This window comes from Musca domestica, unplaced genomic scaffold (genome assembly GCF_030504385.1).
Source record: "Musca domestica strain aabys unplaced genomic scaffold, Musca_domestica.polishedcontigs.V.1.1 50, whole genome shotgun sequence".
NCBI lineage: Eukaryota > Metazoa > Arthropoda > Insecta > Diptera > Muscidae > Musca > Musca domestica.
The window spans coordinates 3,086,400-3,158,488 of record NW_026712347.1 but is presented as its reverse complement, the minus strand read 5'-3'; the positions used below and the strand labels follow the sequence as shown (position 1 = coordinate 3,158,488).

The 72,089-nt window shown below is 35.1% G+C and overlaps 1 protein-coding gene across 2 annotated transcripts; it reads right to left on the bottom strand.

Annotated features, from left to right (window-relative positions):
• Positions 1-13,402: 13,402 nt before the first annotated feature.
• LOC101895760 (tubulin beta-3 chain) lies at positions 13,403-65,331 on the bottom strand. Of its 2 annotated transcripts, none has more exons than XM_059128416.1 (4): positions 64,872-65,331; positions 19,349-19,457; positions 14,690-14,934; positions 13,403-14,626 (listed from the first exon to the last, which is right to left on the bottom strand). In XM_059128416.1, exons 1-4 carry the CDS (start codon positions 64,926-64,928, stop codon positions 13,673-13,675), a joined length of 1,365 nt encoding a protein of 454 aa, XP_058984399.1. In that variant the 5' UTR covers positions 64,929-65,331; the 3' UTR covers positions 13,403-13,672. The 2 variants fall into 2 exon arrangements, with proteins under 2 accessions (XP_058984399.1, XP_058984400.1); XM_059128417.1 differs by having other exon boundaries at positions 14,690-14,931.
• Between the last annotated feature and the right edge of the window lie 6,758 nt (positions 65,332-72,089).

Here is a 72,089-nt window from a genome sequence, read left to right as displayed (position 1 = left end):
TCCCTTCACCCAATTCCAAATGTAGTACCATTTAGTACTTTTTTGTACAAATATAGGACGCATTTCCATTAAATTTTGGTATTCCAACCCTTTCGGTTCACACATCCCAATTGTACCATATTTAGTACACAAAAGTGCAAATTTCCAAAACTTCATACATACCCCAATCCAATACTTTAAATTTCCAAAAGTACCCAAATGCCTCAATCATACAATGCAAAAGAAATGTTATTTTCAAATCTCAGAATTCCAGCCGTATTAGTTCACCATAACTCCAATCTGTACCAGATTTCGCATCATTTAATACACTTCAGTACAATTTTTCATTCAGGATTCTAACTCTACTGGTTCACCCAAAATTTAAATTGTACCAAATTTAGTACCATTGAGCACCCATAAGTACGAATTCCTAAACCTACCTACATTCCTCAGTCCTAGAATGTAATAGTAATCTTATTTCAAAATTTTAGAATTCCAGGTCTATAGGTTCACCCAAATCGAAATTGTACAAAATTCAGTACCACTTCCTACATTCCTCAGCCCTACAATGCAATAGTAATCTTATTTCTAAATTTCAGGACACCACCTCTATCGCTTCACCCAAATTTAAATTATTCCAAACTTAGTACCTTTTAGTACACATAAGTACCAATTCCCAAGACTACGTACATTCCTCAGTCCTAGAATGCAATAGTAATCTTATTTCTAAATTTCATGAAACCAGTTCTATGGTTCATCCAAATCCAAATTGTACCATATTCAGTACCACTTAGTACACTTTAGCACAAATTTCATAACATCCAATTTCATACAGTCCAATAGCAATTAAACTTTAACATTTCAGGACTCATCTCAAACGGTTCACCCAAAATTTAAATCGTACCATATTTAGTACCATATAGTACAAATACGTACAAATTTCAAAAAAGACCTTCCTTTCACAGTCCTAGTTGCATAGTGATCTTATTTCGAAATTTCAGAAATCCAGCTATATCGGTTCATCCAAATCGAAATTGTACGAAATTTTGTACTTTTTATGCACATAAGTACAAATCTCATCCATATCCCAATCATACACTCCACCAGTAAAATTATTTTTAAATTTTAGGATTCCAGCTCCATCCGTTCCTTCAAATTCAAATTGTACTAAATTTAGTACCGCTTAGTACTTTTCGCATACAAGCGGACACACATTTCCTTCAAATTCAAATTGTACTAAATTTAGTACCGCTTAGTACTTTTCGCATACAAGCGGACACACATTTCCAAAACTACCTCCTTACATCGACTCTACTCCTCAACCTTGATTCCTACTATAAATATCAAGTTTTTAGCTCTAGCTGTTCACATGATACGAAATGGTACCCAATTTAGTACATTTTAGTACTTTTCGTACACATATTGTTCGAATTTCCAAAAACCCTTTGACATATGTTTCACGCACTCCATTAGTGACCCTCATTTCAAATTTAAGAGTTCCATCTCTACTGTTTCGTCAAATACAAAGGGTACCATATTTAGTACCTTTTAATACTTTTTGTAGCGATCTAGTACGAATTTCAAAAACCCAGCTTTATCTGACCAATCACCCAAAATGTCATGATTCTAGCTTTAGTCGTTTCGTCTGTGCGTTGATGAATCGTTAAGTCAGTCAGTCAGTTGTCCACCATCTCCATCAGTGACCCTCATTTCAAATTTAAGAGTTCCAGCTCTACTGTTTCGTCAAATACAAAGGGTACCATTATTACCTTTTTACTGTTCGTACCGTTCCAGTACGAATTTCTAAAAATCCAACCTTATCTGACCCCCCACCCAAAACTTCAAAATTCTAACTTCAGTCGTTTCGTCTGGACGTTGAAGAATCGTTAAGTCAGCCTGTCAGTTAGTTGTTCATCATCCAATTGCCGTCGAAATAGTGGGATGTGCCGAGTGTTGCAAAAATCGGAACCTAAATTCTAATTTTATGCCCTCCGAAGGCCGGAGCAGAAAATAAGGACCAATATTTTCCATTGTAGCACCTGATCTGAAATTGAAACAAATTCTACGGCAGACAAATTTTGTACTGAACAGTGAACTGCATACGCTTCATATTTAAATTTACTACTTTGCAAAATTTCGTCCCTTTGTGGAGGAGATACCAGAAAAAACGGACTAATGTCATTTTTTTCTACACATTTAACATTCCTTTTAAATTTATCTCAAAACACTGTTCAGCCAAAGAGTCATTGGCCGAATGGCGAAGGAAACGCCGCTTGATACGGTGCTGGTAGTACGGTATGTTCATTTGTACGTTCATTTGTTGGCTACCACAAATGTGGGTCAGTGCGATGAAGTGCAGATTTTTTGGCTTGTTGTTTTTATGCTGTTTGTTTTAGTTGTTGCTGGCTTTGGATTTTCTTGGCTTTTGTATTCCGTAGTAACCACAAGACAACAACAACAACAATACAAACAAATAGACAAAGTAGTTAAAACTAAACAAAGCAAAGCAAAAATTCATACAACAGCAACAACAAAAAACAAGTGTGATACGAAAATGTGCATATGTGTACAACAACACCAACAACAATAACAATGCAATTGTAAATAAAAAAACTCAAAACAAAAGACTTAGACAACGAACTTTTTTTTTGTTCAACGTTTACCTCTAATGATGTCTGCGTCAGTAGCGTCAGGGCAAAGCAAAGCAATAACAACAACAAAATTTATACAGAAGCTAAAGAAGCAGAAAAGTTGAACGACCCCTCAACAATGGTTAGTATCATTGATACAAGAAGGACAGTTCTGCTGATATGATGTATAGATTGTTTATGACAACTTTCGTCGCCATAAATATTGGATGTTTAAATATGACGGTGGTTTGATTTTGATAATTTGTATTATTCTAAAATGAAGTAGGGAAGTGGTAGCCAGAACGGATAATTGGAAAAGTTAAGAAAATACTTCATGGTTTAAAAATATGCCTGTAAATGCCAATATTCCAGAATTCCAATACAAATTTAAAACAATCTTGTAAAAAAGAAGAGCCCATTACGCAATCCAAATGCTGAATTTTTAGTGATTTTGTTATAAAATATGGTTAAAATCGTCAAAATATCGAAAATTACCTTCATATGGTTGCCATAGGAAAGCTTGGACCTATATAGGCAATATTCTGTCTATTTATCAGTTATATTAGTATCCGTTGGAAAATGTGGCTAAAATCGTCAAAATTCCGAATATCGAATATGTAGCTCATCTTCGAACTTGACCTGACTGCAGACTTAAGACAACTCTATGCAAAATTTTAGCGTTAATTACCGTCCACCATACATACAAAGCATATGCATATGTCAATTTAACCGATTTAACCGTACGTCACGCTAGAGTCCAATTTTGCACATAGCAGTATTCAGAATAGTTAAAGGTAATGCATTGTCGACTCCATCCATGATTGGCCCAAATTGTTTCCCTCAAAAATAATGGTTTAAGTTCATCTTCGTCAATCTTACCATAACCGTCTTAGTGATCTGTGTAGTGAGCGCGATTACGCTTAAAGAGAGTATCCGTAGTTACCACCAAAGGATTACATTTTATTTTTAAATTGAGGATTTTTATCAAAGGTCGGTCTTTTTACCCTGATGAAAACAACAACATTATTTTTTTTTTTCAGGAGGAAACTCGTACTTCCGTTGACATGTGGTCCGAAGATTCCAAAATTTCACTTTTTCTTTGATTCGCGTAGCCTGTTTTGCGAAAAAAAACTCAAGCATAGAAGGACAGCAACCTAAACTATTATTAGTTCTAGGCCAGGTGCGAAAAGGGACAATATCGGCCCGCTTCTTCCAGTATCTCCAATTTTCTTCAAATTTCGTAGATACCCATGATTCTTCCAACAAAAGATTTTAAATAACAATGACGCCCATAAAACGGCGCACCCTAAAATTTCCATTAATACAGAATCTAGTGTGGAGATGGGATACATCGGTTCTTCTGGTTCCACATCCACAAAGGCTCAAAATTTTGAATAATCATATATCATATAAAATGCGAATGCAGCTACGTTTGGAAAATGCCCCTCCCAAAAATTATACCAGTAAGGAAAGCTCAAAAGTCAGGCGGGGCCGACTATATTATACCCTTCACCACTATGCATATTTAGTACAGCTCTCGTAATATAAATGTTTATTTTGGGCATCGAGCTCTATGAGATATCTGGTACAAAATATGATTATGGTAGAGTGCATATTCCGAAAGTTGGAGATTTAAACACCAAATCGGATGAAACACATATATGGGAGCAAATTTGAAATTCTTGCTCCTATGCTAAATTCGGTTGAAGTGCGGAAATCTATTTGGACTAATATTAGCCATTTGGTGCACAAAAAAACTGAAATCGGACGAAAATATAGAGGGAAGCTATATCCAAATCTGATCCGATCTTGATAAAATTTGAATCATGTATTGCTAGGCTGAATCTAATATCAGTTACCAAATATCATTTTTATGGGGTGTATATTGCGAATGTGGGAGACTTAAACACCAAAATCGGATGAAACATATATATGGTAGCTATAGCTATATCTAAAGCGATTTTCACCAATTTTCAAGTATTAACTTCTTGAATGAATTCGCTTGAAAGTGCAACATTTCACTCAGTTTGGGCTGAAATTAGCCATTTGGTGCACAAGAAACCTAAAATCGTATGAAGATATATATGGGAACTATATCCAAATCTGAACCGATCTTGATAAAATTTGATCTATGAATTGCTAGGTGGTATCTGATATCTGGTGCTAAATATCAGTCTTGTGGAGTGCATATAACGAATGTAAGGGACTTAAACATATATACGGATGAAACATATATATGGGAGCTATAGCTATATCTGAACCGATTTTCACCAAATTTGAAGAACATAAGTATGTTGTAGGCTGAATTCTGCCGGATGCAGAAAAATTCACACCATTTGGACTGATATTAGCCATTTGGTGCACAAGAAACCTAAAATCGGATGAAGGTATATATGGGAGCTATATCTAAATTAAGACCGATTTTCACCAATTTCAATAGGGTTCGTCCTTGAGCCAAACAAATGGTCTTTAGAAAATTTCACATCAATCGAATAATAAACGCGACCTGCATTTTGTTTACAAAAATACATGGACAGACGGACGGATGAACAAGCATAAATCGACTCAAAATGTGTTTCTATGCTGATCACCAAAAGGAACTATGGGTCTATCTCGTTTCCTTCTCCATGTTACAAACAATTGCACAAAGACATAATACCCTTACCACTATACTTGGTCTTCTTCGGATTTGTGAACAATAAAAAATATCTATTTCGGGCAAAATCGCTTTTTCGCAAAGAAAACATATTTATACCCTACACCACAAGGTGGTCAGGGTATTATGTCTTTGTGTATTTGTTTGTAACAGGCAAAAGGAAACGAGATAGACCCATAGTTCCTTTTGATCTGCATAGAATCACATTCTGAGTCGATTTATGCATGTCCGTCCGTCCGTCTGTCCATGTATTTTTGTAAACAAAGTACAGTTCGCATTTATTGCCCTATCCAGATGAAATTTTTCACAAATCATTTGTTTGGTCCAAGAACGAACCCTATTGAAATTGGGGATAATCGGTCAAAATTTATATATAGCTCCCATATATATCTTCGTCCGATTTGCTTTTTATTGTGCACCAAACGTGTAATATCAGTCCGAATAGTATGGAATTTTGCATGTACGATCAGATTGGACCTGAAAATAAGTATGACAAATTTGATAGAAATCGGTTCAGATATAGCTATAGCTCCCATATATATTGTTCATCCGATTTGTTATTTTTGTCCTCCGCAGCCGTAATATGCACTCTGTAACAACAATATTTGGGGAAATATGTATTTGATATATTTTCCAAATATTGTTGTCAGAAATACATTTGCTAAATTTTATCGAGATCGGTTCAGATTTGGATATAGCTCCCATATATAACTTCGTCCGATTTACCTTTGATTGTGCACCAAACGTCTAATATTTGCCCAAATTGGATGAAATTTTGCACTTACGACCGAATAGAGTATAGTATGTCAAATTTGGTGAAGATCGGTTCAGATATAGCTCCCATAGCTATAGCTCCCATAGCTATAGCTCCCATAGCTATAGCTCCCATATATACTGTTCGTCCGATTTGTTGTATTTGTTACCCACAGCCGTAATATGCACTCCGTAACAACGATATTCAGGGAAATATATTAAATACAGCTCAGAAATATATTTGCCAAATGTTATCGAGATCGGTTCAGATTTGGATATAGCTCTCATATATATCTTTATCTGATTCCAAATTAATTTTACACCAAATGGGCAATACAAGTCCGAATTTAAAAATATGCTTCGGCATATTTAGTCCTATGAATTTTAAATTATAATTATTATCATAGGGTGTATGATTGAATTCTACCATAAAAACTTTTAATTGTTATGCGCAGCTCTACTAAATTAGCAAAGTGGTGTAGGGTATCATAAAGTCGGCTCCGCCCGACTTTAAGACTTTCCTTACTGGTTTAAAATTCAAATTTTAAATTTTTATTTTGAATTTATTTATATTATTTCGACAGTGAGATGTTGTAAAATGGACAATTAAAAAAAAAAAATTAAGCATATGATTGCACGACTTTATCATCATAATTCTACCATGGGAATGGTCTGGAGTTCGATACGTAAATTTCATAATATATACTTTTAAAAAATTTTATAGGCCCCATGTAAGTGTACCTTTAATGATTGTAAATACATTTCTAACGGAATTGTTTGAAAGTTATATTATTTATATTTTTCAAACCAATTTCGGCAAATTTTCATAATTTGAGAAGAAACCATCCTAGCATATAGAGTCTTGAAGACATTTTCAAATCAATTTGGTTAAAAATTTTTATTTGGGCTTCTTTGAAGAGTAGAGAAACATTTTACAGATTTGGTATAGATCCCATCAACTGTTTTCAACTTGCTATATCTAAATATTTATCTAACAGTGACAATGTTTAAATATAAAACTCACTTCCGTTTAAAATACTTTGTCGATAAAAAGGGAACTATCTATGTTTAGTGCATTGTTATGTGCAAACAGTTCTACTACACCACAAGTTTTACATATATTTCGATAAAATAAAAAAAAATAAAAGAATTATTAACGAGGACATTTTTCGATGGCCATATTTATGTATAAAAGTAGGAATAAACATATTGAGTCAAATTGCTTTTTATATTCTTTGGAAGCGAATAAAAGTGAAAAAAAGTGCATACACTCTTTTTGAAAATTAGCAGCATTTTACTGATTGCTTTCACCCGAAAATAGAACCGAAATTCTTCATGGCCCACAGGCTCTCGTCAATAACAAAGACGTACCTTTATATATTTAACATTATTTCAAGAATAAAATGAATCACAATAGTACATACATTACAATTTTTTATTATTCCACATATGCCACGATGAACTACTTCATCAAAAACCATTACTTTACTATTTTAATTTTCTAGATTAAGCCTTCTCCCCCAAACTTTTTTGGAAAATGCCATGCAAGGGTTAAGACTAATAAATGCGTGCCGCCCTGAAGTATGCAATAATTATTTCAGTAAAAGACTTAACGAAAACCTTGTTTGAAGCTAAGACATAATCCGACAGTTTGTAACACACAACAGTCACCAGATGTCGCAGAACAACAAATATACCTATTCTTTTAATTTTTTTATTTTATCCGTGCCATCTCTTCTCGCCCTTGCCATTGTATGTTTCGAAGTTATCGGAGGTAAATGGCTCTGGTTATTGAAATTTCTAAAATAATTTAACATTTTCGTTTTGCATTGTAAATTTTGACTTTACCTTTACAATACAGACAAACAAGTGCAGTAATTACCAAAAAATGCTGTACAAAAAGAAATCTGTCCACGAACAAAAAAAAAAAACAGCTACGACAAAGTTCACCCTCGGAACTTAACTTATTAGTTTAGTTTTACAAAGCAATCAACAATGAAAACAAGTAAAAAACATTAAGTTCGGCCGGGCCAAACTTTTAATACCCTCCACTTTAGGGTAAAAGAAACATTAGAAGAAATGTGACAAAAACCATAAAATTACTGAATATCGGGAGGTACCGTTATATGGGGGCTATACCAAAACGTGGACCTACAATTACAATGTTTCGCTACACGAATTAGGACCCATTATGAGCCACAAAACCAATTTTTAGACAAATCAGTGAGAAAATGTGGCAAAAACCATAAAAATACCGAATATCGGGATGTACCGTTATATGGGGGCTATATCAAATCATGGACCCATGCATGCAATGTTTCGCCACCGGAGCTGGAACCCATTATGACCCACAAATACCAATTTTTAGACAAATCCGTGAAAAAATGTGGCAAAAAAACTAAAATACCGAATATCGGGAGGTACCTTTATATGGGGGCTATACAACAACGTGGACCTATACATGCAATGTTTTGCCACACGCTCAGGGACCCGTTATGACCTACAAATACCAATTTCTAGACAAATCCGGCCACGCTGCCCGAATGTCGCTCTGAGGTATTTTGGCTCATTCCCGGCGTAGCGCTTGCTTGAGGTGATCGACACTTTGGTATTTTTTAGTGCCACCCTTGCTTTCCAAAATACTCCAGACACAATAGTCCAACGGATTTGTATCCGGAGATTTTGGTGGCCATTGTGCGCTGGAAATGAAGCGACGAACCTCATTTTGTAACCATTCATGGGTGGCGCGTGCTGAGTGCGATGGAGCTGTGTCCTGTTGGAATGTCTAAGGTCTGCGGCCAAAATGTTTGCGTGCCCAAGGCTTAAATATACCCCCCAGACTATTTTCGCGATAATATTCGGCATTTATGGCGGCCCACACCATTACCATGGCTGGTGGTTGAGTTCTGGGGGTCAACCGAAGGTGAACATTTTCAGCAGACCTCTTTGAATTCCATCGCAAATACCATGGTAGAAATACCAGGTAGCAACATAGGCGAAAATTACAACAAAGCAACTTTCTTGGAAACTTGATATGTCAAAGTTGTAATCAGGGCGAATTGATTTGAAGCACAAAATTTGGGGCTAATTGCTTTATCCAATCAAATTATTTAATTAAAAATTTTCAAAATTGTTGTTTTTTTCTATTAAAAATGCAAACATTCGAAACTTCCAACATCGATTGAAAATAATGCTGAAGCCGCTGCATCTTTTAGCAGGTTTAATACAACTTTATTGAAAATCATAGAGAATGGAAATGGAGTGGTCGCCCATAATGCGTAGTCTCAAGCGTGCCAACGAAGGACATTTGCGATTATCCTTACACAGTATGCAGTCTTGGTAACATTGATTTCATATTTTCAAAAGATATCCGGCCAAATTAGCTTTGATGCTTTAAAATTTGGTTTTGTGGTGGTTCTTTGGTGTGCCATTTTTTCTTTTGCTACAAAAGTTTCTGGATTTTGATCGTGGATTTCTAAACATTAAAGACTCCTACAAACATCAAATCCTTGATTATTCAAGAACTTTTTCGAATCGTGGATTTTGAAGAAAAATTCCGGATCTCAATTTGTGAAGATTAAAGCATATCCTCGGGTCTCAAATTGTGGATATTTTTGGAATAACTGCGGTTCTTAAATAACAGATTTTTAAAACCTATTTGCGGATTTCAATTCGTGTTTTTTTTTTAATAATTTCTCCAGTGTATAATCATGAAACTGTTATTATTTACATTATCAATAAATTCGGAATATTATAATGGTTCTTTCTATCTCAAATTGGTTTGCATGAGGGCAATGACGATAGCCTTTTAAATTATGAAAAATATTGAACAGGGAAAAGAATCCTTTGAATGAATTTATTTTTAAGTCAATATCAATTTTGAAGGATAGAGAAGAAATCTTAAAATGGTAAATATTAAGATATAGACAAGAACTATATTTGCACTAACTGGCTCTAGATATTGATAAATGAAATGATTGGATTATTTTTATATGTGTGACTCGTGACGACACTCATGAATGCATTTATACAAATGTTAGCTTAAGGAAAGCATTGGACTTAGTTTGTCCTCCAATATACGTTCTTTTACAAACCATGCAATATCTCAAAATTTACAATTCCAACATTTTCAATGTTAATAATTATTTACGTTCTTTGTGTATATGTAGAGCGAATTCGAATTACAACAATTTGTTTGACATATCAAGTTGCCTACAGCTGATAGGGCTACCATGTAATTCTACCATGGCAAATACCTTTTTTTTGGAAAATTCTCACCAAAATGCTTTTGTAAGCTTGTAAACAATATAATGAGCTGTCACTGGAATAATTTTAACAGCTGTCGGACGAAATTGTTTGGATTTTTTTCAGCTCACCCTGTATAGGGGCTATACGAAGAAATGGACCTGCATAGACAATTTTATGGACAACGAATATTTAGGGATGTTACAGACGGATTGACAAGGCGGAGGGTATAAAAATGTTTTTTTTTTTCTTAAATTTTTAAATTAAATTTAAAATTTGAAAACAATTGACATCCAGATAATACCAAAAGTTTTAATTTTGTTATGTGATTTTTTTTTTTAATTCTTCTGAACATATTGAACTAATGTACCACCACTCTTAAAAATTATTGTCTCAATTTGACATTGGAATCCGTGTAAAATAAAACAAGTACATTTTCTTTATAAGCCTTTCGATTGCCTTACAGAAACAGGACGAAAAAAAATGCTACAAATGGTATGTTACCCATCAAAATAAACACGTAATAACCATTTAAGACCCTATGTAGCATATATTTATACCCTCCACCTTGGAAATAAGGGTATATTAACTTTGTCATTCCGTCTGTAACATCCCTAAATATTCGTCGTAGACCCCATAATGTATATATATTCATAATCAGCATAAAATTCTAAGACGATTTAACGATGTCCGTCTGTTTGTCTGTTGAAATCACGATACAGGCCACATTATTTGATGTGGAGCGTTAAAATTTAGCAGAATAATTTGTATTATGTCTATAAATTGGAATGGTTGGTATTGAAAATGAGATATATTGGTACAAGTTTTGGTTTAGTCCCCATATAACGGTACATCCCGATATTCGGTATTTTGACGATTTTTGCCACACTTTTGTACGGATATGTCTAAAAATTGGTAATTGCAGATTATAATGGGTCCCAGTTCGTGTGCGAGTCATTGTAATTATAGGTCCACGTTTCGGTATAGCCCCCATATAACAGTACTTCCCGATATTCGGTAATTTGATGATTTTTGCCACATTTTTTCACGGATTTGTCTGAAAATTGGTATTTGTAGGTCATAATGGGTTCTAGCTCCGGTGGCGAAACTTTGCATGTATAGGTCCTCGCTTTGGTATAGCCCCCATACAATGGTACCTCTCGATATTCGGTATTTTGATGATTTTTGCCACATTTTTTCATGGATTTGTCTAAAAATTGGTATTTGTTGGCCATAATTGGTTCTAACTGCGGTCCACGCTTTGGTATAGCCTCCATATAACGGTGTCTTCCGACACTCGGTATTTTGATGGTTATTGTCACATTTTATCACGGATTTGTATAAAATTTGGATTTTGTTGACCATAATGAGTTCTAGATCCGTTGGCGAAATATTGTATGTATAGGCCCACGTTTTTGTATAGCCCTATATAGCGGTACCTCCCGATATTCGATGATTTTTGCAACATTTTCCCACGAATATATCTAAAAATTGGTATTTGTGGGTCATAGTTGGTTCTAGTGTTTCCATTACCCTAAGGTGGAGGGTATTAAAAATTTGGCCCGGCCGCACTTAATATTTTTTTACTTGTTTTTAATTGTCAACACTATTCTTTTCTTGATTCCCGTAAAATTATGAGATAATTTACACATGTCCGTCTGCGATATTCACTGACAATGCTTTGGATCATGATCATATTATGAGATTGAAAATGGCCATGTTGCGTTGAGAAAAATTTCTAATATCTGCCCCATTTGTAACGTAACGTATAATGGTCCCCCGATGTTAGCATTTGACCTTGTTCCCCCACCCCCGCCACAAATCGGCATTAGGCTTAAGATTTTTAAACCATTTTTCCCCATTTTACGCAATTTTTAAGGCCGTAGCTCAATTTTAGTTTTCGATACAGCTCCATATGGTCAAAAAAGCAACAAGCCACTGCTACCATGCTTCTTACAGTAGATTTATAAAAAACACAATTATATTTTATTAATTTTTAACAAAATTTTTATTTTGACTCAAATTAGGAAATTATTAAAAAAAAAATTACATAATTTGCTTAAGCATAAAAAAGAGAAATACAGAATTTCTGTTGCGAAATTTTTTTTTTTGTGTCCAATGCAAATTAGAAAAAGAAACAAATTATTCTTTTCGTTTTAATTATTAAAAAAGAAATGCATTTTAAAAAAATTATGACAAAGTTATGAATATATATAAATAAAAAGAAATATTTTTTTAATGTTTAAAAAATGTGTTCGATTATTATAAAAAAATAAAATTATTATGTTTGTATTAATGAAATGAAGTGATACTCTTTTTTTAAACAAAAACATTGCAATCTTTGGATAAAAGCTGGTATTGTGTAATTATATTGCCACATTTTGGATTACGAAGAAGAATTAGAAAAAAACTTAACACAAAATTGGGAAAAGTGGGGTAGAAGTGGGCAACTTTGGTTAAAGAACGACACGACATGATGATGTATGTGGTTAATGATGTTGATGATGATGATATTGAAAAAATGATGATAATGTGAAAAATTATACAATTTCCATGATGAAGAATACAAAACAAAGGTCAAAAGGTCAGTCTTAGTTAATGGTGTTGGATTTATGATTTTGTTTGTTTTTCTAATGAATTTTTTTTCGCCTATAATACTTAACAATTTTTATATAGAGATAAAGATGAAGAATGCCAAAAAATTAGGTTACAGAGGGTTCAAGAAGTAAAAACAGCAAGACATACAGACAGACAGATAAATAGACAGACAGTTTTTATATGAAGACAGAGAAATGCTTCAGAGGTGCTTACAATATAATTAAATTGTAATGAGTTTTTAGTATGTCGTCTTTGCCAATGGGGTCTACTACTATAATTTATAAAATGATTCGCTTTATGATTATTTTGTTTTAATTAAAAATATATAAAAAAATATTAGATGAGAATACTTATAGTTAAAGAAGAGAATTGTTGGTTTTTGCTTTAATTATTACTTAAATGTGAGTAAGAGCCTTCTGCAAGGAGCCAGAAGTCTTCAATGATATCAATTGGAACATTTCCGTTTATTTAAATTCTTTCATCTTCTCTCTTTCTCCTTTTTAGTTTTTCAAAAAAAGTACAGCTAAGATTTTCTTTTGGGGGGAGTGGGAGTACAATGAGCAATTCTTTGGGAGATTACGTGTTGTTAACAAATCGCGAGAGAGACAGAGATTTCTCTTATACTACATGAAACACCTTAAAGTATGCCGCTTTGTTTTTACTATGACTAAAGAAAACACCTTAAAGTATGCAACAGGGAACGTATTTCATGGGCCAATCCTGCTGCATTTTCGGCCACAATCTGTTGTCTCTCCCTTTCCACACGTAACGCCAAAAAAGCACGCTCCTCGTCATTCCTCTGATATGTTGATTAAATACAATCTCCCTCAACTTCTTCGGCTTGCACTTCGGGATCGAATTCATCATCGGCAGTGGCTTCTTGATATTGCTGATATTCGGAGACCAAATCGTTCATATTGCTCTCGGCCTCGGTGAATTCCATTTCGTCCATACCCTCACCGGTGTACCAATGCAAGAAAGCTTTGCGCCGGAACATAGCTGAGAATTGTTCGGAGATACGCTTGAAGAGATCTTGAATGGCGGTGGTGTTGCCAATGAACGTTGAGGACATTTTCAAGCCCTTGGGTGGTATATCGCATACGGCAGTCTTGACATTGTTGGGAATCCATTCGACAAAGTACGAACTGTTCTTATTTTGGACGGCCAACATTTGTTCATCCACCTCCTTCATGGACATACGGCCACGGAAGACAGCAGCCACAGTCAAATAACGGCCATGGCGGGGATCGCAAGCAGCCATCATATTTTTGGCATCGAACATTTGTTGGGTCAATTCGGGCACAGACAAGGTGCGATAATTTTCCGAACCACGAGAGGTGAGCGGGGCAAAGCCAGGCATAAAGAAATGCAGGCGAGGGAAAGGCACCATGTTAACGGCCAATTTGCGTAAATCGGCATTCAATTGACCTGGGAAACGCAGACAGGTGGTAACACCCGACATGGTCAAGGAGACCAAATGATTCAAATCACCATAGCTGGGATTTGAAACCTTCAGGGTGCGGAAACATATGTCATACAAGGCCTCGTTGTCAATGCAATAGGTCTCATCGGTGTTCTCCACCAGCTGATGTATGGACAAGGTGGCATTATAGGGTTCCACCACAGTGTCGGATACCTTGGGCGAAGGTACCACCGAATAGGTGTTCATAATGCGATCGGGATACTCCTCACGGATTTTGGAAATCAGCAAGGTACCCATGCCGGATCCGGTACCACCACCCAAGGAGTGGGTCAGTTGGAAGCCCTAGAAGAAAAAAGTCATCAAATTAATTCTAATCCATTCACATTGTGTTCCACAACAACTTACCTGCAAACAATCGCAGTTCTCACACTCCTTGCGCACCACATCCAAAACATTATCCACCAGCTCAGCACCCTCAGTGTAATGGCCCTTGGCCCAGTTGTTGCCAGCACCCGATTGTCCAAAGACAAAATTATCGGGACGGAACAATTGGCCATAGGGTCCGGAACGCACCGCCTCCATGGTACCGGGTTCCAAATCTAAGAGAATGGCACGCGGTACATATTTACCGCCCGACGACCTTGATGCTGCTGAAATGGAAGCAAAAATTGAAAAGGATCAGTGTGAAGACATAGGGTTGGGAGAGGGATCTAAAAAGCGGTATACAACAAGCACTACGTTGGTTATAGATGGGATAGAGAGATGTAGAGCAATTGGAGGTAGGTTCTAAAGTAAGCATGCAATAATTCCATTTTAATTAAGACGTTGATCCATTCTTCCTTTGAAATGCCATAGTTTTCCATTTGATTTGAGTTTTAGTTTTAAAATGTCCTGTAACGCAATGGATAACTCATCTTGACTTTCGGTCAGATCTTCGTAAAATCTTTCGAGTTTAAGTCTCTTCACAAATTTTCTCAACATATGTCCTCTTCTTAAATATATTCCACATCAGAAGACTTCACCGTTTGGTTGACTTTAGTACTGGAGTTTTTTTTTTAGTTTAAATTTTTAAATGTCCTGTAACGCAATGGACAACTCATCTTGGCTTTCTATGACAGATCTTCGTAAAATGTTCCAAGTTTGAATCTCTCTTCATAAATTTTCTCAACATGTGCCCTCTCTATATTCCACATCAGAAGACTTTCCCGTATGGCTGACTTCAAGATTAAAGTTTAATTTAAGTTAAAATGCAACGGATAATGGCTTTTTATGACAGATATTCGTAAAATGTTCGACTTAAATCTCCCTTCACAAATTTTCTCAGCATATGTCCTCTCTTTGACTATATTCCACATCAGAAGACCTGCCGTTTAGCTGACTTTATTAATAAAGTTCAAGCTTTAAAATGGCCTGTAACGCAATGAATAACTCATCCTGACGTTCAATATCAGCTCTTCTTAAAATGTTTCCAGTCCACTTCGGAAGACCTTACCGTTTGGCTGACTTCATCAAAAAGTTTCATGTGACTTTAAGTTTTAAAATGTCCTGTAACGCATTGGATAATTCATCTTTGTCTTCTATGTTAAATTTTCTTAAAGGTTTCGAGTTTAAATCTCTCTTCACAAATCTTCCCAACATATGACCTCTTTTTAACTATATTCAGAATCAGAGGACTACATTTGTATAGAGATGTGAAGCAGTTAGTTCCTGGGTACAAATGCTGAGTTAAACTTTGATCAATGCGATTCTTCCTCTAAAATGCCATCGACACCACTGTGGAAAGGCAATTGTTTCTTTTTTCCATATTATGATTTATTGCATCTCTTTCGCCATACAAAGTTTCATATTCAAATCCATTGCCTTGCATTTCGGGAGCCACAAATTGCCCATGGCATTTCCTCCCCTTCTGTTACTTTTCACCAGAAACTCATTTTAATTTATTTCATTGCTTTTCCCAATAAGGAGTTATTTTTAAAAAAATTTAACCCGAATTTCATTGCAAGCCAAAAAGTTTGTCACCAAAAAAAAAAGAAGAAAAAAAGGAAAAGCACAGAGTCAAGTGCGTATTTTGGGTGTATTTCTTCTTTATTTCGGCTATTGACTTCAATTTGTATGAACGCCTCTCCAGCACACAGCACCCCACCACCTCCACCAGCAGCTGTCATATCAATTTCAATAAATCATAGCGCTGCGACGAATGGCCATCAACACCACTTCTAGAGTTACTTCTTTAAAAATGCTTGGCACGTGCAAGCGCAAGCGCACACAATCAAGCCTCAGTCCATTGCTCGATGCGCGGCGTATACACCAAAAAGGGAAGGAAGTCACTCAGTCAGGCAGGCAGGCAGGCATTTTCAACAAAAGAACAACTACCACTCATGATACCAAATGACCATAGAAGGAATGCAATGGTCCCACCAAACAATTGTGCAAAAGCTTAAGTTGGAACAACTTGCGTAGAGAGAGAGTAACCACTTTTTTTCACTAAGTATTGACTTTGTGACGCACTTTTAATAATGCGGTCAACAATGCAATTGTTTCTATGTGCTTATGAATTCGCCTTTTTCCATATCACCAAATTGGGAGGTATTTTTATTATGACTTAATGTTGTTGCTACTGGCTGTGGAGACGGGAATGTGTGGTTCCACCTGTTATTGGAAACAAAACGCGCCCAGTTTTCCAGAGAATATTGTCGGATGATAATCCAGTGGTATTATGAAAATATGAGGGTGGTGAGCTTTAAGAGGAAGAAGAATTATCCATTCTCCGAAAAGTTATAAAAGATGGGTTATCCATTGCGCTACAGGACAAATGTAGAAAAGGTTTTGGGAATTAAAAACAGGAATCAACTGAGTATTTCATTTAGGTCCCAAGGGCAAAATACTATCCAGAGAATGAAGAATATGATAGTGTGTAAACTTTGCTTAGAAATTAATTAGAGAACTCCTTAGCCTCTGCTACCTAAATTTGGAAGAAGAGACTTTAGGAGAAAGAAGAAAAAATATCCAGAGATTGAACAAATAGAAATGAAACAGAGAACCTTTCGACCTTCGCCGGCTAAATTTGGAGGAAAAGGTTTGAAGAGAGGTAACTTGCGACAAATGTCAATCGGTTAGCTTTCATAATCATTAGAGATAGTTCAATAATCAAAACCAAGCTACGTTATCCATTGCCCTACAGGACATATAAAAAATTGATTTGAAACACAGACATTTGAAAACTAGCAATTTTGAGCGATTGCTCTGTCAGTATATAAGTGTAGACATTTTTGTCCAGTTTAAAAAGTATTGAGCATTTTGGATAATTTTTTTTATACATTCATTGAACGATTCAAGACCCAAGCTGCTGTTTTGATAGGCTTGAGGTTTGAAATTTATTTTGAAATGTCCTGTAACGCAATGGATAACTCATCTAAACTGCTTAGCCAGAGCGTCGGTGTCAAAATTTTCACCATTTCTTCCAGCGCAAAAATATTTTTTTAAGAAACTTGCGTAAGTAAAAAGGGTCCTTCCGTCGACCTTTTGGTCGTATGAAAAAATGCGAATCTATAAAATTTTTCTTAACATGTGACCCGAAGGTTGAGAGAAGGACACTTTTTAAACTTACTTAACATCGGAAGGACTTTTGATAGTTAATATAAACTTCTTTGATATATTTGGCTTTTCAAAGTGTCCTGTAGCGCAAAGGATAACACATCTTTATTAAAGTTAATATTCTGTTGCAAATAAGTGGAACGGTGTTTTCGTTAAAGATGCCTGCATAGTTTGCAACTTTATTTGAATTTTAGTTTTGAAATGTCCTGAAACGCAATGAATAGCCCATCTTGAATGATTATGTCAGCTCTTTGTAAAATAATTCGAGTTTAAATCTCTCTTCACAAATTTTCTCCACATACGGTTTTAAGGGCAGTGAATAACACATCCGATTAACTTTGGTTAAGGTCTCTTTTAGGTCATATTTAACATCAGAATCTAGGATATGCATATTTTAAAAATTAGTTTTGAAATGAATAACCCATTTTGACTGACTATGTCAGCACTTTGTAAAATGATTCGAGTTTAAATCTCCCTTTAAACAAAATTTCTCCACATATGACTTTAAGGCCAGTGAATATCTGATCCGAATAACTTTAGTTGAGATCTCTTTAAAGCCATATTCTATATTCGACATCAACAGTCTTCAACTTTTGGTTGAGCTTATTAATTTTTATTCCGCTTTCCGGTATTTTCCACTTGAAAATGTCCTGTTGTGCAAAGAATAACACATCCGAATCAATTTTTCCAGTTCCTGAAAGCATACATGCACCATTTTAAATGCGGCCTCGCAAGTGTAGCCTTTACTTGAATTCCAATTATCTTTCGCATTTGAAAATTGATCCGTTAGCAAAAAAAGTTGAAAATTTACTAATCGCTTTGGAGTTTTTAAAATTTCTTTAAATTGCCATACCCTCCTCCTTTGTTAATCGCCATCCTAACTCTTTGTTTGCTGGTGAAAATGTTTTTTTTTTTTTTTTTTTTTTTTTTTGCAGCTACTCGAAAGAAATTAAATCCAAGCATGTTTGCTACTTTTCTAATAGGCGTGTTAACTATGGACAAAAACAACAACAATAAAATAAACATAAAACAAGCAAACAAATTGCAGCTTAATATGATTCATAGCTAACTTAAATTGCAAATCGAAAGCGTGCGAGAATGTCGATTGATGGATGGACGGATGGCTGGTTGGTTGGTTGGGTGGATAAATGGAGTTATCATGGATTTCTGAAAGTAAGGCGTTGCAGTTTTGTTGTCCAGTCTTGTAATCTTCTTCTTGTGTTTAATTTTTTCACATTTCTTTTTTTCAGCATTATGTTCGGCCCACTCACAGCCGGCATCCAGTGAAGATATTAAAACGGAGCATTTTTCTCTAAATAAATCAACTATAACATTGTATCTCTAAATAGCAAATCTAAATGGCATGCAATAGCTACAAGTTTTTAGAAAGGATTTTTTTTTAAGATTGGTTAGACTATTAAGAAAATCGAATGCAATGAATTTTCGTTCATTTGGTCTTTGGTATCATACCTGATGCTTCGTTGTAATAAACGCTAATGCGTTCCAATTGCAAATCGCTATCACCCTTGTAGATACCATTCTGGTCAATGCCATGCTCCTCGGAAATGACTTCCCAAAACTGTAAAAAGATAAGAGAAAAATTTTATTATTAGTTTTGAAATCATTTCTAATGTTTGTTTACTATGATTTGATTGTTTATTTGTTTGAATATTTTATGATTCTTGAGAAGGAATTTGCAATGAATGTTTGTTTATTTTATGTTTTGCCCATAGAATGTAAACATTAATGAGACTGAAAACATATTTCATATGGGCGTGATGAAAGCAAATAATTTGCAGACATTGTTTCAAGTGGCTGGGTTAATGTTCATGTGTGGAGAAGAATCGGCAATTTGTCAGTTTAGAATAAAACTACGAGTACAATTAAATCAATGAGGGATATTAAAATTAATTATATTTTATTGTTCTATTATATTGTCAGTCAAATTTAATGATGGGTTGTTTAAGCAAAAACTGAGCCTCAAATTTAAAAAATCAGTGTAAAAGTGCTAATAAGATTGTCAAAGAAATATGTGTGTGCAAAATTCTTTTATACATACTTTTTAGTGCGGGTGAGGCGCTGGAAAAATTAACAATTAAAAAAAGTATTCCAATATTATTAATTATTCAGTTGCCATGAAATACAGCATACAATCTTGTGCGCTCCCGATTACGATAATGTGTAGGATAATAAAGGTTATGACTCCACACCCAGATATCGATGCGTTCAATAGGTATGCAAGACCACTTGAGTGAAAGGATAAAAAGTCCAGCAATGTTCACCATTCAATATTAGAATTGATAAGAATAATTGTGTGGCTGCGATTAGGTTAAGTTACAGAAGTTTCTTTTTTCAAGGAACATATTTTTAAATGAAAACTAGAAACGAATCGACAACCGAAGAGCGAGGTTGGATTCTCCCGAAAGGTCGGCTTATCGGTAATTCAGAAAAAAAATTAATGGCTATGAAATAAAATTAACTAAAAATCCAATTGAAAAACAGTTCTTAGGATGGGTTATCCATTGTGCTACAGGACATATTAAGAGAACAAAACATAAAATTAAATATTTTAGAGCCGCCCAGCGGCGTAAAATTTTTCTACTAGAAATTAATAATCTAAGCTTCAAGTATATTAAAATGGTTAAGTTAAAAACAAGTAAAAAAGCTGTAAGTTCGGCCTGGCCGAACTTTTAATACCCTCCACCATTTGGTACAAATTTGGCAATTTCCAAAATAAATAAAATAAAAAAAATCCTTTAAAAATTCTGTTCAAATCTTAAAAATACCGAATGTCTATACGACGACGTATACATGCATAGGCAACTTTTGTCATAAGTTATTACAACATTTAAATGCGAAACATGAAGAAAAATTTGTTTATAATGTAGCTAAAATCATCAAAATACCGAATATAGGGGGTACCGTTATATGGGGGCTATACCAAGACGTGGACCTGCACAGACAATTTTCTGGCATGGGCTGAAGTATCCATTACGAACTTCAAATGCGAAATTTAAAACAATCCCGGTAAATAATGTCGCTAAAATCATCAAAATACCGAATATCGGGGGGTACGGTATATGGGGCCTATACGAAGACGTGAACCTACATGGTCCATTTTCTGTTTTCTGCTGCAGTATCTATTACGAACTTCAAATACCAAATTTGGAACGGTTCCGTTAAATAATGTCGCTAAAATCATAAAAATACCGAATATCGGGGGGTACGGTATATGGGGGCTATACGAAGACGTGGACCTACATGGCCCATTTTCTGTTTTCTGCTGCAGTATCTATTACGAACTTCAAATACCAAATTTGGAACGGTTCCGTTAAATAATGTCGCTAAAATCATCAAAATACCGAATATCGGGGGGTACCGTTATATGGGGGCTATACGAAGACGTGGACCTGCACAGATAATTTTCTGTCTTAGGCTGTAGTATCCATTACGAACTTCAAATGCCAAATTTGAAACAATTCCGGTGAATAATGTCGCTAAAATCATCAAAATACCGAATATCGAGAGGTACCGTTATATGGGGGCTATATGAAAACTTGGACCTACGTGACCCATTTACGAACTTAACCTGCCTACTGGAAAAATATACATGTGTGCAAAATTTTAGCCTTCTATCTCAATTTGTTCGAAAGATAGCGTGATTACAACAGACAGACAGACAGACAGACGGACATGGCTAAATCGTCTTAGAATTTTACGCTGATCAAGAATATATATACTTTGTTGGGTCTGACGTGAGTATTTCGAGGAGTTACAAACGGAATGACAAAATTAATATACCCTCCATAGTATGGTGGAGTGTATAAAAAGAGACGAAACGATCTCCACATATCCCGGTGGACATACACTAAGCCCAGTATAAAAATGTTCCAAAGTTTCATTATCTTCCTCGCATGTCCTGCATATGCTGTTATCTGCATAACCTGTCTTGTACAGCTTGTTGGCCCAGGTGGCCCGTGAAGATGTCTGTTACCCCACTGATCCCCGTTTTTGCGCATGTCTTCAACTCTAGACATGACACATTTAGCGGTATTGGATTGTCCACAATTACTGTTGCTTACTCTCTGCGAGAGAGTTCGCTATCTCGTTACCTCTAATTCCCGCATGACCTGGGATCCATATAATACATACTGAGCCGTGTTCAGCACATATAAGTGACCAACTCTTTCATGACTGGAACTGTTATATTTTCGCTCCAGATAAAAAATAAGGGTACGGCTATTAGAAAAATGACGATGCCAAGTTTTAAATACTTTAAATTAAAGACTACGAAATCAAATTAATTATTCAAAATTTACTTCACATTTTTAGTCTTTTCAGTATTTTATTGTGTAATAACATTATGAATTTGTGAAATTTAAAGATGGGTTATCCATTGCGCCACAGGACATACTAAAATTGTAAGCTTAAGAAACTCAACTAGTCGATTAAAATCACAGTTCGATTCGATTTAAAAAAATCGTGACGTATAAAGTGCTGTATAACTTATCTTACAGCTACCTAATACGGTCACGTGAAGAATTCACCCAAAATCGATCAATTATTTTAGGAGTTGGACTTATTGACTCCTGCAAACAATCTTTTTTCAGGTCAAGGGTAAATTTTATCTTACTTGTGACAATGAATTGACCCAATAATCGAGCAATTTTTTAGGACTTGTACTGGAAATTCTTTCGATTCAAATGAAAAAATATGTGTACGGAAAAGATTCTGGCAACATGACGGAAATGTTACGTCTGTCCAGTTATATTACTTAGATGGCAAGGTAGCCCTTAAAATTTTAAAATAACTCGCACTGACCCATGTACCTTGTCCCGACTCCCCAAGACATTCCGACTACCAGGTTCATGACAAATTAGCAAGAATTGGAATGAAGTAGGAATAGGTAGACAAACCCGAAAAAGCTACTTTTCTATCTTTCGAAGAAGCCAGCCGATGATTTATGACTTAAAGAACATTTGCCTATATATTCTCACTGACAAATTTTATCAGCACTACTTCTTAAAATATTTGCCGAAGCCTTTCAGAATTTATTGCAACTCTTTTGCTCAGCCTACAAAAATATTTTTTTTTTCTTCAAAGCTCAGGTCTCCCACATTTCGATTATTTATTACTTCTTTCTTTTATTGGACCTCAGTGCCCATTTTGACACTCCTATCGCCTATACATTTGCTTCATCCTCATCGATAGTGTCATCAGTCAATAAATATTTCAAAAACTTTTTTTTCGTTCAAAAAAATGAAATTTGATGAAAATGTTTAGCCCGGGGACAGCAAAACAGACAGACAACAACCGTACTTCCATTATTCCATTTCAAATGTTTTGACTTTTTATGGAGGGTGATTCGTTCGTTGTTTGCTGTGGTCGTTCTATCCACCGATCATTCTTGGAGTGCTCACAACATGTTGCTGTTGCACTTTGTGTAATGACTCTTTTTGTGGTCGATGATTGCATTTTTACAATAAATTCATTAACAATATAATGTTAGTTGTTGTTGCAGTAGTTGGTGCTGGCTGGTGGTGGGGCATCACAATGGCTATGGTGCTGGCAGTGTTGTATTCCACAATCTGTGAAGTGGCACATGTAACATCACAGCAAAACAACATTCCTTAACGCATTTCTGAACGTAACTGCCTCTACCAGCCGTTGTTCCTTGCCGCCGCCACTGCCGTCAGTCACCATCGACCCTTGTAAATTCATTCATTTCAACTAGAGTGTCAGACAGTCACTCAGTCATCTACTGACTGATAAAAAAAAGACCAACAACTGTTTTTAGCGTCATCTTCAATGAAGCGCAACCTAATAAATCTTTCAATTTGCTGCTACTACATTTTTGTTGCTGTTGTTGGCATTTATTCATGGATTTGTATGGATGGAAAAAATCATGGATTGGTTTATGCTATCCATTCTTGGTTTCCCGGTTGTTTTTCTATACAAATAGTAAAACTAATAATGATGATGATCACCAGGCTACTTCTTTGGCATGGGGCTATTGTTACATTACGACCATGAATTCCATTTATGCCTCTGGCAGTCATTGCTTCCAGAGGATTAAGTGTTTACTGACAACGTTGATGATGACGTTGATCATCATCGTCATGATCAGAGATAAGTTGCCGGGGAAGTGCACACCGAACTGACCTGACAATTACTTTGCGTGAAAAGTCTCAATTCGTTCTTCTATTCTTTTGGCCGTTGCCTTTTCCAGGTTTGTTTCTAATTTTACAGGAATTTTACAAATTACCATGGACCCATTATTCATTGTCTCTCTATGGTAGATTTTCTTTTTGGCATGGTGTTTTTCTTTTCTTCTTCCTCCATAAGGAAACAATTTTAATGACCAAGGTTAAGAGCTATGGTTAGTCAGCCATGTAATTAACCTCAATTGTGTGAAAACAATTTCACAGTGAACAAAACCAAATTATAACAATTTCCCACCGAATTTTTGTGCATGTTGAGGCAGTGGACATGACTTTCAAGTATAAGCGATTCCCAGGAAAGGAGTTTAAAAGATTAAATTGCCGTGTTATTTGAGGAATCGGATAACGATGAGCCTAATATTACAACCTCGATGAAATCTTTAAAATTCCACACTGTGTAATTTTGGAAAATTGTATTTCCATTCCATTGTTCTCTCAATTGTTTTCTAAATTTCTTATTTTATTTTGTTTTCTAAATTTATAATTTTAACATTCTCAAAATGTTATGGTTTTTTATAGTCAATCAAATACACTTTTACGATGCGTTATCCATTGTGCTACAGGACATATTTAAATAATAACAATTAAGACAGAATTTTTCTCTAAGTTAAAATTAGACCTGATTTTCAAGAAGAAGTGTTTTACAAGGGAAGCTACAACAAACTCAGAGTGCTGTGATAATTGGAAAGCGGGAGAACTGTATTTCAACCCCAACATTTCATTGTTTCAGTATATTGCCAATTAAATAAACTTTTAAGATGGGTTATCCATTGCGCTACAGGACATATTAACATAAGCGATCAATAATATGCTGAGAATCGGTGAAACAAACTGGCTACAGTTTGAAGATGATAAATGAAAGAGATTACGACGAGACTTTGCAAAAACCGTGGGTACTATAAAGGACAGATAACAGCGGAGACCCTGATGGGGACGAACTCAACTATGACAGACTTGATTCTAGACGTGGTTCTGAAAAACTACACAAAGCCCATCCTAAGATCGTTGCAATGCTGTGTGTGAGAGTATTGAAATTTTTGGATGTGTTAGAGTATTTGTACTTGATTTTCTAGAGGAAGTGTTTCTCAAGAAAAATCTTAACAAACTTTTAAGATGGGTTATCCATTGCGCTACGGGACATATTTAAATAAGCAAACAATAATAATCCTAACAATTTGTAAAGCAGTGTAAAAGTGGTTACTTATCTCAAAGTGAGATATAGAAGAATTGAGCAAAGAGGATACTGTAACGGTAAAATATCAGCAAAGATTGGCAAGGATACACCAAACATGATCGATGCCAGTCCTGGTTTTGGCAAACTACAGAGAGCCCATCCTTAGATCGTAGAGGAGCTGGTCTTCAATACAGTTTCGTATTATCCGCAGTAAGATGTTACCCAATCGATACGATCTAAGGCGAGTTGAAAATGTATATATTGTGAATTTGCTTTACCTCGCAATGAAAACGTGGGCCTGGTTAGATATTATTTTTAGGAGGACAAAAGAGGTTCCTCCAAAAGCTACATGATTCGGACGGGCTGAATGTTTAAAGTCATTAGTCTTTAAATCAAAGAAAGCAAAGAAATCGTACCAAGTAATGTCGAGGAGGAGTCGCGCTGATTGTTGGCTTCCAAGGAATACGAATTCTCTCCTAAATTAGTCGCTAGACTTAGAGTGATGGGAAGTTTTAAGCAAAAGGGTTGTGAGGATACTAAATAGAAGTAACATCGAGGAGTAGCCGCGCTTATTTTTTTGTGAGCAAAACAAATCTAGTCTTAACTATAGCAACGCAGACCTTCATTAAGATGAGTCTGCGAGGTGTTTTCAGTAGGTAGAATCAAGAGGATAGTACGCTCTCTGCAGTATGTCAAGTATTAAGGGTATGACTTTCTGATTCCTGAGTGCCTCTAAGTGAGGAAGACAAAGATGTTTAAAGAAAAAAGTTAGGCCAACAAAGTTCGAAAGAGATCGTATGCTCGAAACTATTGGAATTGCAATGACTCTAGGAAAATTTGGCCGGTGCTATCTGGAAATAGATCAAGGTCTCTCATTTCCATGCAAAAATCAGACCTAAAACTTGTGATGGGATTAATCACATGTCACTGTAATGTCAGGATCATGACTTCTAAGTGGGGCGACGACGGAAGAAACTTAAACGGCAGAGCACTTACTTAGCTACTATCCAAAGTTTTTCGGTGTTATATATATATACTTATTGGGAGACAAATTCTGCGCGACTTGCCTTCATTCTCTGAAACTGAGCCAGCAGTTATTCCCGCCAGAAGAATAAAATGGCTACAGACGACACGGTAATCTCTTCGCGGATCACACATCATTCCTATCTATCTTTTTACATTAGTTCAATGAAGATCTCTCAATTGGCAGTTTAACTGAGGCTGAGACTATAACATTAATTTTTTTAAACGATATGGAGAAGACAAAACCTGTCAACCAAAAATGGAAACGAATGGGACATAACTCACAGCAACGCCGATTCGTAAACTGCACAATTCTCTCAAGAAGTCATAATAAATATTGGGAAGATCAATGATCTTTGTTATTAAAATAAACCATCATCTCAGTGAAAACGCAGCTGAAACTCTGATCGACTTAATGAATCGGGTTAACATACAAATTGGGAATAGAAGGAGGGGAAATCTGTAAACCAAGGGTCTGTATTATTTTTAGAAGGGTATGTTACCCGAAATGTCTTAGCCTCTAAAAGTCGAAAAATAGGATGAAATATTTATTTGTTTCATTTTTGAAGCTACATTATTTTCCTACTTATTACATGGTTTTTATAAAGGTTAGTTATATTGCTTTGTTATAAAGTTATTCCACTTATACAGGCTTCCAAGCCTTGTCTGGATGTATGACGACAATATTTTCTATTTTGAAATATTTACAATTTTTAGAAAATTTTGAGACCAGAATTCTTTACGAAATTTTCTGCAATCTCTCTCAGGAATCTCTAAAATTCCTACCAAATTTTCCATTTAAAAAATTGTCTCTAGAAAAGTAACCAATTTCCCCTTCAATCTAACCCCATTGTTGTCAAGCCATATGGTTTTGTGCTGGCATTTTTTTTTTTGAGAATTTTGGAATTTCAAATACTCAATTGCAATTGAATGTTTTCATTTTTTCTAATTTTGGGTGGAAAAATTTGCAATGAATTTTTATTTTTGTTGTTGCTTTTGTTTCTGTTGTTGTAGTTTTGGACGTAAATCACCCAAAGCTGACCGGTATGTATGGTCGACAAGATGTTTGTTCGCTGTCAAATCGAACAAGAAATGCAACAGCCAGCCAGCAACATCTCGAAGTGAATGATCACTTCAAACAACAATTTTACCTTTTTTGGTCAGGCAATAAACACACTCGACATACGCACAGCTGGAACATACTTATTGGCAAGTTTTTATTTTCGTTTATTATTTTTCTTCTATTCTATCAAATCAAGGGAAGGGGAATTTGGCAAAAAAAAAAAAACAAATTTAGTAGAAATGTTGAATAAAAATGATGCATCACCGGGAGGCACATTAAATTTTATTGACCGCATCCGAGTGAAACAATTAAAACAATGTGGCATTAAATTTTTGCAGTTGCACTTTCGATTAGATGTTTTTGTTGTTGGCGTTTTTTTTAGAAATGGGAGTGTGTCGGACAGTAAAACCTCTCTATGGGAACCAAAAATGGGAATGCCTAGGAGGTGAGTTTAACTACACGCTAATCAGATGGTGAAATATTTGATGAAGTTTCTGTCTGAAATTAGCTTCCGAACTAGAGGAAAGGTATTGATTGATTTTCCATATTCACAAATTATTTTAAAAACTCCGTTCATGAGGTTCCACTGCTTTCCATTCTAGTCTTTTTTTTAGAATAATTTTGTTATGCAAATTTTGAAATAAAAATTTCCCCAGTAGAGTATTAAAAATACCGTTAACTTAATTATACATTATTGTTTGTTTATTTTTATAAACGAGCGCTGCTTAAAATTATGAAAATTGTATGCATCGCAAAAAAAAACGAAATTTATGTATTTTGAGTCAACATGTGATGTATTTCACAAAATATACTCAAATTAAGTGCCAGGATTTAAGATGGAGGTTAGATGGAGTTTGTTTCCAAAACCCTCACAGTAATGATAATAAACGGATGGCACAATCGTCTAATCGATATTAGAGTCTTTTAAAAAAGACTCTTCATCGAACGGCCGAGGAAGGTTACAATTGGACTCTATTGTACTCATAACAACTCCAAAGTAAATACTGGGGACTCGAACCCCCAAACCTTACCTGGTAATTACCTCATATATCCAAATCTTCTATGGTTTTGTACGGTGCTTAGCATCCGAAAAAATAGCTCCAATCTAAAATGGAATGCGTCAACAAAAAAAAAATTCTCCCGATCCCTATATACAACCCCTGTGAATGTTGCCTCAATTTTAAACAGCTGAAAGTGTGTGGACTTCAGAAATAGAGATGGGTAGGCATTTCATACCATTAGCAATGATCTTTTATACAAAAATGGAAAAATATGGGTAACTTAGATCATACTCACTTCGTTACCGACAAATTATTTGGGCGCCACAACGAATAAAATATTTAGTTTAGTTTATTTAGTTTAGATTCGGAAGAAATCAAGGACTAGAAAAAAACTCCATCTTCCAAAACACTAAAGCAAGTGACTGGAAAAAATTATATCTTTAATGTCTAGAAAATCTGCGTCAGACTCAATGATATAACCTTCATAGCAACTTCTTAGAAAAGAGGTGGACAGGCTTCGAGGCTTGGAAGTGTAGACAATAAGGAAATTTATATATATTTTTAGGAAATTTAGAGCATTCACTTCGATATCTGGACAACATACACCAGTCTCATAGATATTACCTTCATAGTGACTTATTGGAAGAGAGATGGGCAGGCTCAGACCACAGAAATAAGAAAAATCTACCTAAAGAGCTTAGACGCGCTAAAGCTTCGGACTGGGCTGTGCTGCCAGAAGAAGCAAGATGTAATTGATAGTGGAGATCTTCCGGAAAGAGTAAGATTCGTTCTGGGCTTGAATGAGTAGACAACAAGGTATCGCAAGCCCACATATGTTCATATAGATCGATTGTGAGTTTTATACACAAACTATGATTGTGTGTGAGGTGTGGTGAATTGCCCATGGGCGATGCGTTGGCGAGCACTGCATTATTTATCATCTCATCGTAGTATCGTCTTAGAGAAAAATGCACATCGAAACAACATCGTGGAACGTTCGAAGGACAAAAAACAACATTTTGTATGTAAAAGGTGAAAAACATGTCTAAAATTTTACCATAATGGCGGAATGGCCCGACTAAGTTGCAGAGCGACTACTAAAGACGACTATTTTGAAAAAAGCGTATTCTTAATTGTTCGTTGATGTAATTGCTCTAATACGATTATGGATATATAGTTATTTTTTCTTTGGGAAGGCAAGTTTTTAGCCATGGTTCTGAAATATTTCGATGGTTTAAGTCTATTGTCAACAAAATTAGTTGACATTTTAATTTCTAGTAGGATATATATGAACCCTCTGCTATTCGGTGTTTGGTGAGAATTTGGTCCAGAGGCATAATTGTTGGGATATTTTTCTTCGAAAATGTGCATGGAGTGACCGTTACGTTTTCGGGCCATGTTGAACGGATTTTTGTTCACAAAAATTGAAGAGGATGATATTGGCAATACTTTGTTTCAAAAGGACGACGCTAATGCCAAAGCTACACTCAATGTTTTTGCCCCCGATTTTTGAAAATCGCATTGTCAGTCGCAAAGCTGATGTCGGTTGGCCACCTCAAACCAGCGATTTAAAACCGTTGGAAGATTATTTATGGAGTGCCGTAACGATGCGTGTTACTCCGACCATCCTAAAGACAATTGACGCTTTAAAAGACAATATTTGTGAAACTATTGGTGAAATGGAAAATGTGCTTAAAAATTGGACAAATTGACAATAGCTTTCATTATTATCCCGAAGGATTTTACTTTCAAATAAAAAATAATTTTTATAGAATTTTTCAAAATTATTTGGCGGACCCGTAATTTCGACGTTTTTTCCTCTAAATTTAAAAGAAATCGGCCATAGATTTCACATCGAATTTTTATAAAGAAGAAATGGACCAATATAGTCAATTTTCGTCCCCGACCTTATTGTTATCTAAGTATTACGTGCCAAGTTTGAACTATAAAGTTTACTTTCGGAAAAGTTCAAAACTCGCTCTGTGTTTAGACCGTGGAATATTACCTTTAAGGAATATCGTGCGTACATGAGTGTACTCTTAAAACGGACTTTGTTAACAGAGGCCCAGGATCGTTCGTTATTTCAATTAGGCAGACTTTGGTCGTATCAAATGATTTACCCATAATGCTGAAGGCGTAAAAATATTGTTCTCGGTTACCCATCTTTTCAACTTAGGAATTTCTCTAAAGAGCCCTTGTTGTTCTTTTCAATTGATTATTAATTATATTTTTATTATTACTTCTAATTTTTGAATTTTTTTCTTTGGATGCTATTTTTTCGAAATGTTGTCATTCTGAAAAAATTTTAACTTACACTGTCTTAATGTTCTTACAATTTAGTTAACCATGTTCTCCAATAAGCATATAGCAAAAACTTACCTGAAAATAGAAAAAAAAAAATAATTGTTAATAAAATAGTCCATATAAACAATATAATATTCCATAATATCAATATGATTATCAAGATTTATTTCCCCTACACTGATTACCCTCATTTTTTAACTAGATCTCTTGCCTATTAGTTACAATGACTCATATTAAAAATATTCTACTTCACTTCACAGTGCCAGGAACATAGAGAGTTCCTCTTTTCTTGAGCAATAACAACAAGAATGACAAAAGAACTACCCAGCAATGCTAAATTTAGCAGTTGGTCCTCATCATGACTTGGAATAACTTGGCAGCTATGCATGAGTTAAATTTAATATTTCCCCTTTTTTAAAGTTATTTATACACACACACACGACGAGAAAAAAAAACCAAGCAGCTACAAAAAAAAACAGAAGTAGAAAAAGAACAAATCCCAGAGACCAGATATGGTAACCCCCCATACATAGTGTGTCACAATATTATGATCCCCAGGAGCGCATTCATCCATAAATGCAATGCGTTGCATACATTCACACGACACCAATGTGTGCATAGCTAGGGCCAACGCTGCATATGCAACTGAAAATAGCTGGTGTTGCATATGCATATAGAAGTCAAACCCCCTCCACGCTTTTGACATGGGACGGGGAGGTAAAAAAGCCAAATATGTTGTCAAGTGTTAAGTGACAGAAAAAATGGCAAGAAAATCTACATAAATGGTTGTGGTGATGATTTTTATGAAAACTTATAGAATTTATGTTTTAAAGTTTTCCTTTTCTTTCACTTTTCGTTTCGGTTTTTTTGGGAAACGAAAATTTAAAAACAAAATTTTCAAGTATTTGTAAAGAAGTGAGACTTTGCCGCTAATATCAATCACTTCAGATTATTTTCAAAATATTATCGGCAAGCATTTTGGCATAACTGAATTGATCGAACGATCCGTCTTAGACCAAATGTTGGCAATTAATGTCAACATGTCTGTCGATCAATTTCAGAGTTGGTTGCAATGTATGTATCCACACTAATCTTAATATTTTAATGCACTGCAATTATGGTCATCATGACGCTGCCACGTCATGGCTTAATAGATGTGGTCATAACAATTACAAAATGACACACTTTTTCACAAAATACATTAATTCTGCAATAAGCCATATTTCAGTCGAACTGGCGCGAGTCTGTTTCGTAAATGTTAAATTTATTACATTTTTCCAGACTTAAGATCAAAAGATCACTAAATGATGGCAGATGAGCTGATGCTACTGTGCTACTGCGCTGGTAGTGACATTGTCACTCGCTCTCTGGAATGGCTGGCAGCAGCGTGGTTTTGGGTTAATAAATTGTCATGCTGGTGCTTTGTTATGTCAAGGCAGGCGGACAGACAGACATACATTGAACAGGCACCATATGACTGCATTTCGGAAAGATGTTTTGCTTTGACTTGACATGCAGTCAAAATTCCTTGGATCGTGTTTAATTATAAACTATTCTACTGGTGGGGTGCATTACTTGAAATATTCATGTTTATATATAAAAATTTGGGAATACAAGAGACCCACGAATATTAAACAAATTTTGAGAAAAGTATTTCGACCAAATAATTCTTTTTTTCCGATGGATAACACATCTTAAACTTCTATTTTCTAATAGCAGATCACAGCAGATCTTGTGTTAGTAGAAATAATGGAATATGTGAAATATGAAGAGAACCGCAAGCTTATTTTGGATTTATAGTCGTTTTGGTTATTCAAAACTTCAACCCTCGGTGAGGGAGCTACCAAAAGAAATGGTCGGATCTCTACCATCTTTATAACAGATCTTGTTTTGATGGAAATTATGAGATGTGCCAAGTCTGAATGGAATCGGATGTTAATTTCGCGTTTTAGCAGCTTCATGGATATTCAAAATGTTGACCATTTGTGGGGGAGGTACCAGGAGGAATGGTCCGATCTCTACTATCTTTATAACAGATCTTGTGTTGATGGAAATATTGAGATGTACCAATGAATGGAATCGGATGTTAATTTCGCGTTATATGAGCTTCATGGATATTCAAAATTTAGACCCTTTGTGGGGGAGGTACCAGAAGGAGTCGACCGTTATATGCAATCTTCACAGCAGATCTTGTGTTAGTAGAAATAATGGGATATGTGAAATATGGAGAGAACCGCATGCTTATTTCGGATTTTATAATCGTTTTTGTTATTCGAAACGTTTGCCTTTTGAGGGGGATGTCCCAGAAGGAATGGTCCGATATCTTTATAGCAGATCTTGAGTTGATAGAAATATTGATATGTGCCATGTTTGAGTGGATTCGTATGTTAATTTCGCGTTTTATGAGCTTCATGGATATTCAAAATTTTGACCCTTTTTAGGGGAGTTACCAGAAGGAGTGGGCCGATATATCCAATCTTCACACCAGACTTTGGCTTAATAAAATTATAGCGATGAGTGTAATTTGAAGACAATCTGACTGATCTAGCACTGATGCAAATATTAGAATTTGAAAAGTTGGGGCAACAAAGGATTATCCTTTCTGTTTTTGTGCAGAGAATATATATATTTTTTGAAAATTTTGACCTTATGTGGTGGAGTTACCAGAAGGAGTGGGCCAATATTGCCCATCTCCGAAATCGATCTCACTTTAATAATAATATTGCTTTATACCAAGTTTGGACCAAATCGGATACTCCATTCAAGAGTTATAGCTGGCACCAGCCAGACAGACGGACGGACGACATCGCTGGACCGATTCCAAATGTCCTGGAACGGACCGTTAAAAAACCGTTCTTTCGATGATAAAATTAAGATGGAGGTCTTTGCTGCCGTTTGTTTTTTTTTATATATTATTTTCGATATTTCGTCCTCCGACGAAAGAAAACATCATTAACAATAATATTTAAACATATAACAAAAATATAGAAAATCTCGTACAGCCATCGACCTTGCTTTTATATACTACACCACATAGTGGTGAGGATATTATGTCTTTGTGCAACTGTTTGTAAAATGGAGAAGGGAGCAAAATAGACCCATAGTTACTTTTGTGGATCTTCATAGAATCACTCTCTGAGTCGATTTATGCATTCCGTCCGTCTGTCCATGCATTCTTGTGAACAAAATGCAGGTCGCATTTATTATCCGATTGAGATGAAATTTTTCAAACAATATTTGTTTGGTCCAAGGACGAACCCTATTGAAATTTTGTGAGAATCGAATTATATTTAAATATAGCTCCCATATATATTCAACCGATTTCGTATTAATTGTGCAAGTGACCAATATCAGTCCAAATGGCCTGAATTTTGGCACATCCGACCGAATTCAGCCTAGAAGCCAATAAATTAAATTTGGAGAAAGTCGGTTCAGATATAGCTATAGCTCCCATATACATGTTTCATCCGATTTGGTGTTTAAGTCACTCACATTCGTAATATGCATTGGACAACAATGATATTTGATACCAGATATCTTATAGAGTTCGGAAATACCTTTGCCAAATTTTGTCGAGAACGGCTAAGAGTTGGTTATAGCTTCCATATATATCCATAATCCGATTTCAGGCTTATTGTGCAACTAATGGCTAATATTAGCATAAATGGAGTGAATTTCGGGATGTAGGTTTCCATTTTGTGAAACTCGGCTCCGGTATATATTTGTTTGATATAATCCTTCTCGAAATGTGAAATCATGTCCTGTAGAGCAATGGATAACACATCTTTAAATCCTTACTATTTACATTTAAATACATTCCCCAATTCAATATTGAAACTATAGTTTTAGAAATTTTAATATGAAAATCGGATAATCGAAATCGTTCCCCAAATTTTATGTTTTGAATATCTGATGCGAAAATTCAAATTTTCGTCGAATTTTTGAAATTTATTTTTACAAGAGTTAAAATATTTTTAAGCTTATCTCAACTCTTGAATAGAGAGTTATCGGATTTTAGTACAAATTACGAAATTAAAATCCAACCTTAGAGATGCTAATTTTAAGATAAAATGATTGGTGTTGTAGAAGTAAATTTCCATTTTGAGAAACCACGAATTCAAATCAAAATTTGGCTCTAAAATATTGAATATTGCAATCATTTATGAATTCCCTTTCGCGAGGTCCTCCAGCATTCCACTCCCTATAATATTTCACTTTGCACCATCACCCCAATCCCTTTACCACATCAAAACTATAATTATTCGACATTTGTTAGTTTATAAAAATAACAAACAAAAACTGTTAAGAGAAACAAACTAAAATAAACAAATATTTGCAAAGAAAACCACAGCAAACGAACGAAGACAAATAAACTCTATTTTCTGAGTTTATGATGATGTGTGAAACAGAGTCAAAGAAAATATTTATGCAAAAAAACGAAAGAAAAGAAAACAACAACTGACAAGAAGAATAAAAATAATAAGATGGATGAATAATATAAAGATGTTGAAAAATTTGCATGAGACGATGCCTGCTGCGAGAGGATGGTGCATGGGGATGAGGAGGCATTTGATATGCAACAGAGCCTGCTGATATCATGGCAACATTTTTAACTTTACTTTGGGTATATGTGTGGGGCTAATGCCCTGCAACCACCACAATAATATCCGCTTATCCAATGGCAGCCATCAGAAGACGAAGAGGAAAATTAAGAAAGTATTTTTTCGGGTGTGTTCGGCGCTGCTCTTATTTGGAAATTATTTGCCTCCTCGTCTGATGTAACAACACATGCAAGTTCTAAACGACTTGCGGCTCATGTGTGTGCAAGTTTCCCGCTTACATGCCACAGAATGAACTTAACATTCTTCAAGTGAAGTGGTAAGTATCCGCAAGATTGATGAGTTCCTCTCTACCACCACCACCACCACCCGACAGACATGAACAGAGTTACAGCTAGTCTTCCGCACTTCAATGTGATATGTGGCTGGCTGGTTGGTCGGTCGGTTGGTTGAGTGGCTGGGAAAGAGTATCACAAGCGACTGTATCATGTCTTTCATGCCTCCTAATATAGACGCTATAAAAACAAACGGTTTCTTTCTGTTTTTTTTTCATGGATGTAAGTTTATTTTTGCATTCATCAAGATTTTGCCGGCAACGAAGAGGCAAAAGCTAAGAACATAGAAATTACACTGTTTCCAATTTTTTAGCCGATCTAAACGTTTCCATATTTTATAATTTGATTTTCAATATTTCTATATCTAATTAAGATAGGAAACTAAAATTTTACACCGGTCTGTCTCGTGGCTGCAGTCAGGTCAAGTTCGAAGATGGTCAAGATCTGTCCACGATATCGTATAGCCCCCATATAACCGTGCCCCTGATATTTTGTATTTTGATGATTTAACCCCATTTTTTCAATGAAATTGTCTGAAATTCTACACAAGGAGTTCTTGGTGGCTACTTTACCGCCTGAAAAAAGTGTCTATATAGGTTCACAATATCGTATGACCCCATATAACTGTACCTTTAACGATTTTAGCCACATTTTCAGTGGAATAGTATGATTTTGATGATTTGATGTTTCCAGCCACAACTTTTAATAGAATTGTCTGAAATTCTACACAAGAAGCTATCTGTGAGTACTTAACCCCCTTAAAGGGAATTGTCTATATAGGTTCTCGATATCGTATATCTCCCATATAAAAGTACCTCCCGATATTCGGTATTTTGATGATTTTAGCCACATTTTTGAATGGAATTGTCTGAAATTCTACACAAGTAGTTATCTGCCAGTACTTTATCTCCCTAATGATAATTTTCTATATAGCTCCACGATATCGTATAGCCCCCATGAAGTATTGGCCTCCGATATTTGGGTATTTTGATGGTTTTAGCCAAATTTTTCAATGGAATCGGCTTAAAATCGACACAAGGAGGTCCTTCTGGGTACTTAATCCCCTGAAAGAGAATTGTCTATATAGGTAGTATAACACCCATATAACGCTACCCTGAGATATTCGGTATTTCCAGGATTTTCGCCACATTAATCACCGGAATTGCGCCAAAATTCGTATTTGAAGTCTTAATATAGCCCCAATACAAGGATACCTCCCTCGGTATTTTGTGGATTTTATCGACTTTATTGGCGGGAATTGATTCAAATTTCTTGTTTAAATTTCTTAACAGGTAATACAGCCTAAGACAGGAGATTGTCTGTGCAGGTCCACGTCTTCGTATAACCCCATATATAACGGTACCTCCCTATATTCGGTATTTTGATGATTTTAGCGAAATTATTCTCCGAAATGGTTTCATATTTCGTATTTGCATTTCGTAATGATACTTCAGCCTGTGACAGAAAATTCCAGTTCCTCGTCTTCGTATAGGCCCCAAATAAATGTAATTTTTAAGATTTTATTAAATTTGATCAGATAATATTTGTTTGGCCCAAGGACGAACCCTATTGAAATTGGTGATAATCGGATCAGATTTAGATATAGCTCCCATATATCTTCAACCGATTTCATGTTAATTGTGCACCAATTGGCTAATATAAGTCCAAGTGTCCTGTATTTTGTTACATCCCATCGAATTCTAGAAGCAAGTATCGAAGTCTAGAAGCAAGTACATGAAATTTGGAGAAAACCGGTTCAGATATAGCTATAGCTCCCATATATATGTTTCATCCGATTTGGGGTTTTAAGTCCCTCACATGCGTAATATGCCCTCCAGAAGAATGATATTTGTTACCGGGCATCAGATACTGCTCGACAATATCTCTGTCAAATTTTATCGAGATCGGTTCAGATTAGGATATAGCTCCCATATAAATCTTTATCCTATATGAGGTTTATTGAGCAAATGGACAGAACTTTGGCAATTACGACTGAATTCATCCTATAAATCAGTACTTCAGATATGGTGTAAATCGGTTCAGATATAGGTATAGTCCATATATATGTCTCATCCGATTAGGTGTTTAAGTCCCTCACATTCGTAACAATGATATTTGGTAACAAACATCTTATAGAGCTCGAAAATACCTTTGCCCAATTCTATGGAGAACGGCTAAGATTTGGAAATAGCTCCCACATGTATCCTTAATTCGATTTCAGGTTTATTGTCTAAATGATGGCTGATATCAGTACAAATGAAGTGATTTTCGGGACGTACGTTTCCATTTTGTGCAACCGGCTCCGATATATATTTTTTTAATATAATCCTTCTCCAAGTGATATCATTCACTCTATAGCAAACTATAACTGTTTTAAAGCCATATGTTGATATGTGCCATGATCTACTTGAAATAAATTCTTTTGTTATGGGAGTTCAACTAAATATGCATGGTGGTTTAGGGTATCATATAGTTGGCTCCACCCGAATTTTGAGTTTTCCTTACTGGTTTATTTATTTCGTTTTTTTTTTTTTTTTTTTTTTTGAAAATTTTCAAATTCTTTTCAAATGGTGATGGGTATTCAAAGTTCGGCCCGGTCGAACTTATTGCTTTTTCACTTGTTTTCCATTAACATTTTCAATATATAATTTATTATGGAAAGTGGAAAATTTAATTGAAATCTTCATTGGAGTCTAAACTAATAAGGAATACGTCACAATTATATTGCAAAGATGAAGATCTCTTCATGCCCTAGTTCGGTTTTAACTCCGAAAATTTTCTCATTAATTCATTTCTTTAATTAATTTTTTAATGTTTCTAATATGTCCTGTAGCGCAATGGATAACACATCTTCAATATATGAATCAATATTGAGATATTAATTTAGAAATCCACATTTAAAGGCGAAGTAAAAGCTGGTAATATTTCAGCTCATCATCCCTCTTAATAAAAAATATAGCTTTCCGTATAGAAAGTTTCGTCGTGGTTTCACTGCATTTTTTGCAGGAAGTTTTAAATACATTTTGCAACATTTTATTGATATTTTTAACTTCAGTTATCTTATCATTTTTTTTCCGAAATTTGTCTACAGAAATATTTAGAAATCTTTGGAGAATCGAAATTTCACTCAGTATTTAAAATTTTTATAATAAAAATATAATATCTCAAATCGTTAAGATTTTTATTCAGCTCCAAGTCGAAAGATTTTAATATGAATTCTAATTATTTCCATCTAAGTAAATTTTATTTTTCAATGGCAATGGTGTAATCTGCTGCCAAGTGAAATATGGAAAGCACTGGAATAGCACCCAGCAAACATTTCGAAAACGTATGGAGTGTGGAAAAAAAACTAAAAACTAAATCAAACACTAAAGTTAGCATGGTTAAATTACCAAAACCGACCGGCTAACAGACTCGATGGCTGTTTAACAAAATTCTTGTTGTTTTAAGATTCTTGAGATTGCCACTAATTTATTTTGGCTGTCATGATGGCTGGCTGATTCGCTGGCTGACTGTTCCAAGTGGATGACCGACTGCTGATGGCATAGCGGAGGCAGACGGAGACGGACCCAGGCATACATGCACTCGTATTTCAATGCTCTTCACATATGAGTGAGTGAGTTAGTACCGCCGCCGGTTAGAAGTTGCTAAGAGCCCGAGTCTATACCCATCCATCCATTAGCCTGTCTTCAAGTCATTTTTGCTTCTGTGCGGAACTTTGCAAGATAGCTATTAGCCATTTTTGCCAAGTTGAAAGTACTTTTACTTGCACTGCATGCTATGGTGGCCAATATAAAAGGCATCACCGATAGCCGACGTTGGGTGTTTGGTGTTGTTGCTATATTTGCGGTTCATTCTTGTTGTTCTCAGACACCAAAAAAAAAAACATACGAAGAAGAAGCAACAACGATCCCGAGTCTTTGGCCAGCAACAGTAAATATTTTCTTCATTTTGATGATGAGAAAGAAATGTTCCCCAACATGCGATCGCCAACAACCAAGCAACAACAGACCAAGCGTCAAATCATTAGTCAGCCCCAAACATGCACAGAAACCAAAAGAGAGGAAATAAGTTGAAGCTATTGTGGCTGAATGAAACCAGCGATCATGGACAAAGCAACAAGGCGAAGAGTAATACCACTGAAGTGTGTATGAGTCTTTAAAGTCATGATAATCTTATGACAGTAGTGCTCAATTAATTAGCAATAGATTAGAAGGAAGATCAAATTTTGAAAATAAGAAAATGGAAGGTTGAAATATATTTGATTTGAAAATTTCCTTTAATGCAGGGAATTTCCGATTTTTTGAGTCGCAACATAAGAATTAAGAAAATTAAATATAATTCCTTCAATACGATATTATATATCCTACGTAAAATGGTATAGACGAAGTTCTGTTTTGTCCTCAGTTTTTAAGTTCAGATTCAAAGATCGATGTTCCTTCTACTAAACGCTCAATGTTTATGTCATTCATCAGTTCCCAATTGTAACAGAAGCGATCAGTCTTTACAGCTATTTTTGTCCTGTAGCGCAATGGAATACTCATCTTAAATATTAAAAACTTTGTCACTCGACCTTTCAATTTCATGTTGAAAAATACAACTCATACTGGAGGTTACAATGTGGGAGGGATAAGAAATTTATATTCTCAATCTTAAAATTCCCTCTGGCTTCTTTATTTTTATACCCTTAGCTATATGGCTAGAGAGGGTATATATCATTTGATACGGCCAAAATGTGCCTCATCGAAATAACGGTTTTAGACCCTAGGTCTCTTTGGGCCAAATCCGTTTCAGGACATTTGAAGTCGATCTAGCGATGCCCGTCCGTCTGTCTGGCTGGCTGGTGCGCACGATAACTTTCGAGAGAGTATCCGATTTGGCCCAACCTTGGTGCATCGTAATATTTTAATCAAACAGATGGAGTTCGGTGATGGGAAATACCGGTCCACTCCTTCTGGTACGGATAATCCGATTTTGCTTCAGCTTTGCAAATCTCAATATTTGCGTCAGTGCTAGGTCATGTGAGAAAATGGACAATATCGGTCCACTCCATCAAATACCTCACTCACAAAGGGTCAAAATTTTGAATAATTACAACTCTTAAAAAATGTGGTGTGAAGTTGGAATATGTCGGTCCGCTCCTTCTGGTACCTCCCTCACAAAGGGTCAAAATGTTGAATAACTTAAACGATTTTAAAATCCGAAATAAGCATCCGGATCCCATAATATTTCATACGTCCCATTATTTTTACTAACATAAGGTCTTCTGTAAAGATGGAATACATCGGCCCACTCTTTCTGGTACCTCCCCCACAAAGGGTCAAAATTTTGAATATCCATGAAGCTCATAAAAAGCGAAATTAAAATCCGATTCCATACAGACTAGGCAAATCTCAATATTTCTATCAACACAAGATCTGTTATACAGGTGGTTCAGATTCTACCACTCCTTCTGGTACCTCTCCCACAAAGGATCAAAATGTTGAATAACCAAAACGATTATAAAATCCGAAATAAGCATCCGGATCCCATAATATTTCATACGTCCCATTATTTTTACTAACATAAGGTCTTCTGTAAAGATGGAATACATCGGCCCACTCTTTCTGGTACCTCCCCCACAAAGGGTCAAAATTTTAAATATCCATGAAGCTCATAAAACGCGAAATTAAAATCCGATTCCATACAGACTAGGCAAATCTCAATATTTCTATCAACACAAGATCTGTTATACAGGTTGTTCAGATTGGACCACTCCTCTAGGTACCTCCCTCACAAATGGTGAATAGCCATGAAGCTCGTAAAACGCGAAACAAGCATCTGATTATCTTCAAATTTTATAAATCTCTATATTTCTACTAACATAAGGTTTCTGTGAAGATCGATCCACTCCTTTCGACACCTCCCTTACAATTGGTCAAAAATATCATGAAGTTCATAAAACTCGTAATTAAGATCAGATTTCATTCAGACTTGGTAGATCTCAATATTTCCATCAACACAAAATCTGCTATAAATATGACAGAGATTGGACCATTTCTTCTGGTACCTCTCCCACATAGGGTTCAAGATTTTAATAAAACAAAACGCTCAAAGAAAGCGTTTCAACCAACTCTCTTCAAATTTCACACATTCAAAAATTTTTGCTAACACAAGATCTGTTATGAATATGATATATACCTGCCTTTACCTAACCCGCAAAGGGTAACACTTTTCAATAGTTTTATTTGTCATAAGTTGTGAAAGAAGTCCGCGATTCTTTACAACTTGCTATACTATTTCTCTTAACCAGAAACCTGAGAAGAGTATGAAGCTTATGATTTCGCATAAAACGGGAAATGATCGATTTTTTTTGAAATTTTGCTCATAACAATATTTTTATATCTATTAAACGAAGTACGAAAATGGCATACTTCGGTCGAAATTGCTGGTATCTCATGCACATTTCAACATTTTCCAAAAATTATCACAAATTTCATATTAAGTTAGGGAAGCAGTCGATATAGTTCAAACCTGGCACGTCGCAATATTTATAGCATATCTATAATGGTTAATATTGGTCCATTCCTTCGGAAGCTACGCCATATAGGGTCAACAATTTGATTTATATCGCATATAGGGAGGTACCGATATTTAAGGGCTATAAGAAGTCCTGGTCCTGTCACAGGCTGTTGCGATGAACAATGTTGCTAGAATCATCAAAATATCGCATGTTGGAAGTTGGAAGTTACCGATATTGGGGGTATACCTAAACGTGAACCTATACAGCCCATTTTAAATACCAAAAGTCCTGCAGACTGAACACACATTTGAGTAAAATTTTAGCAACCTACTTTAATTCGTTCGGAAGCTAGAGTGATTTCCACAGACGGACAGACAGACGGACGAGGAATGACAAACTTAATATACCCTCCATACCATGGTGGAGGGTGCTCAAAATGAAGATTATCAAATATTCAGAAATTTGTTTGACATTGTCAAATGCTTCGTATTCGATATAAACTTTTGAGTAAATCTAATTATTTAGTATTTTTAATATAAGTATGTCCTGGAGCGCAATGGATAACTCATCTTGAATAGTCGACAATTAATTATTGAAATTATTATATTCCTCAGCTTTCCAATTATCCTCATATGTTAATTGAAATTTGTCCTGCAACGCAATGGATAACACATCATTTTGACTCAATTCTTGTCCCTATCAAATTGTTGATCGATTACTTACATCTCAGCTATTTAATTCCCCTCAGCTGTTTAATGTTTTCTGCAATTTCTTAAACCTTCCTTTTGAAGAGATATGTGCTTGCCTATCGCCTCTTAAGTTCTCAGTACTTGTTGTAATTTTTTAATTCTTTGTAATTTGTTGTACAACAACAATTTATTTGCCAGTAAAGTTAATTTTAAGCAGCAAAGTCTTTTAGTTTCTATTTATTTCATTTATTTTCACTACATCGGGTCGTTGGCCGACATTTATGCATGACACAGCCCAGGCAGTCTGTCTGTCAGTCAGTCCATAGTCCACGACGAGTCGGAAGTTGGTGTAGATCTGTAACTAAAGATAGCTGACAATCACAAAAATAAAATCTTTTGATATCAAAAGTAAGAAAAAGAAAAAAAAAAAACAATCGCACAAGAGGAAATTAAAAATAGCAAATTTGCAGTTAAATACGATTTTTTTAAAGTTTACCACGCTAATTATTTACATGTAATCTCCTTGGTGACCTCATACACCCCGTCATCATTTAAAGTTAAAGGAAATTATATTAGGCTGGATGAATGACTTGCTGTGACGATGAGTATGACGTGAGTTGTAGTGGTCTGGAAGAAGTCTTGACACGAGCAGCCATAAATTAAAGCATTTGTCTCATTTCAAGGTTTTAAAAATTCTAGAAGGGAGAGCCCATCATCATTTCGTCAGTATTTAAAAAAAAAATATTACAAATTTTGAGTTCTTAAATTTATGATGGGTTTAATTTTTAATTGGTTTTCCATATTTTGGAATTTTTGCGGCATTACTTTTTAAGTCTTTGTATTTCCCCAGAAATCTTTGTTCTCTGGCGGCCGCTTTTTTTTTTTTTTGAAAGTTGTTCATAACGATGGCATATGCAGCTGTTTCATGTGAAACCAATTTTCAAATCTGCAATTGCCTAATTTTTCATCTTTGTGTGTCCATTTACTTGGCGACTTTCACAATTGTCTGTTTTTGTTTTCTTCTTTCGCTCTAGCCTCCTTACTAAATGATCTGTAAACATCTGTATCTTCTTTTGTTGGAGAAGATATTTTGTCTTTATTTTTGTTTTGCCATTTTGTTAATTACATTTAATTAAGTTGCAAATGACAATTACCAAGTACTCGACATGTTTTGCTTGACAGATTTTTCTGCCATTGTCTAGACGGAGAGACAGACACATCGACCGACTGAAATTCACACATGATAGTAAGTTACACTAGAGTTGGGGCTCATCTATAATTAAGTTTTCCTCAACAAGCGAACAATGAAGAGTTACTATTGTTGTTTTTAAGAGAAAGGTATGAGTTCCAGAAAGAAAAATGCAACTCAAGACCTCATACATTATTTCGAATATTAGTTTTGGTATAACTCAAAACGATTATTACGATCTCTTTGAAAATTTGAGCCCATTAAATTATTAATTATTAATATAAATTTCTATATATTTCTATTCTTAATTTCTGTGTTATATTTTTTAATAAGAAGTGGAGAGTTTGTTGGATGAAAAAGAGGAGAGAATCAAGCCAATAACAATGTCAAATTGTTTTGCGACCGACTAATAACAAGTTAAAAAGTATTATTTGGTTTTGCCGACAGATGTATACCCTTAGCCAAATTTCTATTTAAAAAATTGTTGACCCTCTGTTGGGGCGAATTCTCAACTTTACTAAGGTTGATCACCACGGATCTGCTATAGCAGACTTTTTTCTCTGTTGTTTATAAGCAACTAAACACTTCTTACGCGTGATGCTCCAAGGAACACTGCATTTCTCTTATTTAGGGTAATTGGTATTTCTCCAATTGTTTGTTATCCACGATCCACAAGCAATATTCTCCAATATATAAATGGCACGGGCAATATTTTACATCAACAGCATAATCTTGCTCCAGTAACTATTCGCATCTTTACCAAGGATAATAATCCAATTACCTTTATTTAAATATGGTTCCCCAAATATATTATTTGGAAAGACTTTTCTTTCACTGATGCTTCTCCTTATTACAGTACTGGTTTTTCTATTTCTTTTAAAGTTCAGGACTTTCTTTCCCTCTGTCATAGGATTGTTGGTATTATTGCTCTAGTCAAATTTTGGAATAAGTTTAGATTTGTTCGAATTGGTCACCTTTGACAAGAGTTATGGCCTTAAAACGGCCAATGAAACCGTCACACGCTGTCCGAATGTTGTTCTGCGATATTTTGACCCATTCCCGGTGAAGCGCTTGCTTGAGGTGATTGACACTTTGGTATTTTTAGTTACAGCCAAAATGTTTGCGTGCCTAAGGATTTAATACAACCTCCAGAATACTTTCGCAATAATTTTCGGCATTTATTCTGATGCCACGGTCGATTAATATGAGAGGAGAGGGACCATCGGCTGTTATGGCGGCCCACACCATCATCATGGCCGGCGCTTGAGTTCTGGTGGCCAACCGAAGGTGCACGCATTTTCAGCTGACCTCTTTGGCAAGTAAACACGATCATTTTGTTTGTTTACAAACTGCTGGACAATGAATGTTTCTCATCGGAGAAAACCAAATTCGGCAGTTCATAACTTTCGGCCGATCGCAGCAACTCTTTAGCTCTTTTGAGTCTATTTTCTTTCTGTTGTGGTATAAGTTCTTGCATTTTTTTGGAATTTCAATGGCTTTACCCCGAGCTCATCTTTCAATATTTGCAGAATGGAATATTGCGATATGTTCAGCTCACGAGCCATTTTTAAGCCACTGTGACGCGGGTTTCCATCAAATCGCTTCTTTACTTTTCGAAGCATTTCTGCTGATGTTGCTATTTTCTTCCGTCCACTCCCTTGATCAAATTTGGAGAAAATCGGTTCTGATATAGCTATAGCTTCCACATATATATGTCTTATCCGATTTAGGGTTTCAAGACCCTCATATTCGTAATAGCATTCGACAGCAATGGTATTTATTACCAGATCGGAAATACCTTTGCCAAATGTTATCGGGAACGGCTAAGATTTGGATATAGCTGCCATATATATCCTTAATCCGATTTTAGGTTTATTGTACAAATAATTGCTATTATCAGCTCAAATAGAGTGAATTTCGGAACGTATTTGAATTTTGGGCAATATTCTTCTCCAAGTAATATCATGCACTCTATACCAAATTATAACTGCTCTAAAACCAAATGTTGATCTACTTGAAATAAATTATTTTGCTACGGGAGCTCTACTAAATATGCATAGTGGTGTAGGGTATCATATAATCGGCAACGCCCGATTTTCGACTTTTCCTTACTGATTTTTGTTGAATTTGTTGATTTTGAAACAAAAACAAGGAGACAATCAAACCAATAACAAAGTCAAATTATTTTCCGACTGGCTAGTAAAAATTCGTGAATTAAGCAATTATAGTAGTTCTATAACTGTCAAAACTCTTGAAAGCAAAATGTAATTTCACCCAAGTTCTAGAACAAAATTCTAATCACAAAACAATAGCACTCGCTCACCATACTCGCACATCTGCAGACAGTTACAATTTCACAAAAGAAATAAAACTAAAATGTGCCTTCTAAAAAAGAATGTTGCGAGTGAGCGTGTGTGTGTCTCAAACAAACATTGACCTTGGACCACATTTATCCAAAATTGTCCAATGTCTCCATGACTGAGGTTTATCAAATAACACGATACGAAAACGTACATATGTTCGTTCACGTACATGTACATGATTGTTAACTTTATTCTGCTGTATTGTTGTTGTTGTCAATTGAGAGTTGACATAACCTCTAAACAAAAACAAAATGCCTGATACGTTGCCATTTGAATCGTACATTTGCCATGTGAAGGCAAAGATTAGTAAAGAGGGTTGAGGATCGCATTTAGACTCCTGTAGCGAGAGGAATATTAACTTAACTGTTGCTCGCACATTTGCCTTTGCAGTTTATTGAAATCTCATTATGATAAGCTGGGCGATGCAGAGTGTTGCTCTCTCCCTCTCTTTCTCGTGTGAAATAACTGTTGATAATTCATATCAGGGGTGGAAATGTTGCAATACAAAGGCAAAACCATATAATGTATTTGAGAAAAAAATAAAAAAAAAAACTAATTATAGAAATTTCTCGATGTGTCTTGCGCTAATATATAGCGGATTGCTTAGAAAATGTCTAATATGAACAACTTGAAAACTGGAGTTCAAATAGATCCATATATAAAGTTGCTAATATTTTTTTATTGACTCGAAAGGAGGAGTATTATAAATCATTGTAAATCATAAAACAAAATTATGAAGAAGGACCTAAAATTAGAGTAAATGACTCATACTTATAAAAATATATGGGAATAATCCTATAAAATTATTGAAATTAATGAAACGAAAATAAGTGAAGCTTTGTTTGCTCCTGTAAGTTCAAGTAAAGTCTTAAATTCCTTATAAAGTGTTAATAACAAATTATTACAGAAAACATGAGATCGAGAATAGTATAAAAAATACAATAACAAATATTTTGGAAAACTGAATATAATTTCTTAAATGTTGTATATTCGTAGTTTCGTAGTCTGAGTCGTACTAAATTGTAATTTAAAGCTTATGTATTTATTCGTATATTTACAGAATACCTACGTAGACCCATCGATCCATTTGCCAAATTATTATTCTACTGACTAAACATGAATGGCGTTTATTTTCAAACTAGATCCTTAAAAAATTTGCAAATATATCAGCTTTTTAAGCTAATAATGCCGTCCGACATTGGTTTAGTTTGACATAAATTGGATGCCTAATTTATCATAGTTAAATTTAGGAAGTTTATGTGCACATTATCTCCTCAAAAGCTTGAGCTTGCATGAGTAGATCCACATAGAAAGCTGTCACAGTGTAGTTGCTTCATTTTCAATTAATCGCAGGTGATGTGGTCATTTATCTGCCCCGTTAATTATGTTAGTTGACATCCGAGTGGCAAACTTGATGATCGAGATCAAACCTTAAGCATAAATTAAGTTAGATTAGTGTAAGCTGCTATTAAGGTTTAATAATTGTGAAATAAAATTGGAATCGAAACTACATCCAAAGCAAAAGTTTATTTTCCCCTTCTCACTTAAGGTGTTGTCCAGAAATATATGGGTTAACAAATTCCAAAGATATATCCCTATGTTAGAACACTTATTGATTGACTCTAAGGTCCTATGGAATGGTTGGTCAGAAATTGAAAAACTATTACTGATGTTCCGGAGGAAAATTGGTGACTTAAGAGCATTCACTTCTGGAAGACGATACGAAACATTTTACAGACATCCTCATCTGGCTTTCCTTGTTCCTTGTTATATGTGGTATAATGTATAGTACTCAAACCCTCTAGATGTCCGATGAAAAGTATCGGCTTGAATGTGAAGTTTATCAACCAGATACCGGACCCATAAAATATCAAGAGTTTTAGATATTTAAGCATGCCTAAAGCCATAAAACCGTATTAGTTGCATACTTCTTTCACGAAGTGTTAAGAGAACTGTAAGATAAGCCATTGTCACTAGTGCTCACATTAGACAGATAGAAATTTCGATTTTTCAAGGGTTAGAAAGCGACCCCATGTTATCCACTTTCTATTGACAAAAATTGAATGTTCGCAGACGATTTTAAACATATATAGAAATTGATCTGCACTTTCTTGTGAAATGGTGTGATGTTAACAGAATGTCGCTTTATCATAAAAAGTGTAAAAAACTATCCCTGTGTAGAACGCGTGTAATATCAACCCAAATAGTGTGGAATTTTACACATACACCCAAATTAGGCCTGTAAATAAGTATGCCAAATTTTGTCGAAATTGGTTCAGATATATTAAGGCTGCGGAGGACAAAAATAACAAATCGGATAAATAAAAAAAAAAATATATATATATATATATATATATATATATATATATATATATATATATATATATATATATATATATGTAATATATCAAATACAGCTCAGAAATACCTTCGCTTAATTTTATCGAGATCGGTGCAGATTTGTATATAGCTCCCATATATATCTTCGTCCGATTTGCCATTTATTGTGCACAAAACGTGTAATATTAGCCCAATTGGAATTTGTGAAAATCGGTTCAGATATAGCTAGAGCTCCTATATATATTGTTTATTCGATTTGTTGAATTTGTTCGGCACAGCCGTAATATGCACTCGGTAGTAACGATATTCGGGGTAATATATCAAATTAAATATGCAAAGTGGTGTAGGGTATATAAATTCTGCCCGCCGACTTTAAGGCTTTTTTTACTGGTTTTAGATGGTAAACTGTGATTCAATTTGCAAATCGAATCTTGTGTCAACGATCCGTATGTGAATAAACGCTTATTTGTCAGTCTTGTTCGTCCTACATTAGAATAGTTGTGTATTATGGAGCCCATTTTACAAATGTTATTTAAATGAAATTGAATCTGTCCAAAACAATTCCTCTTGTTTGCTCTCAGAGGGTTGCTTGGAATACAGATCAAACACTATCATCTCATAAGCACCGCAAAGAACTTATTGGTCTCCCGATTTTAGAACAGAGACGTTTAATGCTTAGAATTATATTTCTTAAAAGCTTTACATGGTTCTATTGACTCCAAATTTTAAATCAGTGAAATAAATTTTAATGTGCCCTCTCGTTTTACTCGTAATTATATCCCTCTTAACCAGCATCTAGTAAATCTAATTATGAGCTAAGTAATCCGCTTTTATCATTATGCCTCAAATTATAGAAATATAGGAACTTCTGGGTTTTAAGTAAATTCGGAAAAAATATTTATCAATTCCAACTTTCCATCCCTGGAGCACGACTTTGTGGCATGAACACAAAACAGGCATATCTGTGTATTTTTGGTTTGCCCTACCCATGTGTAAGGGATATGACAAACATGCCAGCTCAGACCCTATACAAATCTCATTCCGAACTGTACATATGTTTATATATATTTTTTTAAAACCCACATTACTGTAAAATATCCCTCCATATGTTCGCATGTGTGTACATGTGAGACAACACCCAACTTATCACAATACCATACAAAGCAATTCGCACACAGAACTATCATCATTAATTCTTCTCACACAATTGTTCTTCTTTAGTTTCAGTTTGTTTGCAGCGGCTGAAGCAGCAGCTGAACAAGAAAGTAACGCAACAACAAGCAGCAAAATCCTTATAGATGCTGGCTAGCAGACAAGCTGCATGTAGCAGCAAAGGCACAGGCAGAAGACAAAGTAGAAATGCAGATGGGAAATGGTCATCGTTTGGATGCACGATGCATGCATATGTATGTAGCTACATATGTTTGTCAGATCGATTGTTTTTTTTTTTTCAATCAATTGGGTAGATGTACAAATATCGGCCTACATGACATTTGTACATGAGTGGATTCATACATATCTACGTACTCACTTGGGCCCATATGTTTGCAGGCCACAAATTGCGTGCATATTGACAGCCCACTGTTGGCCGGCATAATTTGGATGGCCGGAAAGGTGATTATCGATCAACAGCTTTAGGCAATTTTAAATAATTACTGTGGTAAGAATGGAGGATAGTCTGTGATAATCCTCAATTTTCCCAGCTTCTAAAATTTAAATTTTTCTTTATCACTACTTTGACATCTACCCTCGTACAATATGAAATTCATGCTCCCAAAAAATGCAAACGATAAAGGAAGAGAATACTTTAAACATGGGCGAAGTTTTTGATATGATTCATTTACATACATACATACAAATTCTCAAATACATACATACATATGTACACGTACGCATGGGCATATGCACTTTTGGTTGCATATAACATTGTTAACTTTAGTTAACCTTGTGGGTTAAGTAAATGAACTGGCTGATCTGGTTTTCATTTCTTTTTTTTTTTTGTGAAAAAGGACATCCCACGGTGACCAATGTTAACATCTGCATGTTTCCAATGCTGTTCTTGGTCTGGATTTTGGCATACGCCATGGCAAAAAAAATTACAATTAACAGAAAAAATACAACAACAACAGTCGACAAAATACAATTAAGGTGTTGTGATATTAATTGCAAATGAAAAATAACCCTTATCCTGTTGTTTGCAATAATGTAAGGCTTGGAAGAGATTTTATCAAAAAAAAAAAAAAAAAAAAAAAAAAAAAACACTTAAAAATGACACCCGGCCTATTTCCAAATTTAGTTAACCACATAGTGGTAAGGGTATAATGTCTTTCTGCATTTGTTTTATAACATGGAGAAGCAGGCGAGATAGACCCATAGTTACTGTTGAGGATCTTCATAGAATCACTTTCTGAGTCAATTAATGCAATTCAGTCCGTCCAAATATTCTTGTGAACAAAATGCCGATTGAGATGAAATTTTGAAATTGGTGAAAATCGGTTCCCTCACATTCGTGATATACACTCCACAAGAATGATATTTGGTGCCAGATATCTTATAGGCCTCGAAAATAACCTTGCCAAATTTTATCGAGATCGGCTAAGATTTGGATATAGCTCCCAAATATATCTTTATTCAATATCAGGTTTATTTTGCACCAAATGTCCTGAATTTTTGCACTTCCGACCAAATTCAGTCTAGAAGCAAGTACATCATATTTTGTGAAAATCGGTTCAAATATAGCTATAGCTCCCATATATATGTTTCATACGGTTTGGTGTTTTAAGTTCCTCACATTCGTAATATGCCCCCCACAGGAATGATATTTGGTGTCAGATATCAGATATAGCCCAGATATATCTCTGCCAAATTGTATCAGGATCGGTTCGAATTTAGATGTAGCTCCCATATATATCATCGACCGATTTCGGGTTAATTGTGCACCAAATGGCCAATATTTGTCAAAATGTCCTGAATTTTGGCACTTCCGGCCAAATTCAGTATTGGAGTAAGTACATCAAATTTGGTGAAAATCGGTTTAGATACAGCTATGGCTCCCATATATATTTCATCCGATTTGGTGTTTTAAGACTCTCACATTCGTAATATGTTCCTCAAGAGTGATATTTGTTTCCAGATATCAAATACAACCCAGAAATACCTCTGTCAAATTTTATCGTGATTTGAATATAGCTCCCATATATTTCATTATGTAATTTCAGATTTATTTTGCACCAAATGGCTAATACCAGCCCAAATGCAGTGTATTTCGGGACGCAAGATTCCATTTGGAAGAACTCGGTTCCGATATTTAAAATTTCGGGACGCACGTTTCCATTTTGTGTAACTCGGTTCCGATATATTTTATACCCTCCACCATAGTATGGAGGGTATATTAAGTTTGTCATTCCGTTTGTAACACCTCGAAATATACATTTTAGACCCCACAAAGTATATTCTTGATCAGCATAAAATTCTATGTCGATTTAGCGATGTCCGTCCGTCTATATGCTCGTCCGTCTGTGTGAGGAAATCACTCTAGCTTCCGAACGAATTGAAGTAGATTGATAAAATTGTACTCAAATGTATATTATGTCTGCATGACTTTTGGTATTGAAAATGGGCCATGTAGGTCCAAGTTTTGGTATAGCCCCCATATAAAGGGTACCACCCGTCCCCATATAACAGTACCTCAAGATATTCGGTATGTTGATGATTTTAGCGACATCATTCGCCGGAATCGTTTCAAATTTGGCATTAGAAGTTCGTAATGGATACTACAGCCTAATACAGAAAATTTTCTGTGTAGGTCTACGTCTTCGTATAGCCCCCATATAACGGTACCTCCCGATATTCGGTATTTTGATGATTTTAGCGACATTATTGACCGGAATTGTTTCAAATTTTGTATTTGAGTTCGTAATGGATACTACAGCCTATGGCAGAAAACTGTCTGTGCAGGCCCACGTTTTATAACCTCCATGGTACCTCCCTATAGTCTGTATTTTGATGATTTTAGCGACATCATACGCCGGAATTGTTTCTAAGTTGGTATTAAAAGTTCGTAATTGATACTAAAGCCTAAGACAGAAAAAATGTAGGTCCACGTCTTCGTATAGCTCCCATATAACGGCACCGCTCGACATTCGATATTTTGATGATTTTAGCGACATTATTCACCGGAATTGTTTCATATTTGGTATTTGAAGTTCGTAATGGATACTACGACCTATGGCAGAAAATTGTCTCTGCAGGTCCAAGTCTTCGTATAGCCTCCATATAACAGTACCTCCCGATATTCGGAATTTTTATGATTTTAGCGACTTTATTCACCGAAATTGTTTCAAATTTGGTATTTGGAGATCGAAATGGATATTACAGCCTATGACAGAAAATTGTCTGTGCAGGTCCACGTTTTGGTATAGCCCCATACCTCACTATATTCTGTATTTTGATGATGCAGGTACACGTCGTCGTATAGACCCCAATATACATTCGGTACATTACATTACTACATTCGGTATGTTTAAAATTTTAACAGAATTTTTAAGGGATTTTATTTTTTTGAAAATTGTCAAATTCATTCCAAGTGTTGGAGGGTATTCAAACTTCGGCCCGAAACTTAAAGTTTTTTTACTTGTTTTAATATAATCCTTCTCGAAGTGATTTCATGCACTCTATAGCAATGTTATCTGTTATATAAGATTAAAATGTCTCCGTCAAATTTAGTGAAAATCGATTCGGAATTGGATATGCCTCCCATATATCCGTTCCCTCTGAAAACAAACTACAACTGCTCTAAAGCCAAATGTTGATAGGTGGGTATGCTCTACTTCAAATTAATTAATTTGTTACAGGAGCCCTACTAAATGTTCATAGTGGTGTAGGGTATCATATAGTCGGCCCCACCTGACTTTTGACTTTTTCTTGCAGGTTTTCATTTCAAAAAGTATATTTAATAAGACGTGAGTAGGTCTTACAAACTGAAGTTTTGTAATGCAAAGTTGTTCCTTATTGCAATTGATGCGTATACCTTGTTTTGTAGGTAAATATGTACTTTATTTCCATAATTATTGTTTTTACTCGATCGCAATAAGGTATTAATGAATCATATTTAAATGAATCATCTACTAAATTTTGCATGCACTTCTCCAAAGAAGCCTTTTTGAATAAGGCCGTCACTTCCTTCCAAATAAAGAAGGGTGTTAATGCATTTCCGTTTCTATTTATTTTTGGCTTTAAATTGTCGCATTACCAAGGAAGCCGTTGAAAAAAATGATGATGATTAATTAAAATGAGGCGACTTTACCTGAATAAATAAAATGCCCCCAGGCCATTGCATTTTGAGACTTATTGGCTGTTTAAAATTCAAATCATTTTGGGTAGTTACAAAATTAAATAAATACCCTGGGTCGTTTCATGTTAACTATTGACATATTCAAATGTAAATTCGATACTCTACCATTTCAAGTGTTTTATCGGAATTTTTTTCTGGTAATTTGAGAATTTATTTTTCAGATTTCATTTTCAATGTTATCCTTACTGGGTTTGCCTGCCTTCTTCTACTTTCGTGGACATATGTCATATCCAAATTATTGAAGCCATTTTAGGTTTGTAGTGTATTCGTGTGGTGTTTCCTTTTCCACTTGTGGTTTCAAATTACCCAAAAAAAAAAAAACAAAAAATTAAATGTTTGTATGCCACAAAGAAGTTGTCATTAGTTGATGGGTATAATCGAACATGTGTATGACATACATGGCTCAGGCATGTTGGCAGCATGTAATTTTAGTTGTAAATGAGTTAGGAGAGGAATCTCTTTCAGAATTTGGTTTTAAAAATAAGAATAAATTCTGTCTGGTTTTTGGTGGTTCAAATAAAATTTACTTTTAATTTTATTTTCATTACGCCCAAATATTGTTTATTTATTCACCAAATCAAACAAATTTTTTTATTGTTGTATTTGCGCTCTTTCCCACAATTATGTTTGTCAAAATCTCAAAGATAATTGACCGAAATCACATCACACACACATTTTGTTTTTTTATTAAAGTGATGACTTGGGTAAATAATATTGAATATATTTATCAACAAACATTGGATGAGGTAAACAAAAAACCCAACTCCAGTTCGCACTTCAAAAACTGTTTTTGTTTACCAAAGAACAAAAAAAACGCTTAAAACTGTAACTGCCACTAACTCTGGCTGGCTGACTGACTGGCTAAATAGATAATAATGGCACGCATAATTTTCTGAAAACCAAAAGTGAAACAGAAGAAAAAATGCTGAGAAAGTTATTTCGTTTTTCATAGAAATTTTAACCTTGCATTGTTTTAATGGTCTTGTGAGACTGACCCAACCAACAAATACATTTGGTCAGCGTTTACTTTTGGGTAAGAAAAAAATATTAGCGTTTATGTGTCTCAACGTATGATCTATTATAAATGAATGATTGAGAACAGCTTGCTTGGTTGCTTTTTGTAATTTCTATGATATTTTGAAATAAATTTTATGATTTTTTTAGAATTTCGGACTATTTTTAAAATGTTTTCCCATGTTACAATAAAGAGGTAAAGCTACGAGGTGGTAACAATTTTTTTCTGAGTGTGCCCGACTTGTGTAAACAGAAAAAGTCCAGAAGAGAAAAAGAGAGCTGTATGAAAAAAATAAAAAAAGGAGTCGGAAATCATGGAATCTGCTGGATTTATTTTACGAGCAACTAGCTTATATTCGGAGAGCTTAGACAAATACAGCATTCTCCATCTCTTTTTAATACCCTCAGTCATATGGCTACAAAGGGGATATGTCATTTGATACGGCCAAAATGTGCCTCACCGAAATAATGGTTTTGAACCCTAGGTCTCTTAGGGCCAAATCCTTTTCAGCACATTGGGAGTCAAACTAGGGGTGTCCGTCTGTCCGATTGTCTGTCTGGATGAATGGTCAAACTTATATCGAGGTCGGAGATGGGCATCATCGGTTCGCACCTTCTGGTACCTATCCCACAAAATGTGAAAATTGTCAAGGAAAATATTCCACTAACACAAAATCTGGTGTGAAGAAGAAATATATCGGATTACTCCATCTGATACCTCCCTCATAAAGGGTCAAAAACTTGAAAAATCATACCGCAAATCAATATCTATATAGACAAACAAACATCGGATCAGGGTATCACATGTCGATTTTGCGATATTTACCTTAAGTTTAAGTCAATTTTTGTTGATTTGAGTGTGTAATTGCAAACAGTTTTGGATTTTTAAACTGGGCGAATTCTTTTTTCCTTTTATTTGCTGCTCAGGTTTTGAGAATATACCCACACTTAGAAATATACATATATATGAAAGCTATGGCTATATCTGAACCGATTTTCACCAAATTTGGTGCACTTCCTTTTAAACCGAATTCGGTTGGATATGCCAAAATTCAGGTCATTTGGACTGATATTGGCCATTTGGTGCACAATTAACTCGAAATCGGTTGAAGATATATATGGGAGCCATATCCAAATCTGGACCGATCTCGATAAAATTCGATGGCAGAGGTATTTTTGGGCTGTATCTGATATCTGGAACCAAATATCTTTCGTGTGGGGTGCATTTTACGAATCTGAGGGACTTAAAACCCCAAATCGGATGAAACATTTATATGGGAACTTTGGCTATATCCGAACCGATTTTCACTAAATTTAATGTAGACCTAATTCGGTCGGATTTGCCAAACTTCTGGTTATTTGGATTGATATTGGCCATTTAGTGCGCACTTAACCCGAAATCGGTTGAAGATATATATGGGAGCTATATCTAGATTTGAACCAATTCTCCCCAATTTCAATAGGGTTCGTCCTTGGGATTAACAAATATTGTTTGGAAAATTTCATCTCAATCGGATAATAAATGCGACCTGCATTTTGTTTACAAAAAATGGACAAACTGACGGATGGGCAGACGGATCCTCAAAGGAAAATATGGGTTTGCACAAAGTCATAATACCCTTACCACTATGTGGTGTAGGATAAAAAAATAGTATATGACAAAAATATAAATAGTAATCATTAGAGTGGAATTCGATCGCATTTTACTTGCACATAAAACTGAGCAAAGCATACCTGTTTTTATTCGAGTGGCATAGACAAATAAAATATATTCGACAGATTTTTCTTATTCGCTGGAGTTCTCCCAATCGGATTCGAGCGAAATTTTCCCTCGACTTGAATTCGAACGAACACTTCGGAGGTCTGGCTAAAATCGTAATCAAAAAATCAAAATATTAAAAGCGATACTTTGACAGAGGGCTAAAATTACATATCTCTTGAAGTTTTTATGTCAGAGCTGTTTAAAAACAAGTGCTCCCTCGCCAGTCTTATTTTCTTAGTACTTTGAAATTATCAAAAATCATGAAAAATCGCTATATTTTTGGGAATTATGATCCATCCCGGTCCCTAAAAGGCTATTTATAAAGAGAAAGTAAATGGTAAGTCTTCTATTTATCTGCGGATCGCCAGATGTGTGGGACTTTAATTTTAGTCATGTGAATTTTCCATCCTCGGGTTACTTAATTTTTTATCCCCTATTATACGGATTTTATATTTAATAGAAGACCATTTATGAAAAGGAAGACCTTTCATGACACTCAAAGTAAACGAGAATTATTGCTATGGAATCTAAATTGCAACTACACAAATCAAATATTTTTTAAGTTCCGTGAGCACTTAAGCCACTTTAAAAACACCCCCACAGCATACACATACAAACAAGTGTTCGTGTTAATATTAATCTGCCAAAATACAAAAAAAACGACTCCAAATAAAATCGTAAATAACAAATGCATTCGTGCTTAAAGCTAGTTCGCCATACGGTTCTCCTCCAATAAACTTTCTTCAAATTTTTTAATACCCTCTAGTTTTAATTAAGAGAAATGCTTTTTTAAAAAATATATATAATTTTTTTATTACTTGTTTATTAACAATGACATTTAGTCTAATTAAAATGCGTTTTTTTTTTTTGTAGTTTATCACTTTTAATAACCCATTCCTCGGATGGCGGCTTGTTAAGCGCCACAAAAGCCAACAAATACTTGACAAAATAGAGTCGAGCGGACTTTCATGGGTTACAGACTCTATGTAAGGGGTGGGAAATTTTATTGTAATAATTTTTTTATAGAGTTGTTGTTGTTTGTTTGTTTGTCATGAACATAAAGTGGTTTAGTGTTTAGTTATTTTTTTAATGAATATTCGTTGTCTCTCAAGGTGTGTGTGACTCAGGGAATACAAATGTATATATGTTTATGTGTGTATGTATGTATGTAGTGCCTAGGGAATATTAAATTTCTTTGGGTGCTTATCTTTTACCTTTGCCTCGTTTTTTTTTGCTGACTCTACTTTTGCGGCCACAAACTGCATTCAAACAATGGAAATTACTTAATGAAGACATAAGTAATGCAACCGCTTACTAGCCTGGGATAGCTCGGCTAGGTAGAGTTTCCATAAAAATGTCGCATGAATGCTTTAGGGGGAGAGACACCAACATATGTTTTATTTATGACAAGTTCAAAAAAGCAAAAAAAGAAAAACAGCTGATTCATGGTTTTTCATAGCCCAACTGACTCTAATGACAATAAAGTTTTGCCCAAAAGGCAAATAAGCTGGGAAGTTGAAGGTGCAAAGATTGCATTAATTTCGAAGAGAAATTCCAGAAATAATTAATTGGGGAAAATATTTGTAAAAAAGTGGGAAATAATAAGTAAAAGGCCCATGAATAAGGCTGATGAATTGTGTAACGTCGACTTTTGATATTACCTGAAGGCCAAGAAATGGGGAAAGGCATGCAGGAATAAATAAATTACTATATGCTTATTTCGGATTTTAAGATCGTTTTGGTTATTCAAAACATTGACCCTTGCTGTGGGAGGTACCAGCAGGAACGGTCCGCATCTATCCTCTTTATAACAGATATTGTGTTGCCGGCAAGTCTGAGTGGCACATTTCGCGTTTTGGGAGCTTCATTTTTAAAATGTTGATCCTTTGTGGGGGAGGTACCAGAAGGAGTGAACCGATATATTCCATTTTCCTAGCAGATCTTATCTTAGTAGAAATAATGGGATGTGTGAAATATGAAGAGAGCCGGAAGTTTATTTCGCATTTTATGATCGTTTGGGTTATTCAAAACTTTGACCCTTTGTGTGGGAGGTACCAGAGGGAATGGTCCGAACTCTTCCATCCTTATAGCAAAACTTGTGTTAATGGAAATATTGAGATGTGCCAAGTCTGAATGGAAACGGATGTTAATTTCGCGTTTTAAGAGCTTCACGGATATTCAAAAACTTGACCCTTTGCGGGGGAGGTACCAGAAGTAGTGGACTGATACATACCATCTTCATATCAGATCTTTTGTTAGTAGAAATAATGGGATGTGTGAAATATGAAGAGAACCGGAAGCTTATTTCCGATTTTATGATCGTTTGGGTTATTCAAAACCTTGGCCCTTTGTGTGGGAGGTTCCAGAAGGAATGGTGCGATCTCTGCCATCTTTATAACAGATCTTGTGTTGATGGAAATATTGAGATTTGCCAAGGCTGAATGGAATTAAATGTTAATTTCGCGTTTTATGAGTTTCATGGATATTCAAAATGTTGAACCTTTGTGAGGGAGGTACCAGAAGGAGTGGACCGATATATTCCATCTTCATATCAGATCTTTTGTTAGTAGAAATAATGGATTATGAGAAATTTGATGATCGTTTGGCTTATTCAAAACTTTGTCCCTTTGTGTGGGAGGTACCATAAGGAATGGTCTGATCTCTACCATCTTTGCAACAGATTTTGTGTTGAGGGAAATATTTAGATGTGCCAAGTCTGGGTTTAATTGGTTGTTAATTTCCCGTTTTATTAGTTTCATAGATATTCAAAATGTTGACCCTTTGTGGGGGAGGTAGCGAAGGAGTGGACCGACATACATCATCTTCACACCAGACTTTGGTGCTCTTTGTGGGCGAGGTGCTTGTTAGAGTGAACATTTTCGCACCTGATCTAGCACTGATGCAAATATTGGGATTTGCAAAGTTGGCGCAAAATCGGATTATCCCATCTATTTCTGGGCAATTTTTTTTAAATATCGACCTTTTGTGGGAAATACCGCCTTTGCCTATCTCCGGACTCGATCAAGTTTGATAATAATATTACGATGTACCAAGTTTGCGCCAAATCGGATACTCCCTTCATGAGTTATCGTGCACACCGGCCAGCCAGCCAGATCATAGCTAAATCGACTCCAAATGTCCTGAAACAGATTTGGTCCAAAGAAATATAGGGTCTAAAACCGTTATTTCGATGAGCCACGTTTTGGCCGTATCAAATGATATATACCCTCATTTCTAAGCCACTCGTCCGACAGCTGGTAAAATTATTCCAGTGACAGCTCGTTATATTGTTTACAAGCGTACAAAAGCATTTTGGTGAGAATTTTACGGATACCAATCCGTTGGAATATTGTGTCTAGAGCGTTTTGGAAAGCAAGGTTGGCACTAAAAAATATCAAAGTGTCGATCACCTCAAGCAAGCGCTTCGCCGGGAATGGGCCAAAATACCGCAGAGCAACGGTTTCATTGACCGTTTGAAGGTCATAATTCGTGCCAAAGGTGACCAATTTTTGAAAGCAAAAATGTCGGAAATAGCATCAAATTTTAGAATAAGTTTAGATTTGTTCGAAAATTTGATGCTATTTCCGACATTTTTTGCTTTCATCCAATAAAATTAAAAAAAAAATCTAAAAATTATGGCGATTGACTTTGTTGCAGATTTTTTTTTGTCTCACCCTGCATATGATTTATTTATATTTTATATTTTATTTATATTCAAAGACTTTTTTTCAAAATAATGCAATTTGAACGACAAAATTAATATTGAATTCATTCTAAAGTAAACAAATTAAATGCAAGAAATCATCGACTTTTGCTTTGACCCCCCGCTGCTGTGGACCAAATACAAAAAAAAAAAAAAAAAACCAAAACCACAGAAAACACTCGCCTCGATGCGAAATATGAAAAAATCTAATACTCGTGGAGATAAAAATATTGAAATGATTAATATTTTAATATTGTATGAATTTTTAAAAACAAATGTGATTTTCTTATAAAAATTTATGAATGTTTACATGCAAGGCCTTATCACTCCAGCGATGGCTGATGTCGACGGCGACGACAATGACTTGTTGAAGTGATTAATAAGAGCATTATAATTATTTTGCACAATTCTAAGAATAGTATAGACATTTCTTTAATAGACCCTTTTACTTTTAAATAACTGAGTAAATATTTTCAAGTTGAGTATTTCCTACTTTTATAATCGCCTATTTATCTCAAATGAATCATTAACTGAAGTGATAACCAATAAAAATTAAGTTTTAAAACGTCCAGAAATATTCTTTGATAAGTCTTATCTTAAAGTGAAATCGGAAGTTCTTTTAGGTGATTTTTTACGTTTGGATTTTTATTATTTATCATGATTGTTTATTGGGCCAATAAACTAAGTGGAATCAAGAAATTGTTTTGAATTTACTTTTTAAATAACAAAATAAAATTAAATTATTATTTTTTTTTTAATTTGAAAATATTATGGTAATATATGCATGACATTTAATTTTCTATAAAGGATATAAACAAATTGGGTAAAACACCACATTGAAAACGTTGGGCGCCATCTAGAAAAAAATGTTCACTCCAATATAAAATGTTCTCCGACTGATAAGGTTAGATTGCTTGTCTACAAACAGATTTTTAGACCACTTCTCGTATTTGGTTTGGAATTTCTTTCAAACAATAGGGTTTTTAAACAAAGAGTGGTGAATCTTAAATCCTGTTTGGGTCTAAGACCAAGACCAAGGAGAAGATGCGACTACAAATATTATGAGCTTTTTCTGTTCGGTTTGGGTAGAGGTAGATTCTTAGATCCTAAGACCAACTCAAGAAGAAGGTGCCAACAGGACAGTGTAAGAATCCATCGACTTCAGTCGTATATATTACTTTATAATAGCTAGCTCTCTAGATTCTTTTATTTTGATCATTTTTTCGTTTTTTAGAGAAATTTTTCACTTTAGGATAAAATATTGTCCAATATGAAAGAAATTCGGAAATTTCCAACAAAAAACATATCGGCCTAATTGAAAACATTGTGCGCCACAATTACGTCATTTAAACAGAATAATAGATCATTCTATTATAAGAAGATATTGGTAGTTTTCACTGCAGCATAAAATATTGTCCCATACGAAAGAAACTTGAAAATCGTCAACAAAAACATATAGGCGTTACTGAAAACATTGGGCACCACAAAGAATGCATTTTCTTAGATATTTAAACAGAAAAATAGATCATTGTATTGTTAGAAGTTATTGGTAGATTTTGTGTCCAATAGTCGTTATATTTTCCAAAATGCCTACAATTTGAAAATTCTACGGACTGGGGACGAAAAAGTGCCAAATTGAATGAGACATCAGTTGGGCGCCAAATAACTAAATAACGAATGATAAATTCATTTTCTTACCCATCAGACCCGCACAATCTTCCTTGGAATGCAAATAAAATATTTGGGCGCCATTTGGTTTCTGTTTGTCGAACTTTGCAAGATTTCACAAAATTTGGAATCCCAAAATTCTACGGACTGAGGGGAAACATTCCCAAATTAAATGAGATATCCGTTGGGCGCCACAGAACTTCTTTTTATCCTATGAAACTAACAACTAATGTTGTTCCGAATGTCAAAAATATATACAAATTTCGGAATGTCAAATCCATGAAAAAAAATGTAGATCTTCTTTGGACGAGATTTGAACATAAAAACGAAGAGATTTTCACAATCTGGTAGCGAAACATTGCCAAAATAAATGAGTCATCCGTTGGGCGCCATATAACTCTTTTTATACTACAAACCTAACAACTTAAACTAATTTCAAAAATTTTGAAATGGGTAAAGTTTCATGTTGTTCCAAATACCAAAAATATGTACAAATTTTACAGACAATGCAAAAAAAAAAAGTTGGGCGCCACTTGATCTTTTTTACAATATTATTCAGAATATAACAGAAAAGTCTAAACTTAAAAACTACAAGATTTTCACAATCTGGGAATCTAAGATAAATGTCTCGATTTTGGACATTTTCATGCATGAAACATTCCCAAAAACTGTCTAAAGAAATTGGGCGCCACATAAGTTCACCTTCGATAACAGAAACTGTTTTATAGGCCTAGAATAATCAGAGTTGGGCAGGATTTGGTGTTATTTGAAATATAAAAATTAAAAGATTTTCATAATCTGGGAATCAGAGATTCCTGATATCCCATGTTTCTGTTACAATCGCACAACCTACCCACTATATATTTAAAAAAAATCAATAAATTGGGTCAGTAAAAAACACAGAACTAAATAATTAACAAAAATATTTGTTGGGTGCCAAAGCAGCACAAGAATTTCGCAATCATTCAAGGCAGTGTAGCTTCATATCTACTCCAAAATTCGGAAATAAATGATTTATAAAGAAATTAGTTGTGGCGCCCAACCATAAGCCATACACAGAAGCTGTTCCTTAAACCTCAAAAAATCAAAGCTAGACAAGAATTTGTGTCATTCCAAACGAAAAATTAAAGATTTTCACACTCCAGCAATCAGATAGAAAATCCTCGATTTCCCACGTTTCCAAATCTATAATAACAGCACAGCCTACCCAAGAAAGTGTGATTCCATAAATATTTCAAAATTCAATAGACTTGGCCCGAAAAAATACTGAACTAAATAATTAAGAAAAAATCAATTGAGCGCCAGAGCTGGACCAGACTTTATATTGTCGCGAGCAACAACTGAAGGATAATTTCACAACCTATTCAAGGGAGTGTAGCTTCATACTTCCAAAATTTAGAACTAAATGAGTTAGAAGGAAATTAATTGGGCGCCACTTAAACCATCTGCGATAACAGAAATGAGTTCATAATCCTCAAAAGATCAATGCTGGATAATAATGCATGTTATTCCGAACATAGAAATTTTAAGATTTTCATAATCTAGCAATCAGGGAAAAATTCCTCGATTTCCCACGTTTCCTATTCTATAACCTACCCAAGAATCAATAAATCCGGTCTGCAAATTACAGAACTACATAAGTAAAATTATAGAGGCGCTACATTGGTCCTCTTTTGCGATCAGAGAAGCAGATTTAATAATCCCAAAGCTCAGAGCTTCCAAATATCAAAAGGGAGGATATTCCACTATTTAGGTCCCTGAGATACCGTACCGATCACATTAATAATCTTGAAAACGTTGGGCACCAACCAGCCAGCACCTCTCTTTTTGCAGCTTTCATTTGCCACTATTTTTACTACTCGTCATCATTTCCGATATGATAAATGATACGAAATTCGTGGAAATCTGCAAAGGTCGGAGGCGTTTTGACGAAATTCATTCATTTAAATCAATTTAAATTGCTTAATTTTCTTCTAAGCTACGCAAAAAACCAGTGCGATTGTGACAAAGTTCCAGTGTCTGGTGATTTTTTTTTTTTTTTTTTTGTTAAATTCTCGTTTTGAGAATTTCGTGTGCCGAACAGAGTAGAAAACTCCTTAAAAGCTGTCGCACATAACAGCAACAACAACAATCACCACAAAATCGATTTTGAAATTTCGGTTTACCCTGACATTGATTTTTGGCCCAGCAAGTGAGCAACGGCATCGTCAGGAGAATATGGAGAAGCAAACTAAATGCCTGCTTGGCTAGCCGAATTGACTGGTGATTTTGAAAATCTGACATCAGCTTAAAGGCGCATGCACGAGGTTTGTTTGATTTTTGTTTCTTCCAATGCGTTCTGTCATGTGTGTAAGGAAACTCGTTGGAAACTGGATTCCCCGATCGAGAGAGAGGAGAAGATGGAAGACAGTTGCTGTGTTTCAGATACAATCTCCTCCAATAAAATAAAAGTCGAAATTAATTTAATTCACAAAACAAAAAAATTAAAATTCAATTTGCGAAAAACACCAAAGACCCAGAACAACAATAACAACAATGAAATTTAACCAAGCGGCTGGTTAGGCTTGACGCAGATCAACGAAAACTCATTCTAGCTACTGCTGCTGATTTAGCAAAATAAGGAAACCCAACCTCGGCGGCAGAGCAAAAATTCTCAAGAATTCTAGCTGATATTTGAAAACTTCAATAACGAAATCAAATAGAACAACAACATCGACAACAAAAACTTACCTTAGCACCGATTTGGTTGCCACATTGACCGGCTTGCAAGTGGACGATTTCCCTCATATTGGATTTGGTTTGGTTTTTTTTTTGGAGATATTCGAAAACTGGGATAAAACTTTGTTCGAGTTGTGGACGCTGGTGATAAATCACGTTATTTTCAAGCACTTTTTACACGTTTTTTTGTTTTTGAAATGGGCTTTTGTTCGTTTCTTTTGTGGGCTTAGCTCAGAGAGGGTTGCTTTTCTTTAGGTAGTGTCGGGAATCCTTTTGGCACTCGTTTCTTTCAATTTCAATTAAGGAGGATATTTGAATTTCACAAACAGTTCTTTGCTTTTTTTGGTTTCTGCTTTGTCAATTCTCTAGAATTTTTCCACAAAGCAACAGCGACGACAAGACAGAGAGAGGAGGACGCACACTTGATATCCACTCGACTTACAAAACTCAACTGATCGGTTGGGCTGTGCGCTTTCGTGCAAGAAGCATTTTTGCCGGCTACATGAAATTTTCAGCCCCCCATTGTTGTTGCTGTTGTTGTGCTATCGTAAATGTTCTTCGGTGGGATTTGTTTTTGCTGCTGCGGCTTGTGTTTGGCTGTGTTGTACGGTCATCGTCATCGTCTTCAACCAACCGTTGAACGGCGCAAATGGCTTCACATCACCACCATCGTCGTAGCCATCATACCAGACAATCAAACAATGGCATTGCCATTCATTGCCTGTGGATAAGTATGAAGTGAATAAAGTATCTACACAACTTCTACAAAATTCTCCAAACTTCCTGTAGTTAAAATGTGGTTGTGTGAGAGTGTGAAGAGAAATCTGATCGATATTTTAATGTTGTATTGATAAGTATAAAGTGGAAAGTGAGAGTATATTTCTCATTGAGATAGAGAATCTATAAAGAATGCACATTGACGAAACCTTTAATTAAATTTTTTAAACTGTTATAAATTATGGCCTATAAATCATAGTCTAAAATTGAAACAACAACCATATGCTTTTTCATATCAATACACACAATTTCAACTGTTAAATTTTGCATATATTTGTTAAATATTTCATATAATTAATTAATTGATAAAAGTTAGATTGCTTATCTACAAGCAGATTATTAAACCACTAATAACATATGCCTTTCCAATTTGTTTCCCTATCAATTTTAAAGCATTTTCATTTCGGAGAGGGAGATTTTTAGATCATCTTTAGTTATAGGATAAATTCGACGAAAAGATGGAACATGACATCCACTTACCAAAAGAATAGTGTATGAATCTATTGACTTTAGTCGTATAGATAACTTTATTATAGGTAGCTCCCTAGATTTTTTTTTTTGATGAGCTAGATATGGTGTATGAATCAATAAATCATTTTTTTTTGTGAAAATCAGCAATATTGAAGACGTTGGGCGCCACCTAAGAAAAATTTTCACTTTAGGATAAAATGTTGTCCTATATCTTTTTGGTTTGGGATTTCTCTACATCAAATGGAAAAGCTTTGAATTTGGAAGACATAGATTCTAAGGCCAACTTAAGGAGAAAATGGAGCATGACGCCCTTGCCAACAAGACAGTGTATGGATCAAACTTCTATCAAAGACATAGAAGTGTAAAGATAGGACAAGACAGAGTTAAAATATGGTAACCCTGAAAAAATACCTCTGTTGTTACGATATCATAACAACATAGTTACCAATGTTAACTGATTTACACCGCTAAGGCAATAAGCAAATTTGCGGAAAGACCCATGGAATAGAATTTTGAATCCAAAATTTTGGATTTTTCAAATTTTTATTTGTTATCCGTTTCTGCAATACTGGTTTTTTATATTAAAATGTCTTTGTCATGAGCTGTTACTCTATGTATTGTAGACACAAACCATTTGCTCAAAATGCATTTTGTCTAGTCTTTACCATTTTAGGTCTTTCCTTCTATGTTGCTCTGCAGTCTTTTCAAAATCCAACACATATATTTGAATCTAAATATTTCATATTTATGTGTTTAAGTGTGTAAAACCTGATCAGCATACCGATCGACTTGCTTAAGATTCTGAGTTTTTTATTCCGAATTGTTTTTAATGAATTCATAATTTAGAGTTCATATTTCGTCTTCATACCAAATCTAATGTTTGCAATGTCTGACATTGGTGAAACATTTGATATATACTCTCATAATACGGTCACTTGCTATGTATACCCTTTTGGGACCTACATATTCCAACTTTACATTTTGGCCGCAGACCTTTGACGTTCCAACAGGACTCAGCACGCGCCACCCAAGAACGGTTACAAAATGAGGTTCCTCGCTTAATTTTCAGCGCATAATGGCCACCAAAATCTCCGGATACCAATCCGTTGGACTATTGTGTCTGGAGTATTTTGGAAAGCAAGGTTGGAACAAAAAAATACCAAAGTGTCGATCACCACAAGCAATCGTTTCGCCTGGAATGGACCAAAATACCGCAGAGCAAACTTCGGACAGCGTATGACGGTTTCATTGGCCGTTTGAAGACCATAATTTGTGCCAAAGTTGGCCAATTCAAAAGAATCTATACGGATTCTAAAGTTTGATGTTATTTCCGACACTTTTTGCGTTTGACTTTGTTGCATTTTTTTATCACACCCTGTATATTACGCATGTGTGGGTCTTTAACACCAAATCCGATGAAACATATATATGGGAACTACAGCTTTATCTGAACCGATTTTCACCAAAGTCTGATGCGCTTGCTTTTAGGCTAAATCCATCGGAAATGCCAAAATTTAGTCCATTCGGGCTGATATTAGCAATTTGGTGCACAAAAACCTAACATCGGCTATAGATATATATGGGAGGCATATCCAAATCTGAACCGATCTCGATAAAATAGCTATAGCTATATCTGAACCGATTTTATCAAATTTAATGTACTTGCTTCTAGACTGAATTCGGTCGGATATGTCAAAATTCAGTTCATTTTGGCTGATATTAGCCATTTGGCGCACAATAAGCATGATATCGAATAAAGATATATATGGGAGCTATATCAAAATCTGAACCGATCTTGATACAATTTGGCAGAGGTATTTCTGGGGTGTATCTGATATCTGGTACTAAATATCATTTTTGTGGAATACATATTACGAATGTGAGGGACATAAACTCCAAATCGGGTGAAACATGTATAAGGGGGCTATAGCTATATCTGAACCAATTTTCAACAAATTTGATGTACCTTCTTCTGAATTCAGACTGAATTCGGTTGGACGTGCCAAAACTCAGGACATTTGGACTTATATTGGCAATTTGCTGCACAATTAACCCGAAATCACTTGAAGATATATATGGGACCTATATATCTAAATCTGATCCGATTATCACCAATTTCAATAGGGCTCGTCCTTGGCCCAAACAAATATTGTTTGGAAAATTCAATTCAATCGGTTAATAAATGCGATCTGCATTTTCTTCACAAGAATACATGAACAGACGGACTGACATACATAAATCGACTTAGAAAGTGTTTCTATCAAGATCATCAAAAGTAACAATGGGTCTATCTCGCTTCCTTCTCCATGTTGCAAACAAATGCACAAAGATATAATACCCTTACCACTATGTGGTATAGGGTATAAAAAGATCGAAGACAAATTGATCAAACAAATTTGGAAATATTTTATTTTATATTATGTTTGTCATTCCGTTGTTAACACCTCGAAGTATAAATTATAGACCCCACAAAGTATATATATTCTTGATCAGCATATTTTACAAAATTTTACTTAGGTGTGTGTTAGGTCTGCAGGACTTTTGGTATTGAAAATGTGCTTTATAGCCCCACGTTTTGGTATAGCCCCATATAACTGTACCGACAGAAATTATGATTTTTTTTTTTGGTGTTTCAGTCGCAATTTTAATCCGAATTAGAACTGTCAACATAGGCCAAAGTTTTGATATAGTCCCCATATGAAAGTGCCTCCCTATGTTTGGTATTTTGATGCGACATTATTTACCGGAAATGTTTCAAATTTTCAATTTAAAGCAAATATCGATGTATCTCAGAAATCTGCATTAAAGTAAAAGTCAAAAGTGCCCATTTCATGTATTTCACCGATACGAATTGTCACTTATAGGGCGACTGCAAAATCAGGAAAATTTTCAGTTTTCGGTCTATTTCAACTAATTATTTTTCGAACATCTCCAAAAAACATTAGGCTTCTATTCTGACCCAATCCCGAACTCAACGCATAATTTTGTGAAGATTGGGCCATAATTACGGCTTGTCTGGTGATTAGTATTTAACGTAGACGGACATACATAATTAGATTAACTAAATTCGGTGAGAGTAGAAAACCGATACGTAACATCGTATTTCGTGAAGCTGTAGGCCAATCAAGCTTAGAATACACATGCTCAAAAAGCATTTGGAAACCATTTCGGGATAGAAATAGTTTTTCCATATAAAAAATAGTTTTCCTACTACTTTGCGTATGTCCCTGTTGGGAACTTATTATTTGTAACGATAAACTTTATCTCTCTACCAAAACTTAGCTTAATTGGAATGTGTGCAATTTAAAATGTTCTAACTTTAATATACACAGCTAACATTTTTTTCCGATTTTTTTCGAATTCGGAAAATATCTCTGCAAAAGTTTCCCATTCTACTCTTGAATTCTGAACGAACTCGGAAAAAAATTGTGTGAGACTGCCCAAGATACTGAAAGTTTTTTTCGGAAAATATTGGCAAAACATTAAAGTTTCCCAACGAATTCGAGAGAAAAGGAAAATTCGGAACGTTTTTGTATGTTTGATACAAAATTTCCAAAATTGTCGGATGTTTGATTCAAAATTCGGGAAAAAAAAAATTTGAAATTGTTCTATAGTTTTATACGAAAATCATTCGAAAATCGGTAAAATATAGGATGTTTAATACGAAATTCGGAAACGTGTCTGAAAATTTTCGGATATTTGTTCCGAAATTCGGAATATGAATATTTTCGGTAGTTTTATCCGAGATTTGAAAATTATTGACTATATCTTTCTTTTGACTATTACTAACTTTTCGGATAGAACGGTAAAAAATCTCGTCAAAAAAAGTTAACTCTCTGCTGACCCCGTTTTTTTTTTCAATGTTTTTTTTTTAACAAAAGAAACGAATATGTGCAGATTACTGGGAAAATTTTCTAGAGAAATGGTAGAACATCTATACAAAAAAAAACAGATATCAGAGCCCTCGGAAAAATTGTTTTTATTGATTGGACCATAATTTGACTATACATCTTGTTTACAGCTTCAAATTGAGGAAGATTATTGACATGCTCCATTTGTGTATTAAAAAACATGATTGAACCCAGACTCAGCTGGACTAAATTAGAGAACACAAAAAAGAAAAAAAAAAACATTTTCAGGAAAAGGATGATGGTGGCAAGGTTACAAAACTCTGCATGCATGAGGGTGCCTTGTTCACTTTGTTGTATTTTGACTAGTTTTAAAGAGGCCGAACAAATTAAACACTCTTTCCATTGTGGTAGGGTGGACCAGCTGTTTTTTTTTTTTCGTTTTTGGGAGTGTGCACACCAAACACGTGACCCTATAAATGGGGGTTGGGTATTTTCAAAACTGACCACATACATTGCTTTCCCGCTCTTTATGGCTTTTATAATTTAGAGATAACATCTAATGGAGGATTGTCATAAAGATTAACAGTTTTATTTTCTTAATATAAAAGGGAGTGAGAGAGAGGGAGTGTATGACTAAGGCACTTTTTGAGAGGATAACTGTTAAAGAGATACAATATTTTTATGGGACTGAACTTATGCCAGTTTGAGTCTCATTAACTGGTTGGTTATGTGTCATATCAATACTCGATGAAAATATAAAATATTTTCTTAATTAGTCAAGAAGTGGACATGGAAGTCAACCAACCACTTTAGTCGTGACAAAAATATATGTCTGTGGTTGTTTTATTTTTTCTTAGATCATCATAATTTTAAATTACGTCTCAATTTTCTAAAGCCATATAACTGGGTAAGGTTTAAAAGAGAAATAATACGAAAATAAATTAAATACCTTAAAATGTGTAAGAAAATGTGAAATTCGTTCCTAAATCTATGGAGAAGGCCACCAGCCCAGCCACACTTTGAGTAGTATTGCCTGGACCGCGTTGGTGTCGATCCGGTTATAGGTTAATTCAAATCACGGGAAGGTTTCGAATATGAATGATGAGTTGTGCATATACAACCGGGTGTCTGAACTGTGGAGAGACAGGAATTTTAGATAATGTTCTATTCCGAACAATTTGAAAACAGTTGCAAAAAATTGGTTGGGTGCCTATGGTGTTAAGATGGGGCATGGCACGTATCCTAGATAATATTCACATACACAATTGAATTCTACTCGAAGAATTTAAGCTACAAACCTATTTTAGGAATAAATAATGGACTGTTTTGCCAACACCCAATGTTCGATCAATAAAAAATAATTTGACTTGTGTTATGATTATTAAAATTTTTGATCCTCTGTGGAGTAGACCCCGAAAGAATGGGCCAATTAAATAAATATGATAAAAATATTCGTCAAACGCCATAATTTTTAATTTTTTAAAATTTTATTCAATGAAAGATAAAAATGTCGGAAATAGCATCAAATTTTAGAATAACTTTAGATTTGTTCGAATTGGTCAACTTTGGAACGAATTATGGCCTACAAACGGCCAATGAAACCGTCACACGCTGCCCGAATGTTGCTCTGCGGTATTTTGGCCCATTCCCGGTGAAGTGCTTGTTAGAGATGATCGACACTTTGGTATTTTTGCTTGCTTTCCAAAATACTCCAGACACAAAAGACCAACGGATTGGTACCGGGAGATTTTGGTGGCCATTGTACGCTGGATATAAAAAGAGGAACCTCATTTTGTAACCATTCTTGGGTGGCGCGTGCTGAGTGCGATGGTGCTGAGTCCTGTTGGAATTTTCAAGGTCTGCGGCCAAAATGTTTGCGTGCTTAAGGCTTTAATACTACGGTCGATTAATACGAGCGGAGAGCAAACATCGGCTTTTATGGTTGCCCACACCATCACCATGGCCGGCGTTTTAGTTCTGGTGGCCAACCGAAGGTGCATATTTTCAGCTGACCTCTTTGGCAAGTAAACACGATCATTTTGTTTTTTACAAGCTACTGGACAACGAATGTTTAATCATCGGAGATAACCAAATTCGGCAGTTCACCACTTTCGGCCAAGCGAAGCAACTC

Bases quoted from the DNA above. Each gene is read 5' to 3' on its own strand.
- LOC101895760 (XM_059128416.1), bottom strand. From the start codon at position 64,928: ATGAGGGAAATCGTCCACTTGCAAGCCGGTCAATGTGGCAACCAAATC. The intron at 19,458-64,871 runs GTAAGTTTTTGT...ATCTTTTTACAG, and splicing joins GCAACCAAATCGGTGCTAAG to TTTTGGGAAGTCATTTCCGA. The intron at 14,935-19,348 runs GTATGATACCAA...CTTCCATTTCAG, and splicing joins TTATTACAACGAAGCATCAG to CAGCATCAAGGTCGTCGGGC.